Source organism: Pelmatolapia mariae, linkage group LG3_W, assembly GCF_036321145.2.
Source record: "Pelmatolapia mariae isolate MD_Pm_ZW linkage group LG3_W, Pm_UMD_F_2, whole genome shotgun sequence".
In the NCBI taxonomy this organism is placed as follows: Eukaryota; Metazoa; Chordata; class Actinopteri; order Cichliformes; family Cichlidae; genus Pelmatolapia; species Pelmatolapia mariae.
In genome coordinates, this window is record NC_086229.1 from 89,669,596 (window position 1) to 89,741,684 (window position 72,089).

The 72,089-nt window shown below is 41.2% G+C and overlaps 2 pseudogenes; both read left to right on the forward strand.

Annotated features, from left to right (window-relative positions):
* Positions 1-19,223: 19,223 nt before the first annotated feature.
* On the forward strand, positions 19,224-27,171 carry LOC134624103 (neuroligin-2-like; annotated as a pseudogene).
* Positions 27,172-47,939: 20,768 nt separating this feature from the next.
* On the forward strand, positions 47,940-55,848 carry LOC134624104 (neuroligin-2-like; annotated as a pseudogene).
* The last annotated feature ends 16,241 nt before the right edge of the window (positions 55,849-72,089 follow it).

Sequence of the window (72,089 nt, forward strand, 5' to 3'; positions counted from 1 at the left end):
AAGCCCCCTCACAGCAGAGGGCCAGTCATGCTGTTTATTAGGATTTGCTAGTGAGAAAAACATTTTCATCAAGTTTTAAATCGTTTCGTTGCTCTTTTCTCTGCTATTATTATAAAATCGTCGTCCTCTTTTCAAGCCTTAGCTCGCTTTTATTTTGAAATATGAGTCTTGTGATCAGAGATGAATCTGTGCTGCATGATGTGCGTAACATCAGAGCGATAAAAGCCAGCTTTGCCTTTCAGTGATTCGCAGTAAGGACATAAATGACCTAAACTGAGACTGAAAAAAAGTGCAGTCAGTTAAATGTTAGCTCACCTAACATGTAGCAGTGTTTACATGTAGCCATGTTTGACAGACTCCAGGCTTTGATACCATAAGATGCCTCATATCCTCACAGACTCATGAGATCACACAGGTGGTCTGACCTGCTCGTGTCACACTGTGCTGTCTGTCTGTCCGTTGTTTTTCTCGTGCAGTGATGTTATGTAGCAGAAAAACAGTTGGATGCTCGAAAAGTGCAGAGCGATGTGTGACGTGTGGAGAACATCAAAGTCTGTGTGTGTTCAACAGCTGTTAGAGCCACACTTTGTCCTTTCTGTGGTTTAACTGCTGGATTTATTTTACTTCAACACTCAAAAACTGTCAGCAAGGCAAAACTTCATGATTGGATGATCCCGTGTCACGTCCACAGTGTCAAACGTGCACAGAGACAGTGACACCCACAGAGAAACCCTCAGCTTGGTGTCCATTGCAAATCTGCACCTGTTGTCTTGTTTCTACTTTCTTTGTTGAACTCAGAAACTCGAGACTTGAGATGAAGAAAAATGTTAAATAATGGAATAAAAAAAAGATGATTATTAAAAAAAAGTAAAGTAAAATTATATAAATAAATGAGGTGATGATATTTCTGTTTACTTTAGAAGTTATTATACACTGTATGCTGTGATTCTGATCTGGGAAACATTAAAGACATTCATAGCCAGACTGCTGACTTTGTCTCTTCATTCAGTCGCCTAACAGAAGTGCAGTGAGAAAGGATTTACCCCATCCTGATGTCTTAGCTATTTGCATATTTGCCACACTTATGTTTCAGATCATCAAACAAATTTTTATGATAGATAAAGTTGACCAGAGTTAGTATAAAATAAAGCTTTTACATGTATTGCTGGGAGGTCGGCAGCTCCCTCCACTGCTTGGCCCTCTGTGTGAAAAACAACTGGGATCCAGCTTCCCCGTGACCCTGAATTATAGAAGCGGAAGAAAATAAATAGATGGAAGGATGGATGATTGTATTTTGGGCACAAACCTTGAAGTGTGAAAAGGGTTGGCCCTCCATGGGGCCCTAAGGAAATTTTGATTTTTGGGGCCCTCTATTAGTGCCAAGAACACTGATTAATGATCACCTACTATAAATGTATTTCATTTTCTAATCTTGATGTTGTTGTAATCCACAGTGAAAAATGTCATAAAAGCAGATAACAGATTTGCAAATTTCAAGAAAACTGTTTTCATTAATATTTAAAATAATAATAATATTAAGCAGAATACCTCCCCCTGCTGGCCGCACAGAGAAACAATAGATAAAACCTGAGAGCTGCACAGTTACAGCAGTGTGTTTTACATCATTCTGTTGTCAGCCTGTTTTACACATCGGTGGTTTCTTATTGAAAAGTAAAAAGATCTGAAATCGTTGTAAATTCAGCTACTATTGTGGGCTGGGGATGATTTACACTTAACATTTTAAGTGGTATAATAATAACTGGGTACTGAATGTCATAGGCCCACTAAAAGTAACAAAATAAGCTAACATCAAATACATTTACTGTAAACACATCAGAAGTTTATTTATGTGGCAAAGAATTAGATCTACACAAAATGTTGCAGGGAAACAGAGAAGGAGCTCATATAGGTTTGAGTTTCATTCACATCTATTGTGCAGGTACAAATAACAGAGTGGAAAACTTTATATTTTTTGTTTGTAAACATTAATTTATGAAGATTATTTAACATGAGTGTAGCACAATGTAAAGGTGAAAGCAGTATTCTGACACGACAGTGCAATCAAAACACATTTTGCCACTACAATCTGTGAATAATTGTGACAACTGTCATTTTAATATTGGACAAAATAGTTGTGCAGCCCTAACCTGAAATATGCTGTTTGTTCTGAATGAAAAAAGTTAGTCATGGGTAAACATTTTAATCACATTTATAGATGCAATATGTTATGTCAGTTAAGACTAAATGTTACCACAAGTTCCCATCATCAGAGCACATTTAAAGTGTGGAGAAGTGTCCTCACAAGTGCACTCGAGGTAAAAGAGCACTGACCCTGTGAAATAAACAAGCTCTCCTCCTTTTGGGAGGTGACTCAACGCTATGGAACAGCTGGGTCTGTACATTTTTGGACACTGATACTTTTAAAAAAAAATAATCTTCCCTTTGTGCAGAGCACATGAAATTTACTGCAAATCCATTAAACCAATCATTATTATAAAATATGAAAGAAGGAAGAAATGAGATGCTTTTTATTTTTATCTAATTTGCTACTAAACCATACAGTAAAACTATACCGGGGGACAAGCGCAATCTTTTGCGGTTAGTGTGATAGCTTTAATTCCTATTGCCCTGCTTGATTTTGCAAAATAGAAACACTTTCATAGATTATTTTCTAAGAAGCTATTGAGTGGCACATTGCCCCATCTGCAAAATGCCTCCATGTGTAATGTAGTATAACAACCATGAGGTTTTTTTTTGTTTGTTTGTATTTTGTTTTTTTTGGCCTGTCCCGTTTGGCTCTTTTGCCATCAGAATTATTGTCTAAAGGCGAAGAAAGAGGCCCAACGGATTTACTTTACCAAATGGACCATCCCAGCCTTGCCGTAATGGTCTATTTGATTCACCTTTTATTGTTTATTTTATTTTATTTTCACTTGTTAAATACGGGACAGACTTCACTGGGGAAAAGAAAAGGGAGAAAGAAAGAGGGGAAAAAAACAGCGGGGAAGAGGGATGGGGATAAAGTGCAAAAAACTAAAACCAACAAAATAAGCAGACAAAAAATACATATATCAATCACCTGGATCACCTGTTGAGAGACAAAAAAGAGAAAACAAGCAGAAGAAAAAAAAGAGCAACATAATAAACAACATCACAATGATATATGGGAATATAACAGTAAATACTAAATATTAAACATTATTGTGCAGCACGCAAGATCGACAGCGCACAGTGTGCTTTGAGGTAGGAGCCAAAAAGGGTGTAGTTTGTGTGTGTGATCACCCGTGTGTACACCTGTGAGCATGAGCACGCTTGTATTTAAAAGGTTCCTTCATGTAATGATCTGCTAGAGGGTGTGGGGAGCCACAGCCCCGTCCTCCAGGGCATGAAGCAGGTATGGAGGAGATCAAGACTCCAGACATCCAGAGGTCCTCAGAACACAAGAGACCAAGGAAGACCAACAGAGGGGCAGCCGCGCCACTATCCCAGAAAGAGCTGAGGGCACCCCACCCTCGAAGTGGCCCGAGCGAGCCCCAGGCTCCAGGCCCCGACAAGCAGCCACCAAGGAGTGAGCCGGTGTGTACCTGGACGCCCATCCCCGGACACAAAGAACCACCAACGCACCGATGTCTGAGGGCGTCTGCCACTGGCAGGGGAAGTGGTGGGGGGAGATAGGCCTCCATACCTTGGAGGGCCTGAGATGTCCCTAGAGAGGTTGCGTCTGATACCCAACCTGACATATAGACACAGACATGCAGGCACACACAGATACAAACATCCATTCCCACTAAAAGATGGCTACGACTGTCCTAGAGCACTGGCACCACGGCAAGTAATCGCGGGAGGTGACGAAGAGCCATATGCAATCAAGACAGACCTGGGCTGGAGCATTGTTGGCAGTTCACAAAAAATGGCAACATCAGCAGAAGTGACAGGCCTGTGCCATCGCTTATCTGTTAAGGAACTTCCACCCTTGACACCAGCCACCATCATCAGAGTACTTGAGTCAGACTTCAAAGACACAGCTCCTGGAGAAAAGAGCATATCACAAGATGACATACAGTTCATGCAACTGCTAAATGAGAAAATACACCAGAATGCTGATGGGCACCTAGAGATGCCACTTCCCTTTAAGGCACGCCCTCAGCTGCCAGAAAATAAGCGTCTGGCTCTGGTACGACTTAAGCACCTGAAAGGGAAGTTTGAGAAAAATCCCAAATTTAAGGACGATTATGTAAGGTTCATGGACAATGTCTTCAAGGAAGGTGATGCTGAAAGAGCTGAAGATGATCCCAGAGAAGGAAATATGTGGTATATTCCACATCAAGGCGTCTATCACCCGAGAAAACTGGAAAAAATCAGGGTTGTGTTTGACTGCTCTGCAAAGTACAGTGGCACAGCTCTGAATGATCACTTCTTGACTGGACCCGATCTCATTAACAGTTTGACTGGAGTACTCTGCCGATTTCGCCAACACCCAATTGCAATCATCTGTGATGTGGAGAAGATGTTTCACAGATTTCATGTAAACAGAGAAGACAGAAATTACTTGCGATTCCTGTGGTGGGAAAATGGTGAAACAAACACAGAGCCAAAAGAATATCGCATGAAAGTCCATCTTTTCAGGGCCGCATCCTCACAAGGCTGTGCAAGTTATGCAATGAAGTATCTTGCGAGCCAAAATGAAAGGGAACATCCCACAGCAGCCAACTTCATCAGATGTAGTTTCTATGTTGATGATGGGCTAATCAGTGTAAAAACTGTGAATGCAGCCATTGAACTAGTGAGAGATGTGCGGAAGGTGTGTGCAAAGGCAAGACTACGGCTCCAAAAGTTCATATCCAACAACAGAGAAGTCCTGGAGTCAATTCCAGATAGTGAACGAGCTAGTGGAGCCTAGGATGTGGACATCAGTCATCATGAACTCCCAGTTCAGACTGTGTTGGGAGTAAGGTGGAGTGTAAGCAGTGACACCTTCTCCTTTAAAGTTGCCCTGGAGGAGAAACCAGTAACACGACGGGGAATTCTGTCCATTATAGCCTCTGTATTTGACCCATTAGGCTTCTTGGCTCCTTTCCTTCTAATAGGAAAGAAAATTCTACAGGAAATGTGTCTAAAGAGCATTGGATGGGATGAGCCACTGCCTGGTGAATTGAAGCCACAATGGGAGAGTTGGGTCACTGATCTGAAGAACCTGCAGAGACTCCAAATCCCAAGATGCTTTGTACCTGAAAGCCTTGGGAAAGTCCAGAGAATAGAACTCCACCACTTTTCAGATGCGAGCAATCGCGGGTATGGTCAGTGCTCATATGTTCGGGTGATGAGTGAAGACAGAGTGCATTGCTCCTTAGTCATGGGCAAAGCAAGAGTTGCACCCACGAGAGTTGTAACCATACCAAGGCTGGAATTAACAGCAGCAGTGGTGTCCGCAGCAGTCAGCAGAATGCTAAAAGAGGAACTGGAGCTCAAAATTGACCAAGAGTATTTCTGGACTGATTCACAGGTGGTTTTGGGCTACATTAATAACGAAGCCCGCAGATTTCACGTTTTTGCTGCTAATAGAGTGCAAAGAATCAGAGAAGCAACTGATCCAGCACAGTGGCACTATGTTGACACCAATCAAAATCCAGCGGATCACGCTTCCAGAGGCCTCACAGTAGCGGAACTGATCAGTTCAAATTGGCTCATTGGACCTCATTTCCTGTGGGAAAGAGAGTTTGTCACACCAGACTCAACTCCAGACCTTCTGGTAGGTGATCCAGAGGTCAAAACGACACAAATACTACAAACAAAGGTAGTAGAGGACAGGAACTTCTTGGAGAGACTCAAAAGGTTCTCAAAATGGCATACAGCAGTAATGTAGTTGCTAGGATCCAGCAACTAGCCAAAAGAGCCAATGCAACAAAGGGTATAAATGTGGAAGACAGGAGAAAAGCAAGTCATGTGCTTATAAAATTAGCACAAGAAGATGCTTTCAAGGAGGAAATACAAACACTCAGCCATGGTAAATTACCACAGAGCCATCCTTTGTTCCAACTTGACCCAATATTGCAAGACTGTGTTCTCAGGGTAGGAGGGCGGTTAAGGAAGGCTTCCTTACCGCTTGACTTGAGGCATCCAATAATCCTACCCAAACATGGCATAATTACACACCTGATTTTAGATCAGTGCCATGAGAAAACCCAGCATCAAGGCAGAGGACAGACACTTAATGAGCTGAGAGCAAATGGCTTCTGGGTTGTTGGTGGGAGCAAAGTGGTGGCTAATCACATTAAGCAATGTGTTACATGCAGGAGAGCTCGCAGGCCAACAGAAACACAAAGGATGGCTGATTTACTGGCCGCTCGTGTTGACCCCTCACCACCATTTTCCTATTGCGGGATGGATTGCTTTGGACCTTTCCATACTAAGCAAAACCGCAAGGACTATAAGAGGTACGGTCTTATATTCTCTTGTTTGTCCTCTAGATCAATCCACATAGAAATGTTGGAAGATCTCACGACAGATGCCTTCATAAATGCTTTACGGTGTTTTATAGCTATTCGTGGAGCCATCAGACAAATCAGATCTGATCAAGGAACAAACTTTGTTGGGGCAAAAAATGAACTGACAGAGGCCTTAAAGGAAGTAGATAAGGACAGACTGTCTGCTTACCTGGCCAGGAAACAGTGTGACTTTGTTATGAATGTGCCTGACGCCAGTCACATGGGAGGTGTTTGGGAACGGCAGATAAGGACAGTCAGGGGTGTCTTAACCAAGGTCCTTTCACAGAGTGCTGGAAGATTAGATGATGCTTCTTTGAGAACATTTTTCTATGAAGCCATGTCGATTGTTAATAGCCATCCTCTCACCACCGACAGCATCAGTGATCCCAAAGGCTTAGAGCCACTCACCCCAAACCATTTACTCACCATGAAAACCTCTGTACGACTGCCTCCACCTGCAAAATTTGTGCCAGAAGATCTGTATGCCAGGAAAAGGTGGCGCAGAGTTCAATATTTGGCAGAGCAATTCTGGAGTAGGTGGAGGAATGAGTACGGAATCCCTCGCAGTGAATGGAAGCTTGGGAGAGTACTGGATGTTTGCAAAGATGAAGATGGTCTGGTTCGGAAAGCCAGAATACAACTAGGAAGTAGAAAACTAGCGAAAGAGGGTGAAAAGCTCAATAAACCATCCACTCTTGAACGCCCTATACATAAATTAGTGGTCCTAATAGAAAGTAACTAGAATGTTCCAGTGGAACTTCTGTAAATGTGTATGGGATGGTTAAAGTATTAGGATTGACTTGCAAGTTTGTCACAATTAAGTACTGTTTGGTTCTGTAAATTCCTAGATTTATTCAAATTATTTACATTTCATAAATCATAGTAATTTGGTGGGAGTGTAACTGTCCCTGAGACAGTTAAAATAAAGTTGTTTATTTCATGTTTCTGTGATAGATTCATGCTTAATTTAGTTCATTTATTTATAAGATAAGATGATAAAAGTGTAACATTAATTAAAAAACATGTCTAAAATATGTGATTACAAAATATGGGTTTGTTAAATATGTAAAGTGCTGTAATGTTTGTATGAGGTAGAGTTTGTAATTGTCACATGACCAGAGTTTGGTTGAGAGCACAACCATGGCATGGTGGAGCTAGCATGGATACATGGCTACAGATGCATCTACAGCCTCAACGTTAATGTCATTCTGCATGTGGTCCAAGAGGCGCACACGGTATGGTTTCATTTATATTGTTTGTATAATGTTGCATACGTGTTCTACACTGGTAATAAGAGGACATTTTTGTGATATGCATTATTGTGCATTTTTTCTGTTCTGCTTGCACAAGACTGTTTATGGACACTGGTATGAGAGACTGACAAGCTCAAAACATTTATGTTGTAAACTTTGTGTTTCTTCAGTTTTCACGGTGTCTGAAGACAATAAGAGTGAGATAGAGAGAGAAATAAATTTACGAAGACATCAGTATGATGCGTGGCCATTCTTTGTTGGACCCCTGTAGTTACACCCACCCTCATGCTCTCATATGCAATTACTCAACACTCACCCAACGTGGAGACAGATATAAAGAGACACTGTACACTAGGGCTGCACGATTTTGCATAAAATGAGAATCACGATTTATTTGCTTAGAATTGAGATCACGATTCTCTCACGATTTTCTTTTCCAATATAAATATTTATTGCACTTATTAACTGCACATCAACTTCGTAACAGTTGAGACTGAACATAAAAACAATAAATAAACATAAAAACAATAAATGCCTCACATTTTGTCGTTGCCGCAAAATGTTGTACTGCTTGAAATTCCGTCTCCACCGTTGCTCGACACTGCGTGTATAGAGCAGGTAGTGCAACAATAGAAAAATAGCTGCGAGGCGGCACTGTGCAGCGTTTGTCTAGGGTGTTGATCATTTTCCTAAATCCCTCGTTTTCCACAGTGTTGATGGGAGCCATATCTTTGGTCAGGTGATAAGTGATAGCCTCCGTAATTTCTTTGTGCCTGCGGGAGTTCGACGTGTATAGGGAAGCGCTGTACAAGGTTCCCGTTATTGATGTTTGGGTGGTTGACCGGGACGGATTTTCTCCTGTCACTTCCTCGTCATCCCTGACGTGCTCTCCGTTGTTTTTCCTGCCAATTTGAGCATCACACGGCACAGCTTCTGTATCACGTGGTATAAGGCTCCGCCCTTGTCATTTGTTGAGCAGGAAGAGTGAGCGCTTGTTTTCATGCAGATTACGTCCTGGATCAAAATGCGGTACAATTGTTGTCGTCTTTTTTTTTTTTTTTTAATCGTTGTAATTTGGAAATGAGATCGCACATAAGTATGAATCGAGATCGCGATTTTCTAATGATTAATCGTGCAGCCCTAATCGGCACATAAAGGCTTTTGTTCTGTCTTGCAGGGGCTCCAAACACAAGCACACTCCCCAAGCGTACTCTAAGCCCCAGGTCTAGGTACCCTTGCCCCTGGAGGGGGAAACTGCACCCAGACCCAGGTAGTGTTACCCTTTTCCCTGGGGTGGAGAGAAGCAGACTGCCCCGACTCGGCAGCAGCAGGGAGGCCCCACATTCCAGACCCCAATCGGACGGCCAATTCCTCCTCCTAGCCCCCCCGCTCCAACAGGCAGCAGAGAACGGTCGTGTGAGAAGACTCCAAACCTCCCTCCACCCGCTCATATGTAGTGTTGATGCATGTGTGTTCTAAGGTGCATTTAAAACCCAGGAGGGCATGGAGCTACCTGCCAGAGAGCAGCAGGTAAGTGCATAGCCCCTCCTGATAGCCCTCAATGTCTACATGTATTTAGAATTGAGAGGTGGGCAACGACGCCAGGGGTGAGGTTGTACACCCTGATGGTCTTTTGGATTCCGTGTAGCGTGCCCACTCCCAAGATCCTATATGTATGTGTTATGAGAGTGTGAGTAATGTGAATGTCTAAGTTGTGAGATAAAATTGAGGCACAGGCAGCCAGAAGGGGACAGAGAGGGGGATGCCTCCTCTGCACCCTGGTGACACACCTTTACCCCAAGGCCCTGCATGTGTGGGTGATTGTGGTGGAGCGGGAGGTTGATGTTCCGATTATTAAATCCAGAGATCTACAACACTCCTCTGTGTTTGATGGTGTACTTTTGCATTGTATCCATAGCTCGCAGCACTTTTTTCAGATGTTTATTATTTTGCTTAATCTCTTAAAATCCAGTGTCACTGTTGAGCCATCGTGTCAGTCCTCTCAGTCCAAAATGAAATCTTAAGTTTTGGAGAAATTGACTGTGTAGCGTGAGGCTAAAACAAAACTCAAGCGCTCAAGCAAAGGGAGTGATCCCTGTAAGCTGTTCTACCAAAGTAGATGTGTGAGATGTGTGAGTGTTTCTTCAATTTTCAGATAAGATTTAGCACCTCTGCCAAAGATAGCTGCAGACAGCTGTGGGCACACTGGGGTTGTTATTAGTAATTTCCTCCAGTTAGTCAGGTAGTACAGTCAAAGGCGTAGATTTGGTTTTGATTCAACCACCGAACCCTGCCCAGTTGTTCCTTTTTTTCCTTTTTGTCTTTGCTTCTTGATAAAAAAAAAAAAAAAGAGAGAAATATATTTGCCTACATATGCTATTCTACATGCTTTTAAAGCATTTAAAATTACAATTCATAGTTTTATATGTGAATTATATAACGTTAAATTACTATTAAACAAATGACTGACTAAGTATTTTAGACTTTAGTTGACTTCAGCCATATTCCATATAAATCAGGTATCTTACAAAAATTAAAAAAAAGCTTCAAATACAGTCATGACAATAAAAGAATATGACTTTAAGGACTTAACAACATTACTTCAGTTACAGTACACCAACATCTCTTATACATCAGCACTAAGGGAACACTGAATGACCTGGTGGTTTTTGTCCATAAAACTACTCACCTAAGATTACCACAAAGTAAAAGATCTCTCAGCAAAATTATGCAACAGTTTAGGCACACTATTGCCCCGATCAGATCAGTGAGCTGGGATTTTTTTATTCTAAACATGAACTACTGTTACAGCAACAGACATGGACTACTGGTGCCCCACACAACAACTCAATGTCCACTATGTGAAGCAGCCAAACACATGCCTCCTCTCGTTAACTGAGATAAATTGCTGGCATATTTGTTTTACATCTATACCGTCCAGTCTCTCCTGGTGGACATGGCATACAGCAGCATTGTCTAATCTCATTTGAGTCATTGTTAACCTTAGCCATCTTTTTAGTCTTCTGAGAGCACTGAAGCTTCTTTCAGCCTCAGCCGGAGATACTGGGATGACTAAAAGGAGCCTGACAATTGTCATGATAATAAATACTAGTTAATCTATAGCACCAAATCATCAGTCAGTCACCTGTGACCTTGCCTCTTCACCTCTGTCCAAGCTACAACATGGCAGAGGCAGCTCTGTCACCTGATAAATAACAGTGAGACATTCCACATACATGCAGTCACACATGTGCTTCAAATACAGTAATGAACCACCAAGTCATCAACCAATTCCACCTGTGATCTTGTATCACCATTGCTCTCTGTGCTTTGTGTTGGTTCTTCTGTCACCTGACAAATAGGACATACATGATAATAAGAATAAAACGGGGAGCTGGTTCAGTGTTTCTGTCAATTTGTGCAGATCTTGACTCATCATGATGAGTCAGTAATGTTTGTAGGGTGAGTGCATTTTTAAAACAATTTGTGCAAACTGCACTACAAGGTGGAATATTTGCAAAATCATGACTACCTCATGATATATTGTCTCAAAAATTAACCCTATGAATATGTCAGTACCACTGGGATGAAATTATTGTGTCACCAACATTTTAACGTTAGACATATAATTTTAACGGCCTCTGTAAACTAATATCCTGGCTTGCTCGAGGCTGCCGTTTTCTCTGACAGTTTCAATCAAAATTAGAAATGCTACTCTGGGAGACTGAGATAACTAATAGTGCTGCCTGTTGTGCAGATAGTTTCCAAAACACGTTATTCATGGTTACATACAATTTTAGACTGATGTGTGCCAAAGCCTAGCATAGCCTGTAACGTTATTATGACGGACACATTTTATGAGTGAACTTGACTTTAACTGACTTACAGGTTTCTTTGAAAAATACTTTTTTGCTGCCATCCTCCTCTCCTCCTCGCAGTGCAGGGTTGCCACTGCTAAAACTAAACAGAGCTCCCTGAAAGGCACAGCCAATCACATTGGCCATATTTGTCACATGAGGTAGGACTCCAGTAGAGAACGTAATTTAACTCTTTGTGCACCGCTGGGTGAAAGAGACGTTGACAGATCGTTTTTTCTTTCTGTCAGTTTTGTTTTTCTTTACTCGAAGAGATCAAATTATTGGTGGGGACAATTCAATAATCGCTGGATATCGGTGGGGACATGTCCCTTCCGTCCATGCCAAATCTACACCCTTGAGTACAGTTAAAGTCAAAGGTTTTAACAGTGGCACCACTTGCAACACTAAACTTTTATTTATTTGCAAACAAACGTTTTGAAACTTGTGACATTCTGTGAAAAACAAAGTAACGTAGTGCATGAAGAACAAATTTTGTGACACATAAGTGCTGATGTCTAAACACAATTCATTACATCTCCACTCATTTTTATAAAAGAAGTGACTGTCTTTCATATTCCCTGACACTGACCTAATTATATTATATTTCATGCTCAGCTACAAATTTTACTTCACTGGCACACACACATCACACATCCTACCATTTGTCTGTGATTTTTGTTGCTCAAATAGCTGTTTAGTCAAATAATATATATATTTTTTAATGTAATTGAGCAGTTGTCCTGTCTGTTCCCTGGTTGTTTGAGAAATGCTCAATGCATTTTTTTCACTCTAAACCAGACAGACCATTTTAGGAATTGCCAGTCATGCTGCTATCCAGAGGAACAATGAAATAAAATATCCCTCTACACTGACGATATAATATTATATATAACAAAACCCAATTCTACAACATCATACCTAAAAAGAGTGTGTGAATTCAAATGGTCTAAAGAGGGTATTAAATACTTTGGAACTTTCATTTCCATACCCTCGGACCACTTGTTTGACAAAAATTATAATAAAATTATTCAGCGTATCAGCAATGATTTAGAGCAGTGGTCTATTGTCCCCCTGTCTCTGTTAGGTCGAGTTGAATATATCCGTATGAATGTTCTGCCCAGGCTACTCTATTTATTTCAGATGATACCAGTTGAAATCCCAAAGACAATGTTTGATAAGCTGAATGAAAGAATTTCTAACTTCATGTGGGCTAAACAGCAGCCTAGAATTAGACTCAAAACCCTGCAGCTGCCCAAAATAAAGGGGGGCATTAATGTACCTCATTTTAAATATTACTACTGGGCTGCACAAATAAAACCTTTGCTGACATGGTTGCAAAATGATAGACATACTCTGGCTCAAAATAGAAAAAAGTAAATGTCCCAAAACACTGGAAACACTACCTTTCGTTGAAAAACCCGTAAAAGAAATGGCAACCTGGACAAAAACACATTAAAAAGTTTGAATAAAATTCAGTCAGCACTGGGACTACCAAAGTATCTTTCTTTACTATCAAGCACAGGATCTATGAAAACCTTTTCCTCTAATAACTCAGATACTGGGTTTAAAACGTGGGCACATAATGTACTGAAATATGTACAACAACTATTGGAACAATGGAACTTTAAGACATTTGAACATCTGAAGAATGAATTTAATCTCCTCAGGACAGATTTTTATAGATCTCTACAACTAAGGTCCTTCTTGACGGCACTCAAAAGCTGGGGAAACATTGCCAACCCCACACCTAATGAAGAATTTCTAAAAAGTAAACAAATCAGAAACAGAGACAAGAAGACTATTAGTAAAATCTATAACGCAGGCTCATCAATGATTAAGCATAATTCCCTGAGGATGAGGGAAAGATGGGAGGCAGAAATAAATGAAAGAAATACCTGATGACACCTGGTGGGAAATATGTACTGAAGCACAGCAAACCACTAGTTCAAACACATGGAGAGTTTAAATGGAACAATATCACCAGATTCTACAGAACACCAGAAATAACTGCTAAGATGGGTCCAACACATCTGAGTTCATGCTGGAGGAACTGTGGGACACACTCTGCCAACCATACTCATATATTGTGGCTCTGCCCTAAACTCTGTGTATTCTGGAGGCAGATATTTGATGCTCTCAAAGACGTTTTCCAAGGTAAATATTCCCTTAAGTCCTACAGTAGCAGTGTTGGGAAGGATTGCAGAACATATTGACTGCAAAGCCACAACTTACCTTCTAAAATATATTACTCACTGCAGCCCTAAAATGCATAACTACCAGATGGTTAAAACCACATATAATATATGGATCCAGAGAGTGTATGATATCTGCCTGATGGAACAAATTACATACTCAGACTACAGAAACCTGTCTTTGAGAAACGGTGGGGACCCATGTTACCTTAACTATCACAATGAAGAACACCACCTAATTTTAAGAGCTCTCTCTCTACACACACATACACACACATACACACACACACACACACACTTATCTATGGACAGCACAGGAATAAGGAGACCAAAAGACTGCCTCACATAAGGCCAAAGAGTGCTCATGTATACTTTTCCTTTATATGTATATATGGTTGCTTTCTGTAACATGCTGCTGCTGGACATTCATGGCTGCTTTGTGTAGTTTTAATGTGAGTATATGTTTGTACATACAGGTACAGTTGAATAGAGGAAGTGTAGGATGTGTCACTGCTGATTAAAAATAAATAAAAATTGAGTTAAAAAAAATTCATACCTGTTTGGACAGCAGGAGGTGTAGTTTCCCTGAATTTGTTTTCCTGAATTTCTCTGTATTTTTTTCTCACTAAGAATTCAGGAGGCAGCATCAAATATGAAGTAAATTCACAGCTTGTTTTTTTTTTATTGTATAAATTATCCTTTTATATATTACATATTCAGAGTAACAGTTATTATGGTTTAGGAAATTAGTTATTATACATTGTATGACATGATTATGATTAATAAAACATCATCTATATCCTAAAACAGAGGGTACACTGCAAGGTGCAAACCACTTATAAGCCTCAAGAATAGAAAGGCTAGATTGGACTTTGCTAAAAAAAAAAAGAAAATAATTCAAAAGAAAACATCTAAAAAATCAGCACGGTTCTGGAAAAACAGTCTTTGAACACATGAAACCAATATCAACCTCTACCAGAATGATGGCAAGAAAAAAGTATGGAGAGGGTTTGGAACAGCTCATGATGCAAAGCGTACCACATCATCTGGAAACACGGTGGACACAGTGTGATGGCTCGGGTGTGCGTGGCTGCCAGTGGCACTGGGACTGGAGTTTATTGATGATGTGATACAGGACAGAAGCAGCCACATGAATTCTGATGGAATATTTATGGACCTAACTGTATATTTCTTAAGCTCTATCAAGTTTGCAGTTTTAAAATTAAGCATTAAAGAAGATGCTTATTGATTGCTACTAATGGTTTGTGGTGAAGGGTATTTAAGTGGACTGTGAATTTTAGTTTTAGTCTCTGTCTGAAGGGCAGAATTATGATCCTATTTTTGCCTACTTTTGGGTGTAAAGTACATCTTTACACTTAAATATTCCTCTTTGACTCATTGACTGATCTCATTTTGTTTCTAGTCTGTGGATCAGAAAAGGCATATGTGAACACACTTATTAAACTTCATGGTCAAATATGGTTATGCTTATAATTTATTTCTTCAAACACTTTAAAACTTCAATCAGAAAAAGAATTTGTTGACATCACTGAGATCATTTTGAGATTCTGTGTCATGACACTTAACACTCTACAGGCATCGATAATAAAAAATATACAGGTCGTTTCCGGTCACCAAGTTTATCATTTAATGACTTAACAAAGAAAAAAATGTAATTAAGTGGAATTATGTGAGAGCAGATATGTCAAGAAAAGCAAATTTTAAACACTGAGAAAAAAACTCACATAGATGAATTAAAAAGGCATTTATGCTGAGATAAATCTTTTAAAAAAATGGAAATATAAATATTTAACATCAGATTTCTCACAGAAACACAGAATTTATACCAATAACCCTAAAACATAAAAGGCAACTTGTCCACCCAAGTTGTGAATGCAATAACATGAGAACGAAGGGACGTAGGAGTTTCAAACTGATACCACAGGTGTATCTATGATTGGTTTAAAATCAGTAACCTTGACCTTGAGGTCAAATTTTCTGAAAATCTTGTAAATCAATAACTTGAGAACATGGCGACAAAGGATATAGAAATTCATTACATAGGTACATCTGCTGGGGGGCTGAGGGGTACTACTTTTTTCATTTTAAATTTTCTGTTTAATTACAACAATGCAGACTGAGTCATCTACGACTGTTAATGATTATCTGACAAAAAGGAATCTCATACACATGTCTATTCAGTAAAAGAAATTAATTGTGTTAAAAGCAAACAGATCAAAGGGATCAGTAATGGCAATTATTTGTCATTGTCTTACTTGTCTTAGCCCAGTTAGGTAAACATTAACAATATATTTAACTTTGTTAGAAAATGGAAAATGATTCTTTGAGGCTGTTTTCTGCCTGCTCTGTGTGATGTCATTCCAAGCTGCAGGAATATCAGCAGGTTTTGCATTATATACGTTTTGGCAAAGACCCTGTTCTACCTTGCCATCACATATTTCCAGTAGTCTGATGCCTCAAGATCACATCTGGAGGGATTCTCCAGTCCGGATAAATTTCCTTGTAACTTTTATAAGGGTGAGATTCATGGTTTGTATCACTGCAGTGAAAACTGATGTTACTGATCACGAGAGAGGAGCATATGTTAGTGACAGGTTTTTGTGTTGTGTCCCACCTGTATCTACCCAGACCCTGTGGTCTATATCATGAGCACCTACACATTAAACAACTTTAGCATTATAATGGCTTCAAGCTCACACTGAGGCCTGTGGGGCACTATCAGCCACTGAGACAACAGACACATTTAAGTGTTTTAACATATTAAATACTTTAAAGCTACCTGTTCATTTAATGGAGGTGAACGATACATCATAATTTTACATAATTACATCACAGATGAGAGACTAAATAAATAGATTTTAGGTAGATGCTTGTGCATTCTTAAAGTCTGATATGTTGAACTGAACTGAGTGTGTCATCTTTTCAAAGCCTCCCAGTCAGTGCTGTTCTCCATGCCTGTCTTACTGTACATGGTGTTATTAGCACAAACACTTTAAAGGTGAACATTTAGGACTTACTGCAAATGTTACTATGTCAAAGTTACTGTGACTCAAACAGAGAACATTTTGATTTTTTTATATCCCTCAACTAATTTATTTAAAAGTATTTTATAGCATATAACACCTTTGAAAATATGCTTCGGTTCACATTTAACTCCAGAAAATCAAAATATGGATATTACCTGACCACAGATTTGTGGTGACGTCACTGCTCTTTTAACTGTTTGGTGTCTTTGCTTTGTTTGCTGGTTGTAGAAATGGTTTATGTGAGCTTTGAGCTGAGATTCAGAGGTTTCTGTGGACACCGCTCATGTCGGCACTTATATTTCTGACCTTTTCTTATAACCGATTAAACATGATCTCCTCCCCTTTGCCCCCATGTTTGGTGGTGTAGGTGCAAATGATCAGTCATGACATTCTCATATTAAATAAGATACTGCAAATAATTATTTCTGCATTTGTGAGATTGAAGTGAATTGAAAATGTGTATGCAATGACCCTGTTTTAAATATTTGACCTAAAAATTGTTGGAGTGAATGAGCCTCAACATGATGACCTAACTAGTGATACCCTGACACACACACACACACACACACACACACACACACACACACACACACACACACACACACACACACACAAAAGCATGTTATGCCGGTTTCAGCTGAAACAATGTTTCAAACCAATTTCCGGGTTTTTAGTTCACCATTTATGAGGTTTCAAGAAGAAAATAAAAGACAGATCTGAATGTTTGAAAATGTTTTGGAAAAATTCTGTAAAGATGAGACGAAAAATACTCAAAGGATAAATTTAATTGGTTTATTATTTAGATAAGTTGAAAGAAAAGTTAAACAAGCAAGTAAATAATGAAACAAGGTAAAATGAAGTAATAATGAAAAAAGTTAAACAAGTAAATGAAGAAAAAAGGTAAAATGAAGTAATAATGAGGAAAAAAGTTAAACAAGTAAATGAAGAAAAAAGGCGGAGGAGAGAAAACCCCAACAATCCCCTCTGAGCAAGCCCTTGGCGACAGTGGAGAGGAAAAACTGCCTTTAAACGGGCAGAAACCTCCGGCAGAACCAGGCTCAGGAGGGGACAGTCAACTGCCGGGACTGGTTGGGGGGCTGAACAGAGGTGGAGCAAGACGAGGCTACATCAGGTGAGGAAGCAGTAGCGTCTCTCCTCCGGAACAAGTGGAACCATTTTGTCTTTTTTTTCATGCACTTTTCCACAAGCGCTTTTTTTTCCAGGATGAGATTTCTCAGCTCATCGATTGTTTCTGTGTTTTGCTTTTCAAGTTTCTGGCATCTTTGTTCCACCTCTTCTAATGTTGCTTGTTGTTCTTCAAGCTTGTCTTTGAGTTGTTTGGATGTTGCCTCTTGTATCAGCTTGTCCTTGTGCATGTCTGCATTTCTCTGTTCGACTTCTTTGTGCTTTTCTTCTAACTGCTCGTTTCTTTTGTGGATTTCTTGGAGTGTGAGCTGCAGGTCTTCGTGTATTTTGTCTTGTTGTTGTTTTTGTGCCTGCATTTGAGTGTTTTCACGCTTCAAGTTATTGAATTCCACCAAAATCCCTTTAACGAGCTCGGAGTTGTTTCTCGCATTTTGCTCGATCCTTTTCTGCATCTGTGAGCAGCGTTTCTCCAGTTTCTCCTTTTCTTCTTCCACTTTAGCTGCTTTGTCCTCCAGCTGATTACAAAACTCTTGAAGTTTTAGATTTTTAGACTCAAAGTCCTGGACGATACGTTTTCCTTCTTTCAGTCTTTCTTGTTGTTGCTCTTTCTGTTGAAGAAGGTCTTTATTTTGGCGCAGCGTTTCATCCAGGCTTTCTTTCAGCATTCGGTATTTTACCTGCATGCTCTTCAGGTCGTGCTGCATGTCTCTTTGTTTTTTGTCATGCTCTTCCTTCTGTTGGAGGATTTCTTTCTTTTCTTCCACAGCTTCATGGAGCTGTCTTTGGAGCAGCTGATTCATTTGGTCCATGTATTGGAGGTCCCATTCTATCTTATCAGTCATTGTTTTCTTGTCTTGGAGCTGGTTGGTCATTTCTTTTAGTTCCGCGCTCTTTTGCTTATTTTCTTTAATGAGGTGCACAATCTGCTCTCGGGCCTGAGCAAACTTTATTCCCCAGCCCTCATTAATAATTTTTATGTCCGGCTGGCGCTGTTGTCTGTCTTCCAGCTCTTTATTTTGGGCTTCCATTTGTCTACACTTGTCCTCCAGTTGAAGTTTCTCTTCTTCAATTTGTTGCATTTTTTTCTGGAGAAGGTAGTTTTCCTTCCTACTCTCCTCTAATGCCCTTTGGAAGGATGAGACGCCATTTGGGGAAATCGGCCGGCCACGCCAGGAAGGAGAGGCGGCGTAATCTTTTTGAATTGCTTGTTTGTTTCTTGGAAACATGTTGGAGTTTCTATACGATGACCTTTAAGAGCTTTCCAAATGTTTCTGTGGTGAACGTTTTGTAGGCTGCAAACACAGATGCTGCTGAAACGAACTAAAACTTGCTGTGTCTCACCCCTATTTAAGGAAAAATATCAAAGGACTTAAGATTCTTAAGATCTCCCTATGACATCATCACTCCCTAAGCCAATCAGATTGTCACAAGACATTTTGGAATGGGGTATTTTTTTTTAAACTGTTTTCAAACTTAACTTAAAATTTCAGTGTTTCCTAGTTGTGGACTATCGGTTAGTCCAGCCGATTAAGAAATTAATTGTCACAAACATCCCTAATATTATATAACAGACAACAGAAAACAAGACAAGTTTTTTTTTCTACACAATAGAGCTATAATAAAAGTTTTTTTTTAATTATCCTACTTTTTATAAAAAGGAATATTTATTAATGAATATGTATTTAATTAAAAAACTCTCATCATCTAAAGGGTTTAACAAAAAGGGGGAGCTTCCTGCTCGAAAATGAAATGCCCCCATTTTTCTGGGCGTGGGTGTTTAACTAATTAAAAAGAACAAACAAACAAACAAACATCTGTCTCCTATTTTTTTTGTGTCACACAGTAAAGAAGCATCAATATCTGATGAGAAGACATTAATTTGTTGGTGTTTGTGGTGTTTGGTGCAGTTTTCCTGTTTTCTGGGTTGTTGTTTATTTACAGTGGAGATGAATATCTCTAACAAGTTGATTTGTTCACATTTGCACGTCTTAATTTTTAAGAGGAATGTGTTTTTTGAGTTTGTACACTATATGCATGTAAGGCAACCGTTTCCTTTTTCACTATTTTTGTGTGGTGCATTTTTCTCTTTTAACAAAAGGGGAACAAAAGACATTTAAGTCGACCTGAGATGATTTGTTTAAATGTTTACATGGTCTTACTGAGGTGATGCAAAGTGAAACATGCTTTCTTTTTTTGGTAATGTGCTGGAAAAGCTTGAAAATGGACCTTGAATGTGCTTAAAAAGTGCTTGAATTTGACCCTGAAAAAGGTGTATGAACCCTGCATATATTGCAGTATTTACAGCTTATAGTAGAAATTTCATGCCAACAGCTAATCTTTTTTTTTTTCTTTTTTCTTTTTTTTTACTGGGAAATGAAATGCTGCCAATTCACAAAGCTGGTTTTCAGCTGCACTTCCTGTTGTAGACTTGTGATGTACACAGGCTCTGTTCCAGCACTCAGCATGTTCTTCCTTATTTTCTCCACCAGGGGGAGTTCCTAAACTATGACATCCTGATAGGAGTGAACCAGGGAGAGGGGCTGAAGTTTGTGGACGACAGTGAGGACAACGACGGCATCTCAGCTGCGGCCTTCGACTACACCATCTCCAACTTTGTTGACAACCTCTACGGATACCCAGAGGGTGAGGGCGCCACCTCTGTACACTGCCACTTTTCAGTTATTCCATTTTACAGCCTCCTCTCACTTAACTGCGTTTTGCAGCATCATCAGGTTTTGTCTTTTTAGGAGCCGCGTTTGTTGATTTGTTAGTTTTTTCTTTTTGCTGTATTCATTAAAACAAACGGATAATCCTCAAAATGACAAATGTGGGCAATTATCAAAGCATACATTACAGTTCTGATAGCTTGAGTTCACGTGAATTTTCAAAAGAATATGAAAACCTGTCTTTAAGTGTTTAAAACATGCGAGTAAAGAATGGAATCAGTAAAATGTGAATGAAGTGCATCAAACAAGACAAGCGTGCTAAAGAGAGCCACTCATCCACATCACGGCATGTCTGCGCCTTAACCTTTGAGGCTCTGTGGGCAGTAATGCTATCATCCCCCAGGTAGTCGGCTCCCAATCTCAGCGTCGTTGTTTCTGACAGGTCGGCCTGCGAACCCCTCACAGCCGGACCACAGTCACAGTACAGACATGTTTGGATAATGCAGTCATGCTTCCTCTCTACTGCCTGTCACTCGTTCTGTTATCTGAAAGACTTTTTATCCTCTCTAGATTTGTCACTCGCTTCCTGGCTCTTGGTTCATCTCACCAACGTGTGCTTTGGTTTCATATCTTTCGATCAGACCGATCTCTTAAAAAAATTCTCGCACTGCTGTTACTTTATTCTTAGCAGTTTTTCACTTTTATCTTTCTTCCCCTCCTGTGCTTCTTCACCAGGCAAAGACATCCTGAGCAATGTTCCCTCTAAGCTGCGCACGTGCGCAATTGCGCACTGCTGGCACGGTCTCTGCGCACAGAAAATCTGCATTGCGCACAAAAAAAATCTAACCTGAATTGAAATTAAAATTAATACTTTAACAATTCTGTTTTGCAGTGTTAGTCAGTAAGTGACTGGCTGCTCCCGTATAGGATTAGAACGATGCCACCGTATCCCATATTCCAGCCAATAATGCGATTCACATTCGTATATACGCAGCCAATCAACGTCGTTGACAGGCTATGACAGCGTCCTTATGTGCCGACACCGTAGTTTTAGCAAGCAAAGCGGCGTGGCTGATGTGGAGTGAAGTCACGTTAATGACAACGTGTACAACCATTGGAGATGTGAGCAGGACAGACGGAACAAATGACGGAAAAAGTGTGGACTTTATACCAGTTTTTAAATTGTGTTGATAGGCCACATAAAACCAGAGTTGTGATAAAAATATGCAATGTTTGGTTTTCTTCCTGAATACTACCGTTGTTTATATTTACTGCGGGAAGAAACGGTAAAAACGGCGTTTTATTAAAAAAAAAAAAAGGCTCGAAAGCACTCTCCGCCTGTGAGCAAAAACAAACCCCCACCCCCCTCTCTCTTTCCTATTGGTCGAAAAATGTACCATGTCGACCAATCAAAAAATGATATGGCAACGTGGCATCTAATTGTTAAGAAACGGGGGGAACTTTTAGGAGTGACGGTGGTGTTTTGAGATGTGAGAGATTTGAGACGTTTAGCGCAAATCTTGTGTAGTTAGTGTGTAGTGTAGCCAATAGTTTTGTTGTGTGTGTCAGAACAATGAGGCAACTGCTGAATGTTACAGGTGTTACAGGAGTGATACATCTCCTGCAGGCCTGCAGGTATCAGGCTGTTGTTCTCCTTTATCTCATAGTGGACAGAAATTATTTTTTGGAGTGGCACAAATAATTTGTGTGGCATCAAATTTGATGCAGAACAGCTGATTGTTCTGTAAATAGTTTGAAATGTTTATTTAAAAAAAAACGCATTGACTGCATTTAAAAAAAATAGCTACAAAAAACTTTGTTGTTTGCCAAACTGAGTTACTTTTTTGAGGAGTAACTATATAATTAAATTGCCCAGCATTGGTAATTATATACTATATTTTGCAGACAGAGAGTTACAGGACTCTCTCCCAGACCACAGACTCATAATACAAGTCAGAGCTTTATAAAAAAAAAAAAGAAAAAAAAAAAAAGAAAGTTGTGTTTTCGAAATTGGAGTTCAAGTTATTGTTAAGTGTTAACATACTACACAGGCCAATGGCTAGATTTTTTTTTTTACATTTTCATTGTAAGTGGGCTAAAGCAGTTTAAAAGTAGTCTAACATAAATGTAAATGCTGTAATTTGATTATTTTAATAAACTATGTAACTTGGATGGATTAGATGCTGGCGTGACCACAGTGCACACGTCTGATGTCGCTCACAGTGGTCCAAGGGACCGCTTAGAGAGTTTGTGTGTTTGCTCAGACACATGAAAAATTAGAGGGAACGTTGATCCTGAGGGAGACCATTAAGTTCATGTACACAGACTGGGCGCACAGGGACAACGGCGACATGCGGCGGAAGACTCTGTTGGCCCTGTTTACGGACCACCAGTGGGTGGCACCAGCTGTGGCCACTGCCAAACTCCATGCCGAGTTTCAGTCCCCAGTTTACTTTTACACGTTCTACCACCACTGCCAGACCGAGACGCGGCCCGAGTGGGCCGATGCCGCGCACGGGGACGAGATACCTTACGTGTTCGACGTACCGATGATCGGTGCCACGGACCTGTTCCCGTGCAACTTCTCCAAGAACGATGTGATGCTGAGCGCTGTGGTCATGACTTACTGGACTAACTTCGCAAAGACTGGGTAGGCCTCATGTCATAGTAGTGTAAACTGTACCTGTTACTGTATGTTCTCTGACAGAACTACAGGCTTATTGTCACAAAACACGGCGTGTTCAGGTAGCAGGACCCCAAAGCAGACTCAGAACACCGCAGCTCAGAACTATGTACAAGTTTTATTTAACTGAGGAATCTTTTCACAAAGCTAGGAAACGAAAAACTAAGGCTCATGCCACGGGGGGGAACGAGGAGCGTGGAGCCCAGGAGCACTGTAATCGGGACTGTGGGGAGACTGCAACAGAAAGGGGAGACACAGTTAACAGCACACAGGTTGCCAAAAAAAAATGGAAAGCTAGACTCCATAAGTTGCCGAGGCTTACAGGTAGAGCAGGACCGTGGAGCTTGGAGGGGAGAGATGCCCGGGAGGGGAATCCTTAGGGAGGGAGGCGGTCAGGCAGGAGGACAGGCAGGCCACAGGCTTCCACGCCGAATGCTGGTAACACTGGAAGGAGACTTACGGACTGGCGAGGAGAAGCCGTCAGAGCTGGCTAAAGTAGTCCTCCGGTGATTGCCGTAGATGAGACGCAGGTGGTTTGGAGGCGGCCCAGCCCGAGGGTGTGGCCACCACAGCCTCCCACGGCTCCCAGGATGCCAAACCACGGGCCGTGACACTTATCAAGCAAAGGTGTTGATTTAGCTGTAGACTTTAATGTGTTTCCAAAGTGTTTCCGTTTTGTTACAGTTCAGGTAAATTTATCTAAGTCTGTTAACACGTAACAGGACTTAAATGGCTCAGGGCTCAGTCTCTGTAACACTTTAACCAAATTAAACATAATCTCAGATTTTACATTTTTTGAAGAAGTTGAAAGAAACTAAACATCATTCAATCTGTAATCTGAGCTAAAGAGAGAGCGAGAACAATCAAATTACAGGAGAAAGAAACAAAAGTTAATGAAATGTAGCAGCGACATATAAACACAGTTGGATGATGAAGTCAGTGCATCATGGGAAGTTTCCCACTGCACACTGAGCCTATATCAGCAGCACTGTGGGTTGATTTAGGGTCGTGCGCTCCAGCTTTAACTATAGGCTCTGTCAAAAATGATCAACACAGATGTAACATGAAGAGCCTTTCAAGAACAGAGAAATTGTGGTGTGGTGATCGTGATCCCTTCAGGTCCCCTGACTGATCACTGCTAGAGAGGTACAAAGAAAAAACTATGTAATATGTAATTTATTAGCGCCTATATTAAGAATGAAATGTTTCTTGCGATGAGCTGTAAACAATTACAAAATGAATTACATTAAATTAAATTAATTAAAAAATTAAATTCTTTGATTTATTGAATTGTTTATTGTGGTAGAAATCCTACACTAAAGTGTTTCTACTGTTGTCATGTGCTTTGCTTTAACACTCTAACAGGCGATGCTACCATAGAACTGTTGCAGTAAAGTATGATAGTGGTGCAATAATAGCAGCTGCTTATTATGGGCTGAATTTGCCGGCTGATTTAGCTTAATGTCATCTTTTTTGTTTTAGTGTGAATCTGTAATTAAAATGCTTATAGCCTTCTAGTCCTCTTGAATACTTGAATCTGGGTTGCTAGTTTAATTCCCGTGTGGCTTTGAAGAATTGAACATACTGGTTCACCAAAAGCATCCAGATCCCAGAGCAGCCGGTTGGTCTTAGATAGTTTAAAGGTTGCACAGAGAATGGGCCCCCTGTCTGTATTCAGTGTATTGATGCCACATGTTACTTATAATGGAGACTGAATATAACTTTAAACTGAAACGTTTAACCTTTATGCTCCACCAGGGACCCCAACCTGCCCGTCCCTCAGGACACCAAGTTCATTCATACCAAGCCCAGCCGCTTCGAGGAGGTCATATGGACCAAGTTCAACTCGAAGGACAAGCAGTACCTTCACATCGGTTTGAAACCTCGTGTCAGAGACAACTACAGAGCTAACAAAGTGGCCTTTTGGCTGGAATTAGTCCCTCATCTTCACAGCCTGCACGACGTGCTCTTTCCCACCACTACGCGCTCCCCTGCAGGCCGTGACCCCGGCACCATGAGGCCCAGAAACAACGTTCCTCGAACCACTCGTCATCCTTACCCTACCTTCCCGTCGCTCCTCTTCCTCAACGTCCTGGCCTTCGCCGCCCTTTACTACAAGCGTGACAAGCGGCACGAGATGCGCCGGCACCGGCTGTCCCCTCAGCGGGGCGGCCCCGCCAACGACCTGGCTCACAGCCAGGAGGAGGAGATCATGTCCCTGCAGATGAAGCACTCGGAGCACGACGCTCACCACGACATGGAGCCCCTGCGGCCCCACGACATCCTGCGGCCCGCCTGCCCTCCCGACTACACCTGGCGCTGCGCCGCGCCCCCGACGACGTGCCGCTGATGACGCCAAACACCATCACCATGATCCCCAGCACCATCACCAGCATGCAGCCTCTTCACGCCTTCAACACATTCCCCTCCACCGGCCACAACAACACCCTGCCCCACCCCCACTCCACCACCAGGGTATAGTAGGGACAGGCCCGACACAGCGCCACCTAGGGACCAGGAACACTGGCTCTGCTACCGCTCTGGAAGGGAGGCCTCTAGACGTGGGCCTTCGTTCTGTCCTCTTATTCTCTTCTTTCTCCAAAAGCAACTACACCTGCTGCGTCATGTGCTGTAAAACTTGGCAGCTCCCTCCACTGGTGGCATGTGGAGGTGCAACTGAAGTGTACAGCAGCAGATGAGCAGTTTGGGGTGGGGGTGGGGTGGGTGACTCAGATCTTTCAAAGATACTGTTTTCAAAGACGGTCTGCTGTTTCCAGGCTCAAGACCTCCAACATTTGTCAAAGGGACGAATGCTCTCTCGCTCCTCGCTGTTTTCTCTTTTTTACGTTGGCGTCATCTCTTTTTCCATCTCCTGTGTGTTATGTGCACATTATGCTTCTCTTTTCTACATCCGTGTTTTATTACTGCTCTCTTCCTCTCATGTGACACGCCTCCCTCCTGCTCTTCTCTAAAAATTCCCGATCTGCTGAGCAGTTTGGAGGGGGGAGGCGTACACTAAACATATAACTATGAAAACACTGATATCTTTCATTCTACCAGCATTTTTAGGTGCCAAGTAAGTACTGCTGTGTTTCAATTCTCATCGAGGGAGAAGAAAATCGAAAGAAAAATAGAGTATCGCTATTTACCGTCAACTAACAGAGTTCTGTCATGTTCTCATGACAAAGTGCCAAACTGGCCCTCAGTCGTGATTTTCTTTCTTTCATCTTCTCTTTTTTTGTTGTTTTGTTTGAAGCATTTGTTTCATTGTTGTTTTTTATTGTGTGGAAAGAATTTTTCTGAAAATATAGATATAGAGAAATGATATTATATATAGTTCTATATAAAATGTGTACAAAGGAGAAAGTATATAAAAGGGTTTTCTCAGTGGGGGATCTATGCATGAATTATTTTTAAAGACGCGGGGAAAAGGACACTGTACCTGTCGATGCACGTTTCCCAAAATCTAAACGAGTCATATCGCTCCATGTTTGCTACTTTTGGTTTTTGGTTTTCTCCCACAGAGTAAGAGCATCGCAGGAGCTCCTGAAGTCAAACGACGCCTCCCAGCACTCATTTATTAAAACGGAGTCGATGCCAAAAGACTTAAACGTTAGAATCAAAGCAACAGCTGTGAACTCAGTCATGGTGTCATGTGCAGCCCTTCATCTCACTGTCACTACTTTTTCTTTTTAGGGTACGTGAGGTAAAGCGTCCGTCGATCTAGCTTGATTGTACAAAATTATTTTTCTACGTTCTTAACAAAACAGAGCAGAGACTGATGCTGCTCCTGTCTGACCCCTTATTTCTAGCACATGTGTATTCTGACTGACGTGTGTGTGTGTGTGTGTGTGTGTGTGTGTGTGTGTAAGAGCGGCTGTCACTGTGTGAGTGTGATATCACATCTGCATCACTCAAGCGTAGGCGGGCCTGCGTCAGACAACAATAAACAAAAAAGCAGAAAAAGGCCAACAGTAAAAACTCAGACTCCAGCATGAGCTCCTTCCTGCTGCTTAACCAAACACCTTCCTCCATATCATCACCGCTCCCTCCCTCCTCCTCTCTCCATCCTCCACCACCTTTGTTATTTAACACCAACACCCCCTCCACCCCCAAACTGATAATCAGGAAATCTCCCAAACACCTGACTTCACTGTGTCGACACTGTTCCTCACTATTTCTGACCTCAGTTCAGCTCTGCTACTATCCTCACATTAAGGGTTCATTCACCTGCCTGCAGATGATCTGTGAGCTCGTCGGTTGTAAATTAAACTCTAAGCACACTGAAGGTAACCGGGAGGCGTTCAGGGCCTGCAGTGCAGAGCTGCAACATCAAAAAAAGGGATGGGGGCTCAGATCTCCTGAACAGGGTAGAAACAACACGGTGGGTTTGTACTGTTTGTGATTCCTGCTTCGTCACTCTGGTGGAGACGACTGCAGCTCAGCAGCGCTCCCTGCTGATCCTCTGATGAAGATGTCAACAGTATGTAAACTGAGCTGATGTGCTGCTGTTTGAGCCCACATGGTAGCGTACGTCCAGTATGGGAGAACTTAGTCACCGGTGCTGTCTTTGCTTGTGCTCTAGCTTTGGCCTGTTTGATTGTTTGTTTTTTTATTTTATTACTGCCTAAAAGGGGAGGTGGGGGAAACACATGCCTGACGTCTCCTGTCAGAGGTTTTGTAAGCTCACTGGAAGGGAAACGTGCACAATGTAAATCATAAAACAACTGACTGGGGCTGTGCTGCAGGTGGATCAGTGCTGTGGACAGTAGCTGTGGAAAAGAGACTGGACAAAGACTCTCAGCCTTAAATACAGGACAAAGGATGATCCCATCATCTTTCAGCTAACAGTGTCGAGCAGAAGGACGGCCAGCTGACGCGTCCATACGAACCCTTTTGTACTCACTCCTGTGTATAAGGAGGCGGCGACGGGTTGTGTAGTTAACCTCAGCACCACACAGCTACAGCAGAGGAGAGAACACAAACGAGTCCTTTCATTCGGCTCTGTTCTTTCTCCTTGTCTGTTTTATAAGCTAACACTAGAGGGCGCCATTGTGGCACATTCAGCGCTCACTCTGAGGTCACTGGACAGAGAAGAAAATACCAACCTGGGAGTCGGGATGGAGACGAAACATCTGGAAGAAGATCAGAACTGTACATTTTTAAGTGTAAGAAAAAAATATTTGTAAATATTAAGTTTCTTGTTTATTTTATGTTTTGTTTTTTGTTTTTTTGGAGTGAATGAATGATATGCTTATTTTGTGATGACAAAGGACAACAGGTGCAGTTTGTAATGAGAAGAAAAAAATGGCCGTTAGCTTGAGGTTTCAAATGAGTTCATCCTTACCACCGATCAGTTTTGTCTTTGTTTTTTCTACATTTATTGTATTTTTGTCATAACGTTGATCGTTATCATGTGACCATCCTGTAGCAGGAAGGTCGCTGAAGTCATCTCCACTGAAGCCCCCTCACAGCAGAGGGCCAGTCATGCTGTTTATTAGGATTTGCTAGTGAGAAAAACATTTTCATCAAGTTTTAAATCGTTTCGTTGCTCTTTTCTCTGCTATTATTATAAAATCGTCGTCCTCTTTTCAAGCCTTAGCTCGCTTTTATTTTGAAATATGAGTCTTGTGATCAGAGATGAATCTGTGCTGCATGATGTGCGTAACATCAGAGCGATAAAAGCCAGCTTTGCCTTTCAGTGATTCGCAGTAAGGACATAAATGACCTAAACTGAGACTGAAAAAAAGTGCAGTCAGTTAAATGTTAGCTCACCTAACATGTAGCAGTGTTTACATGTAGCCATGTTTGACAGACTCCAGGCTTTGATACCATAAGATGCCTCATATCCTCACAGACTCATGAGATCACACAGGTGGTCTGACCTGCTCGTGTCACACTGTGCTGTCTGTCTGTCCGTTGTTTTTCTCGTGCAGTGATGTTATGTAGCAGAAAAACAGTTGGATGCTCCAAAAGTGCAGAGCGATGTGTGACGTGTGGAGAACATCAAAGTCTGTGTGTGTTCAACAGCTGTTAGAGCCACACTTTGTCCTTTCTGTGGTTTAACTGCTGGATTTATTTTACTTCAACACTCAAAAACTGTCAGCAAGGCAAAACTTCATGATTGGATGATCCCGTGTCACGTCCACAGTGTCAAACGTGCACAGAGACAGTGACACCCACAGAGAAACCCTCAGCTTGGTGTCCATTGCAAATCTGCACCTGTTGTCTTGTTTCTACTTTCTTTGTTGAACTCAGAAACTCGAGACTTGAGATGAAGAAAAATGTTAAATAATGGAATAAAAAAAAGATGATTATTAAAAAAAAGTAAAGTAAAATTATATAAATAAATGAGGTGATGATATTTCTGTTTACTTTAGAAGTTATTATACACTGTATGCTGTGATTCTGATCTGGGAAACATTAAAGACATTCATAGCCAGACTGCTGACTTTGTCTCTTCATTCAGTCGCCTATCAGAAGTGCATTGAGAAAGGATTTACCCCATCCTGATGTCTTAGCTATTTGCATATTTGCCACACTTATGTTTCAGATCATCAAACAAATTTTTATGATAGATAAAGTTGACCAAAGTTAGTATAAAATAAAGCTTTTACATGTATTGCTGGGAGGTCGGCAGCTCCCTCCACTGCTTGGCCCTCTGTGTGAAAAACAACTGGGATCCAGCTTCCCCGTGACCCTGAATTATAGAAGCGGAAGAAAATAAATAGATGGAAGGATGGATGATTGTATTTTGGGCACAAACCTTGAAGTGTGAAAAGGGTTGGCCCTCCATGGGGCCCTAAGGAAATTTTGATTTTTGGGGCCCTCTATTAGTGCCAAGAACACTGATTAATGATCACCTACTATAAATGTATTTCATTTTCTAATCTTGATGTTGTTGTAATCCACAGTGAAAAATGTCATAAAAGCAGATAACAGATTTGCAAATTTCAAGAAAACTGTTTTCATTAATATTTAAAATAATAATAATATTAAGCAGAATACCTCCCCCTGCTGGCCGCACAGAGAAACAATAGATAAAACCTGAGAGCTGCACAGTTACAGCAGTGTGTTTTACATCATTCTGTTGTCAGCCTGTTTTACACATCGGTGGTTTCTTATTGAAAAGTAAAAAGATCTGAAATCGTTGTAAATTCAGCTACTATTGTGGGCTGGGGATGATTTACACTTAACATTTTAAGTGGTATAATAATAACTGGGTACTGAATGTCATAGGCCCACTAAAAGTAACAAAATAAGCTAACATCAAATACATTTACTGTAAACACATCAGAAGTTTATTTATGTGGCAAAGAATTAGATCTACACAAAATGTTGCAGGGAAACAGAGAAGGAGCTCATATAGGTTTGAGTTTCATTCACATCTATTGTGCAGGTACAAATAACAGAGTGGAAAACTTTATATTTTTTGTTTGTAAACATTAATTTATGAAGATTATTTAACATGAGTGTAGCACAATGTAAAGGTGAAAGCAGTATTCTGACACGACAGTGCAATCAAAACACATTTTGCCACTACAATCTGTGAATAATTGTGACAACTGTCATTTTAATATTGGACAAAATAGTTGTGCAGCCCTAACCTGAAATATGCTGTTTGTTCTGAATGAAAAAAGTTAGTTATGGGTAAACATTTTAATCACATTTATAGATGCAATATGTTATGTCAGTTAAGACTAAATGTTACCACAAGTTCCCATCATCAGAGCACATTTAAAGTGTGGAGAAGTGTCCTCACAAGTGCACTCGAGGTAAAAGAGCACTGACCCTGTGAAATAAACAAGCTCTCCTCCTTTTGGGAGGTGACTCAACGCTATGGAACAGCTGGGTCTGTACATTTTTGGACACTGATACTTTTTAAAAAAAATAATCTTCCCTTTGTGCAGAGCACATGAAATTTACTGCAAAATAGAAACACTTTCATAGATTATTTTCTAAGAAGCTATTGAGTGGCACATTGCCCCATCTGCAAAATGCCTCCATGTGTAATGTAGTATAACAACCATGAGGTTTCTTTTTGTTTGTTTGTATTTTGTTTTTTTTTGGCCTGTCCCGTTTGGCTCTTTTGCCATCAGAATTATTGTCTAAAGGCGAAGAAAGAGGCCCAACGGATTTACTTTACCAAATGGACCATCCCAGCCTTGCCGTAATGGTCTATGTGATTCACCTTTTATTGTTTATTTTATTTTATTTTCACTTGTTAAATACGGGACAGACTTCACTGGGGAAAAGAAAAGGGAGAAAGAAAGAGGGGAAAAAAACAGCGGGGAAGAGGGATGGGGATAAAGTGCAAAAAACTAAAACCAACAAAATAAGCAGACAAAAAATACATATATCAATCACCTGGATCACCTGTTGAGAGACAAAAAAGAGAAAACAAGCAGAAGAAAAAAAAGAGCAACATAATAAACAACATCACAATGATATATGGGAATATAACAGTAAATACTAAATATTAAACATTATTGTGCAGCACGCAAGATCGACAGCGCACAGTGTGCTTTGAGGTAGGAGCCAAAAAGGGTGTAGTTTGTGTGTGTGATCACCCGTGTGTACACCTGTGAGCATGAGCACGCTTGTATTTAAAAGGTTCCTTCATGTAATGATCTGCTAGAGGGTGTGGGGAGCCACAGCCCCGTCCTCCAGGGCATGAAGCAGGTATGGAGGAGATCAAGACTCCAGACATCCAGAGGTCCTCAGAACACAAGAGACCAAGGAAGACCAACAGAGGGGCAGCCGCGCCACTATCCCAGAAAGAGCTGAGGGCACCCCACCCTCGAAGTGGCCCGAGCGAGCCCCAGGCTCCAGGCCCCGACAAGCAGCCACCAAGGAGTGAGCCGGTGTGTACCTGGACGCCCATCCCCGGACACAAAGAACCACCAACGCACCGATGTCTGAGGGCGTCTGCCACTGGCAGGGGAAGTGGTGGGGGGAGATAGGCCTCCATACCTTGGAGGGCCTGAGATGTCCCTAGAGAGGTTGCGTCTGATACCCAACCTGACATATAGACACAGACATACAGGCACACACAGATACAAACATCCATTCCCACTAAAAGATGGCTACGACTGTCCTAGAGCACTGGCACCACGGCAAGTAATCGCGGGAGGTGACGAAGAGCCATATGCAATCAAGACAGACCTGGGCTGGAGCATTGTTGGCAGTTCACAAAAAATGGCAACATCAGCAGAAGTGACAGGCCTGTGCCATCGCTTATCTGTTAAGGAACTTCCACCCTTGACACCAGCCACCATCATCAGAGTACTTGAGTCAGACTTCAAAGACACAGCTCCTGGAGAAAAGAGCATATCACAAGATGACATACAGTTCATGCAACTGCTAAATGAGAAAATATACCAGAATGCTGATGGGCACCTAGAGATGCCACTTCCCTTTAAGGCACGCCCTCAGCTGCCAGAAAATAAGCGTCTGGCTCTGGTACGACTTAAGCACCTGAAAGGGAAGTTTGAGAAAAATCCCAAATTTAAGGACGATTATGTAAGGTTCATGGACAATGTCTTCAAGGAAGGTGATGCTGAAAGAGCTGAAGATGATCCCAGAGAAGGAAATATGTGGTATATTCCACATCAAGGCGTCTATCACCCGAGAAAACTGGAAAAAATCAGGGTTGTGTTTGACTGCTCTGCAAAGTACAGTGGCACAGCTCTGAATGATCACTTCTTGACTGGACCCGATCTCATTAACAGTTTGACTGGAGTACTCTGCCGATTTCGCCAACACCCAATTGCAATCATCTGTGATGTGGAGAAGATGTTTCACAGATTTCATGTAAACAGAGAAGACAGAAATTACTTGCGATTCCTGTGGTGGGAAAATGGTGAAACAAACACAGAGCCAAAAGAATATCGCATGAAAGTCCATCTTTTCAGGGCCGCATCCTCACAAGGCTGTGCAAGTTATGCAATGAAGTATCTTGCGAGCCAAAATGAAAGGGAACATCCCACAGCAGCCAACTTCATCAGATGTAGTTTCTATGTTGATGATGGGCTAATCAGTGTAAAAACTGTGAATGCAGCCATTGAACTAGTGAGAGATGTGCGGAAGGTGTGTGCAAAGGCAAGACTACGGCTCCAAAAGTTCATATCCAACAACAGAGAAGTCCTGGAGTCAATTCCAGATAGTGAACGAGCTAGTGGAGCCTAGGATGTGGACATCAGTCATCATGAACTCCCAGTTCAGACTGTGTTGGGAGTAAGGTGGAGTGTAAGCAGTGACACCTTCTCCTTTAAAGTTGCCCTGGAGGAGAAACCAGTAACACGACGGGGAATTCTGTCCATTATAGCCTCTGTATTTGACCCATTAGGCTTCTTGGCTCCTTTCCTTCTAATAGGAAAGAAAATTCTACAGGAAATGTGTCTAAAGAGCATTGGATGGGATGAGCCACTGCCTGGTGAATTGAAGCCACAATGGGAGAGTTGGGTCACTGATCTGAAGAACCTGCAGAGACTCCAAATCCCAAGATGCTTTGTACCTGAAAGCCTTGGGAAAGTCCAGAGAATAGAACTCCACCACTTTTCAGATGCGAGCAATCGCGGGTATGGTCAGTGCTCATATGTTCGGGTGATGAGTGAAGACAGAGTGCATTGCTCCTTAGTCATGGGCAAAGCAAGAGTTGCACCCACGAGAGTTGTAACCATACCAAGGCTGGAATTAACAGCAGCAGTGGTGTCCGGAGCAGTCAGCAGAATGCTAAAAGAGGAACTGGAGCTCAAAATTGACCAAGAGTATTTCTGGACTGATTCACAGGTGGTTTTGGGCTACATTAATAACGAAGCCCGCAGATTTCACGTTTTTGCTGCTAATAGAGTGCAAAGAATCAGAGAAGCAACTGATCCAGCACAGTGGCACTATGTTGACACCAATCAAAATCCAGCGGATCACGCTTCCAGAGGCCTCACAGTAGCGGAACTGATCAGTTCAAATTGGCTCATTGGACCTCATTTCCTGTGGGAAAGAGAGTTTGTCACACCAGACTCAACTCCAGACCTTCTGGTAGGTGATCCAGAGGTCAAAACGACACAAATACTACAAACAAAGGTAGTAGAGGACAGGAACTTCTTGGAGAGACTCAAAAGGTTCTCAAAATGGCATACAGCAGTAATGTAGTTGCTAGGATCCAGCAACTAGCCAAAAGAGCCAATGCAACAAAGGGTATAAATGTGGAAGACAGGAGAAAAGCAAGTCATGTGCTTATAAAATTAGCACAAGAAGATGCTTTCAAGGAGGAAATACAAACACTCAGCCATGGTAAATTACCACAGAACCATCCTTTGTTCCAACTTGACCCAATATTGCAAGACTGTGTTCTCAGGGTAGGAGGGCGGTTAAGGAAGGCTTCCTTACCGCTTGACTTGAGGCATCCAATAATCCTACCCAAACATGGCATAATTACACACCTGATTTTAGATCAGTGCCATGAGAAAACCCAGCATCAAGGCAGAGGACAGACACTTAATGAGCTGAGAGCAAATGGCTTCTGGGTTGTTGGTGGGAGCAAAGTGGTGGCTAATCACATTAAGCAATGTGTTACATGCAGGAGAGCTCGCAGGCCAACAGAAACACAAAGGATGGCTGATTTACTGGCCGCTCGTGTTGACCCCTCACCACCATTTTCCTATTGCGGGATGGATTGCTTTGGACCTTTCCATACTAAGCAAAACCGCAAGGACTATAAGAGGTACGGTCTTATATTCTCTTGTTTGTCCTCTAGATCAATCCACATAGAAATGTTGGAAGATCTCACGACAGATGCCTTCATAAATGCTTTACGGTGTTTTATAGCTATTCGTGGAGCCATCAGACAAATCAGATCTGATCAAGGAACAAACTTTGTTGGGGCAAAAAATGAACTGACAGAGGCCTTAAAGGAAGTAGATAAGGACAGACTGTCTGCTTACCTGGCCAGGAAACAGTGTGACTTTGTTATGAATGTGCCTGACGCCAGTCACATGGGAGGTGTTTGGGAACGGCAGATAAGGACAGTCAGGGGTGTCTTAACCAAGGTCCTTTCACAGAGTGCTGGAAGATTAGATGATGCTTCTTTGAGAACATTTTTCTATGAAGCCATGTCGATTGTTAATAGCCATCCTCTCACCACCGACAGCATCAGTGATCCCAAAGGCTTAGAGCCACTCACCCCAAACCATTTACTCACCATGAAAACCTCTGTACGACCGCCTCCACCTGCAAAATTTGTGCCAGAAGATCTGTATGCCAGGAAAAGGTGGCGCAGAGTTCAATATTTGGCAGAGCAATTCTGGAGTAGGTGGAGGAATGAGTACCTCTCAAACATCACACTAAGACAACGCTTGCACTCTCCAAGACGAAATGTGAGAATAGGCGACATTGTCATTGTGAAAGAAGACGGAATCCCTCGCAGTGAATGGAAGCTTGGGAGAGTACTGGATGTTTGCAAAGATGAAGATGGTCTGGTTCGGAAAGCCAGAATACAACTAGGAAGTAGAAAACTAGCGAAAGAGGGTGAAAAGCTCAATAAACCATCCACTCTTGAACGCCCTATACATAAATTAGTGGTCCTAATAGAAAGTAACTAGAATGTTCCAGTGGAACTTCTGTAAATGTGTATGGGACGGTTAAAGTATTAGGATTGACTTGCAAGTTTGTCACAATTAAGTACTGTTTGGTTCTGTAAATTCCTAGATTTATTCAAATTATTTACATTTCATAAATCATAGTAATTTGGTGGGAGTGTAACTGTCCCTGAGACAGTTAAAATAAAGTTGTTTATTTCATGTTTCTGTGATAGATTCATGCTTAATTTAGTTCATTTATTTATAAGATAAGATGATAAAAGTGTAACATTAATTAAAAAACATGTCTAAAATATGTGATTACAAAATATGGGTTTGTTAAATATGTAAAGTGCTGTAATGTTTGTATGAGGTAGAGTTTGTAATTGTCACATGACCAGAGTTTGGTTGAGAGCACAACCATGGCATGGTGGAGCTAGCATGGATACATGGCTACAGATGCATCTACAGCCTCAACGTTAATGTCATTCTGCATGTGGTCCAAGAGGCGCACACGGTATGGTTTCATTTATATTGTTTGTATAATGTTGCATACGTGTTCTACACTGGTAATAAGAGGACATTTTTGTGATATGCATTATTGTGCATTTTTTCTGTTCTGCTTGCACAAGACTGTTTATGGACACTGGTATGAGAGACTGACAAGCTCAAAACATTTATGTTGTAAACTTTGTGTTTCTTCAGTTTTCACGGTGTCTGAAGACAATAAGAGTGAGATAGAGAGAGAAATAAATTTACGAAGACATCAGTATGATGCGTGGCCATTCTTTGTTGGACCCCTGTAGTTACACCCACCCTCATGCTCTCATATGCAATTACTCAACACTCACCCAACGTGGAGACAGATATAAAGAGACACTGTACACTAGGGCTGCACGATTTTGCATAAAATGAGAATCACGATTTTTTTGCTTAGAATTGAGATCACGATTCTCTCACGATTTTCTTTTCCAATATAAATATTTATTGCACTTATTAACTGCACATCAACTTCGTAACAGTTGAGACTGAACATAAAAACAATAAATAAACATAAAAACAATAAATGCCTCACATTTTGTCGTTGCCGCAAAATGTTGTACTGCTTGAAATTCCGTCTCCACCGTTGCTCGACACTGCGTGTATAGAGCAGGTAGTGCAACAATAGAAAAATAGCTGCGGGGCGGCACTGTGCAGCGTTTGTCTAGGGTGTTGATCATTTTCCTAAATCCCTCGTTTTCCACAGTGTTGATGGGAGCCATATCTTTGGTCAGGTGATAAGTGATAGCCTCCGTAATTTCTTTGTGCCTGCGGGAGTTCAACGTGTATAGGGAAGCGCTGTACAAGGTTCCCGTTATTGATGTTTGGGTGGTTGACCGGGATGGATTTTCTCCTGTCACTTCCTCGTCATCCCTGACGTGCTCTCCGTTGTTTTTCCTGCCAATTTGAGCATCACACGGCACAGCTTCTGTATCACGTGGTATAAGGCTCCGCCCTTGTCATTTGTTGAGCAGGAAGAGTGAGCGCTTGTTTTCATGCAGATTACGTCCTGGATCAAAATGCGGTACAATTGTTGTCGTCTTTTTTTTTTTTTTTTTAATCGTTGTAATTTGGAAATGAGATCGCACATAAGTATGAATCGAGATCGCAATTTTCTAATGATTAATCGTGCCGCCCTAATCGGCACATAAAGGCTTTTGTTCTGTCTTGCAGGGGCTCCAAACACAATCACACTCCCCAAGCGTACTCTAAGCCCCAGGTCTAGGTACCCTTGCCCCTGGAGGGGGAAACTGCACCCAGACCCAGGTAGTGTTACCCTTTTCCCTGGGGTGGAGAGAAGCATACTGCCCCGACTCGGCAGCAGCAGGGAGGCCCCACATTCCAGACCCCAATCGGACGGCCAATTCCTCCTCCTAGCCCCCCCGCTCCAACAGGCAGCAGAGAACGGTCGTGTGAGAAGACTCCAAACCTCCCTCCACCCGCTCATATGTAGTGTTGATGCATGTGTGTTCTAAGGTGCATTTAAAACCCAGGAGGGCATGGAGCTACCTGCCAGAGAGCAGCAGGTAAGCGCATAGCCCCTCCTGATAGCCCTCAATGTCTACATGTATTTAGAATTGAGAGGTGGGCAACGACGCCAGGGGTGAGGTTGTACACCCTGATGGTCTTTTGGATTCCGTGTAGCGTGCCCACTCCCAAGATCCTATATGTATGTGTTATGAGAGTGTGAGTAATGTGAATGTCTAAGTTGTGAGATAAAATTGAGGCACAGGCAGCCAGAAGGGGACAGAGAGGGGGATGCCTCCTCTGCACCCTGGTGACACACCTTTACCCCAAGGCCCTGCATGTGTGGGTGATTGTGGTGGAGCGGGAGGTTGATGTTCCGATTATTAAATCCAGAGATCTACAACACTCCTCTGTGTTTGATGGTGTACTTTTGCATTGTATCCATAGCTCGCAGCACTTTTTTCAGATGTTTATTATTTTGCTTAATCTCTTAAAATCCAGTGTCACTGTTGAGCCATCGTGTCAGTCCTCTCAGTCCAAAATGAAATCTTAAGTTTTGGAGAAATTGACTGTGTAGCGTGAGGCTAAAACAAAACTCAAGCGCTCAAGCAAAGGGAGTGATCCCTGTAAGCTGTTCTACCAAAGTAGATGTGTGAGATGTGTGAGTGTTTCTTCAATTTTCAGATAAGATTTAGCACCTCTGCCAAAGATAGCTGCAGACAGCTGTGGGCACACTGGGGTTGTTATTAGTAATTTCCTCCAGTTAGTCAGGTAGTACAGTCAAAGGCGTAGATTTGGTTTTGATTCAACCACCGAACCCTGCCCGGTTGTTCCTTTTTTTCCTTTTTGTCTTTGCTTCTTGATAAAAAAAAAAAAAAAGAGAGAAATATATTTGCCTACATATGCTATTCTACATGCTTTTAAACCATTTAAAATTACAATTCATAGTTTTATATGTGAATTATATAACGTTAAATTACCATTAAACAAATGACTGACTAAGTATTTTAGACTTTAGTTGACTTCAGCCATATTCCATATAAATCAGGTATCTTACAAAAATTAAAAAAAAGCTTCAAATACAGTCATGACAATAAAAGAATATGACTTTAAGGACTTAACAACATTACTTCAGTTACAGTACACCAACATCTCTTATACATCAGCACTAAGGGAACACTGAATGACCTGGTAGTTTTTGTCCATAAAACTACTCACCTAAGATTACCACAAAGTAAAAGATCTCTCAGCAAAATTATGCAACAGTTTAGGCACACTATTGCCCCGATCAGATCAGTGAGCTGGGATTTTTTTATTCTAAACATGAACTACTGTTACAGCAACAGACATGGACTACTGGTGCCCCACACAACAACTCAATGTCCACTATGTGAAGCAGCCAAACACATGCCTCCTCTCGTTAACTGAGATAAATTGCTGGCATATTTGTTTTACATCTATACCGTCCAGTCTCTCCTGGTGGACATGGCATACAGCAGCATTGTCTAATCTCATTTGAGTCATTGTTAACCTTAGCCATCTTTTTAGTCTTCTGAGAGCACTGAAGCTTCTTTCAGCCTCAGCCGGAGATACTGGGATGACTAAAAGGAGCCTGACAATTGTCATGATAATAAATACTAGTTAATCTATAGCACCAAATCATCAGTCAGTCACCTGTGACCTTGCCTCTTCACCTCTGTCCAAGCTACAACATGGCAGAGGCAGCTCTGTCACCTGATAAATAACAGTGAGACATTCCACATACATGCAGTCACACATGTGCTTCAAATACAGTAATGAACCACCAAGTCATCAACCAATTCCACCTGTGATCTTGTATCACCATTGCTCTCTGTGCTTTGTGTTGGTTCTTCTGTCACCTGACAAATAGGACATACATGATAATAAGAATAAAACGGGGAGCTGCTTCAGTGTTTCTGTCAATTTGTGCAGATCTTGACTCATCATGATGAGTCAGTAATGTTTGTAGGGTGAGTGCATTTTTAAAACAATTTGTGCAAACTGCACTACAAGGTGGAATATTTGCAAAATCATGACTACCTCATGATATATTGTCTCAAAAATTAACCCTATGAATATGTCAGTACCACTGGGATGAAATTATTGTGTCACCAACATTTTAACGTTAGACATATAATTTTAACGGCCTCTGTAAACTAATATCCTGGCTTGCTCGAGGCTGCCGTTTTCTCTGACAGTTTCAATCAAAATTAGAAATGCTACTCTGGGAGACTGAGATAACTAATAGTGCTGCCTGTTGTGCAGATAGTTTCCAAAACACGTTATTCATGGTTACATACAATTTTAGACTGATGTGTGCCAAAGCCTAGCATAGCCTGTAACGTTATTATGACGGACACATTTTATGAGTGAACTTGACTTTAACTGACTTACAGGTTTCTTTGAAAAATACTTTTTTGCTGCCATCCTCCTCTCCTCCTCGCAGTGCAGGGTTGCCACTGCTAAAACTAAACAGAGCTCCCTGAAAGGCACAGCCAATCACATTGGCCATATTTGTCACATGAGGTAGGACTCCAGTAGAGAACGTAATTTAACTCTTTGTGCACCGCTGGGTGAAAGAGACGTTGACAGATCGTTTTTTCTTTCTGTCAGTTTTGTTTTTCTTTACTCGAAGAGATCAAATTATTGGTGGGGACAATTCAATAATCGCTGGATATCGGTGGGGACATGTCCCTTCCGTCCATGCCAAATCTACACCCTTGAGTACAGTTAAAGTCAAAGGTTTTAACAGTGGCACCACTTGCAACACTAAACTTTTATTTATTTGCAAACAAACGTTTTGAAACTTGTGACATTCTGTGAAAAACAAAGTAACGTAGTGCATGAAGAACAAATTTTGTGACACATAAGTGCTGATGTCTAAACACAATTCATTACATCTCCACTCATTTTTATAAAAGAAGTGACTGTCTTTCATATTCCCTGACACTGACCTAATTATATTATATTTCATGCTCAGCTACAAATTTTACTTCACTGGCACACACACATCACACATCCTACCATTTGTCTGTGATTTTTGTTGCTCAAATAGCTGTTTAGTCAAATAATATATATATATTTTTTTAATGTAATTGAGCAGTTGTCCTGTCTGTTCCCTGGTTGTTTGAGAAATGCTCAATGCATTTTTTTCACTCTAAACCAGACAGACCATTTTAGGAATTGCCAGTCATGCTGCTATCCAGAGGAACAATGAAATAAAATATCCCTCTACACTGACGATATAATATTATATATAACAAAACCCAATTCTACAACATCATACCTAAAAAGAGTGTGTGAATTCAAATGGTCTAAAGAGGGTATTAAATACTTTGGAACTTTCATTTCCATACCCTCGGACCACTTGTTTGACAAAAATTATAATAAAATTATTCAGCGTATCAGCAATGATTTAGAGCAGTGGTCTATTGTCCCCCTGTCTCTGTTAGGTCGAGTTGAATATATCCGTATGAATGTTCTGCCCAGGCTACTCTATTTATTTCAGATGATGCCAGTTGAAATCCCAAAGACAATGTTTGATAAGCTGAATGAAAGAATTTCTAACTTCATGTGGGCTAAACAGCAGCCTAGAATTAGACTCAAAACCCTGCAGCTGCCCAAAATAAAGGGGGGCATTAATGTACCTCATTTTAAATATTACTACTGGGCTGCACAAATAAAACCTTTGCTGACATGGTTGCAAAATGATAGACATACTCTGGCTCAAAATAGAAAAAAGTAAATGTCCCAAAACACTGGAAACACTACCTTTCGTTGAAAAACCCGTAAAAGAAATGGCAACCTGGACAAAAACACATTAAAAAGTTTGAATAAAATTCAGTCAGCACTGGGACTACCAAAGTATCTTTCTTTACTATCAAGCACAGGATCTATGAAAACCTTTTCCTCTAATAACTCAGATACTGGGTTTAAAACGTGGGCACATAATGTACTGAAATATGTACAACAACTATTGGAACAATGGAACTTTAAGACATTTGAACATCTGAAGAATGAATTTAATCTCCTCAGGACAGATTTTTATAGATCTCTACAACTAAGGTCCTTCTTGACGGCACTCAAAAGCTGGGGAAACATTGCCAACCCCACACCTAATGAAGAATTTCTAAAAAGTAAACAAATCAGAAAAAGAGACAAGAAGACTATTAGTAAAATCTATAACGCAGGCTCATCAATGATTAAGCATAATTCCCTGAGGATGAGGGAAAGATGGGAGGCAGAAATAAATGAAAGAAATACCTGATGACACCTGGTGGGAAATATGTACTGAAGCACAGCAAACCACTAGTTCAAACACATGGAGAGTTTAAATGGAACAATATCACCAGATTCTACAGAACACCAGAAATAACTGCTAAGATGGGTCCAACACATCTGAGTTCATGCTGGAGGAACTGTGGGACACACTCTGCCAACCATACTCATATATTGTGGCTCTGCCCTAAACTCTGTGTATTCTGGAGGCAGATATTTGATGCTCTCAAAGACGTTTTCCAAGGTAAATATTCCCTTAAGTCCTACAGTAGCAGTGTTGGGAAGGATTGCAGAACATATTGACTGCAAAGCCACAACTTACCTTCTAAAATATATTACTCACTGTAGCCCTAAAATGCATAACTACCAGATGGTTAAAACCACATATAATATATGGATCCAGAGAGTGTGTGATATCTGCCTGATGGAACAAATTACATACTCAGACTACAGAAACCTGTCTTTGAGAAACGGTGGGGACCCATGTTACCTTTACTATCACAATGAAGAACACCACCTAATTTTAAGAGCTCTCTCTCTACACACACATACACACACACATACACACACACTTATCTATGGACAGCACAGGAATAAGGAGACCAAAAGACTGCCTCACATAAGGCCAAAGAGTGCTCATGTATACTTTTCCTTTATATGTATATATGGTTGCTTTCTGTAACATGCTGCTGCTGGACATTCATGGCTGCTTTGTGTAGTTTTAATGTGAGTATATGTTTGTACATACAGGTACAGTTGAATAGAGGAAGTGTAGGATGTGTCACTGCTGATTAAAAATAAATAAAAATTGAGTTAAAAAAAATTCATACCTGTTTGGACAGCAGGAGGTGTAGTTTCCCTGAATTTGTTTTCCTGAATTTCTCTGTATTTTTTTCTCACTAAGAATTCAGGAGGCAGCATCAAATATGAAGTAAATTCACAGCTTGTTTTTTTTAATTGTATAAATTATCCTTTTATATATTACATATTCAGAGTAACAGTTATTATAGTTTAGGAAATTAGTTATTATACACTGTATGACATGATTATGATTAATAAAACATCATCTATATCCTAAAACAGAGGGTACACTGCAAGGTGCAAACCACTTATAAGCCTCAAGAATAGAAAGGCTAGATTGGACTTTGCTAAAAAAAAAAAAGAAAGAAAATAATTCAAAAGAAAACATCTAAAAAATCAGCACGGTTCTGGAAAAACAGTCTTTGAACACATGAAACCAATATCAACCTCTACCAGAATGATGGCAAGAAAAAAGTATGGAGAGGGTTTGGAACAGCTCATGATGCAAAGCGTACCACATCATCTGGAAACACGGTGGACACAGTGTGATGGCTCGGGTGTGCGTGGCTGCCAGTGGCACTGGGACTGGAGTTTATTGATGATGTGATACAGGACAGAAGCAGCCACATGAATTCTGATGGAATATTTATGGACCTAACTGTATATTTCTTAAGCTCTATCAAGTTTGCAGTTTTAAAATTAAGCATTAAAGAAGATGCTTATTGATTGCTGCTAATGGTTTGTGGTGAAGGGTATTTAAGTGGACTGTGAATTTTAGTTTTAGTCTCTGTCTGAAGGGCAGAATTATGATCCTATTTTTGCCTACTTTTGGGTGTAAAGTACATCTTTACACTTAAATATTCCTCTTTGACTCATTGACTGATCTCATTTTGTTTCTAGTCTGTGGATCAGAAAAGGCATATGTGAACACACTTATTAAACTTCATGGTCAAATATGGTTATGCTTATAATTTATTTCTTCAAACACTTTAAAACTTCAATCAGAAAAAGAATTTGTTGACATCACTGAGATCATTTTGAGATTCTGTGTCATGACACTTAACACTCTACAGGCATCGATAATAAAAAATATACAGGTCGTTTCCGGTCACCAAGTTTATCATTTAATGACTTAACAAAGAAAAAAATGTAATTAAGTGGAATTATGTGAGAGCAGATATGTCAAGAAAAGCAAATTTTAAACACTGAGAAAAAAACTCACATAGATGAATTAAAAAGGCATTTATGCTGAGATAAATCTTTTAAAAAAATGGAAATATAAATATTTAACATCAGATTTCTCACAGAAACACAGAATTTATACCAATAACCCTAAAACATAAAAGGCAACTTGTCCACCCAAGTTGTGAATGCAATAACATGAGAACGAAGGGACGTAGGAGTTTCAAACTGATACCACAGGTGTATCTATGATTGGTTTAAAATCAGTAACCTTGACCTTGAGGTCAAATTTTCTGAAAATCTTGTAAATCAATAACTTGAGAACATGGCGACAAAGGATATAGAAATTCATTACATAGGTACATCTGCTGGGGGGCTGAGGGGTACTACTTTTTTCATTTTAAATTTTCTGTTTAATTACAACAATGCAGACTGAGTCATCTACGACTGTTAATGATTATCTGACAAAAAGGAATCTCATACACATGTCTATTCAGTAAAAGAAATTAATTGTGTTAAAAGCAAACAGATCAAAGGGATCAGTAATGGCAATTATTTGTCATTGTCTTACTTGTCTTAGCCCAGTTAGGTAAACATTAACAATATATTTAACTTTGTTAGAAAATGGAAAATGATTCTTTGAGGCTGTTTTCTGCCTGCTCTGTGTGATGCCATTCCAAGCTGCAGGAATATCAGCAGGTTTTGCATTATATACGTTTTGGCAAAGACCCTGTTCTACCTTGCCATCACATATTTCCAGTAGTCTGATGCCTCAAGATCACATCTGGAGGGATTCTCCAGTCCGGAGAATCCCTCCTTAACTTTTATAAGGGTGAGATTCATGGTTTGTACCACTGCAGTGAAAACTGATGTTACTGATCACGAGAGAGGAGCATATGTTAGTGACAGGTTTTTGTGTTGTGTCCCACCTGTATCTACCCAGACCCTGTGGTCTATATCATGAGCACCTACACATTAAACAACTTTAGCATTATAATGGCTTCAAGCTCACACTGAGGCCTGTGGGGCACTATCAGCCACTGAGACAACAGACACATTTAAGTGTTTTAACATATTAAATACTTTAAAGCTACCTGTTCATTTAATGGAGGTGAACGATACATCATAATTTTACATAATTACATCACAGATGAGAGACTAAATAAATAGATTTTAGGTAGATGCTTGTGCATTCTTAAAGTCTGATATGTTGAACTGAACTGAGTGTGTCATCTTTTCAAAGCCTCCCAGTCAGTGCTGTTCTCCATGCCTGTCTTACTGTACATGGTGTTATTAGCACAAACACTTTAAAGGTGAACATTTAGGACTTACTGCAAATGTTACTATGTCAAAGTTACTGTGACTCAAACAGAGAACATTTTGATTTTTTTATATCCCTCAACTAATTTATTTAAAAGTATTTTATAGCATATAACACCTTTGAAAATATGCTTCGGTTCACATTTAACTCCAGAAAATCAAAATATGGATATTACCTGACCACAGATTTGTGGTGACGTCACTGCTCTTTTAACTGTTTGGTGTCTTTGCTTTGTTTGCTGGTTGTAGAAATGGTTTATATGAGCTTTGAGCTGAGATTCAGAGGTTTCTGTGGACACCGCTCATGTCGGCACTTATATTTCTGACCTTTTCTTATAACCGATTAAACATGATCTCCTCCCCTTTGCCCCCATGTTTGGTGGTGTAGGTGCAAATGATCAGTCATGACATTCTCATATTAAATAAGATACTGCAAATAATTATTTCTGCATTTGTGAGATTGAAGTGAATTGAAAATGTGTATGCAATGACCCTGTTTTAAATATTTGACCTAAAAATTGTTGGAGTGAATGAGCCTCAACATGATGACCTAACTAGTGATACCCTGACACACACACACACACACACACACACACACACACACACACACACACACACACACACACACACACACACACACACACACACACAAAAGCATGTTATGCCGGTTTCAGCTGAAACAATGTTTCAAACCAATTTCCGGGTTTTTAGTTCACCATTTATGAGGTTTCAAGAAGAAAATAAAAGACAGATCTGAATGTTTGAAAATGTTTTGGAAAAATTCTGTAAAGATGAGACGAAAAATACTCAAAGGATAAATTTAATTGGTTTATTATTTAGATAAGTTGAAAGAAAAGTTAAACAAGCAAGTAAATAATGAAACAAGGTAAAATGAAGTAATAATGAAAAAAGTTAAACAAGTAAATGAAGAAAAAAGGTAAAATGAAGTAATAATGAGGAAAAAAGTTAAACAAGTAAATGAAGAAAAAAGGCGGAGGAGAGAAAACCCCAACAATCCCCTCTGAGCAAGCCCTTGGCGACAGTGGAGAGGAAAAACTGCCTTTAAACGGGCAGAAACCTCTGGCAGAACCAGGCTCAGGAGGGGACAATCAACTGCCGGGACTGGTTGGGGGGCTGAACAGAGGTGGAGCAAGACGAGGCTACATCAGGTGAGGAAGCAGTAGCGTCTCTCCTCCGGAACAAGTGGAACCATTTTGTCTTTTTTTTCATGCACTTTTCCACAAGCGCTTTTTTTTCCAGGATGAGATTTCTCAGCTCATCGATTGTTTCTGTGTTTTGCTTTTCAAGTTTCTGGCATCTTTGTTCCACCTCTTCTAATGTTGCTTGTTGTTCTTCAAGCTTGTCTTTGAGTTGTTTGGATGTTGCCTCTTGTATCAGCTTGTCCTTGTGCATGTCTGCATTTCTCTGTTCGACTTCTTTGTGCTTTTCTTCTAACTGCTCGTTTCTTTTGTGGATTTCTTGGAGCGTGAGCTGCAGGTCTTCGTGTATTTTGTCTTGTTGTTGTTTTTGTGCCTGCATTTGAGTGTTTTCATGCTTCAAGTTATTGAATTCCACCAAAATCCCCTTAACGAGCTCGGAGTTATTTCTCGCATTTTGCTCGATCCTTTTCTGCATCTGTGAGCAGCGTTTCTCCAGTTTCTCCTTTTCTTCTTCCACTTTAGCTGCTTTGTCCTCCAGCTGATTACAAAACTCTTGAAGTTTTAGATTTTTAGACTCAAAGTCCTGGACAATACGTTTTCCTTCTTTCAGTCTTTCTTGTTGTTGCTCTTTCTGTTGAAGAAGGTCTTTATTTTGGCGCAGCGTTTCATCCAGGCTTTCTTTCAGCATTCGGTATTTTACCTGCATGCTCTTCAGTTCGTGCTGCATGTCTCTTTGTTTTTTGTCATGCTCTTCCTTCTGTTGGAGGATTTCTTTCTTTTCTTCCACAGCTTCATGGAGCTGTCTTTGGAGCAGCTGATTCATTTGGTCCATGTATTGGAGGTCCCATTCTATCTTATCAGTCATGGTTTTCTTGTCTTGGAGCTGGTTGGTCATTTCTTTTAGTTCCGCGCTCTTTTGCTTATTTTCTTTAATGAGGTGCACAATCTGCTCTCGGGCCTGAGCAAACTTTATTCCCCAGCCCTCATTAATAATTTTTATGTCCGGCTGGCGCTGTTGTCTGTCTTCCAGCTCTTTATTTTGGGCTTCCATTTGTCTACACTTGTCCTCCAGTTGAAGTTTCTCTTCTTCAATTTGTTGCATTTTTTTCTGGAGAAGGTAGTTTTCCTTCCTACTCTCCTCTAATGCCCTTTGGAAGGATGAGACGCCATTTGGGGAAATCGGCCGGCCACGCCAGGAAGGAGAGGCGGCGTAATCTTTTTGAATTGCTTGTTTGTTTCTTGGAAACATGTTGGAGTTTCTATACGATGACCTTTAAGAGCTTTCCAAATGTTTCTGTGGTGAACGTTTTGTAGGCTGCAAACACAGATGCTGCTGAAACGAACTAAAACTTGCTGTGTCTCACCCCTATTTAAGGAAAAATATCAAAGGACTTAAGATTCTTAAGATCTCCCTATGACATCATCACTCCCTAAGCCAATCAGATTGTCACAAGACATTTTGGAATGGGGTATTTTTTTTTAAACTGTTTTCAAACTTAACTTAAAATTTCAGTGTTTCCTAGTTGTGGACTATCGGTTAGTCCAGCCGATTAAGAAATTAATTGTCACAAACATCCCTAATATTATATAACAGACAACAGAAAACAAGACAAGTTTTTTTTTCTACACAATAGAGCTATAATAAAAGTTTTTTTTTAATTATCCTACTTTTTTATAAAAGGGAATATTTATTAATGAATATGTATTTAATTAAAAAACTCTCATCATCTAAAGGGTTTAACAAAAAGGGGGAGCTTCCTGCTCGAAAATGAAATGCCCCCATTTTTCTGGGCGTGGGTGTTTAACTAATTAAAAAGAACAAACAAACAAACAAACATCTGTCTCCTATTTTTTTTTGTGTCACACAGTAAAGAAGCATCAATATCTGATGAGAAGACATTAATTTGTTGGTGTTTGTGGTGTTTGGTGCAGTTTTCCTGTTTTCTGGGTTGTTGTTTATTTCAAGTGGAGATGAATATCTCTAACAAGTTGATTTGTTCACATTTGCACGTCTTAATTTTTAAGAGGAATGTGTTTTTTGAGTTTGTACACTATATGCATGTAAGGCAACCGTTTCCTTTTTCACTATTTTTGTGTGGTGCATTTTTCTATTTTAACAAAAGGGGAACAAAAGACATTTAAGTCAACCTGAGATGATTTGTTTAAATGTTTACATGGTCTTACTGAGGTGATGCAAAGTGAAACATGCTTTCTTTTTTTGGTAATGTGCTGGAAAAGCTTGAAAATGGACCTTGAATGTGCTTAAAAAGTGCTTGAATTTGACCCTGAAAAAGGTGTATGAACCCTGCATATATTGCAGTATTTACAGCTTATAGTAGAAATTTCATGCCAACAGCTAATCTTTATTTTGTTTACTGGGAAATGAAATGCTGCCAATTCACAAAGCTGGTTTTCAGCTGCACTTCCTGTTGTAGACTTGTGATGTACACAGGCTCTGTTCCAGCACTCAGCATGTTCTTCCTTATTTTCTCCACCAGGGGGAGTTCCTAAACTATGACATCCTGATAGGAGTGAACCAGGGAGAGGGGCTGAAGTTTGTGGACGACAGTGAGGACAACGACGGCATCTCAGCTGCGGCCTTCGACTACACCATCTCCAACTTTGTTGACAACCTCTACGGATACCCAGAGGGTGAGGACGCCACCTCTGTACACTGCCACTTTTCAGTTATTCCATTTTACAGCCTCCTCTCACTTAACTGCGTTTTGCAGCATCATCAGGTTTTGTCTTTTTAGGAGCCGCGTTTGTTGATTTGTTAGTTTTTTCTTTTTGCTGTATTCATTAAAACACACGGATAATCCTCAAAATGACAAATGTGGGCAATTATCAAAGCATACATTACAGTTCTGATAGCTTGAGTTCACGTGAATTTTCAAAAGAATATGAAAACCTGTCTTTAAGTGTTTAAAACATGCGAGTAAAGAATGGAATCAGTAAAATGTGAATGAAGTGCATCAAACAAGACAAGCGTGCTAAAGAGAGCCACTCATCCACATCACGGCATGTCTGCGCCTTAACCTTTGAGGCTCTGTGGGCAGTAATGCTATCATCCCCCAGGTAGTCGGCTCCCAATCTCAGCGTCGTTGTTTCTGACAGGTCGGCCTGCGAACCCCTCACAGCCGGACCACAGTCACAGTACAGACATGTTTGGATAATGCAGTCATGCTTCCTCTCTACTGCCTGTCACTCGTTATCTGAAAGACTTTTTATCCTCTCTAGATTTGTCACTCGCTTCCTGGCTCTTGGTTCATCTCACCAACGTGTGCTTTGGTTTCATATCTTTCGATCAGACCGATCTCTTAAAAAAATTCTCGCACTGCTGTTACTTTATTCTTAGCAGTTTTTCACTTTTATCTTTCTTCCCCTCCTGTGCTTCTTCACCAGGCAAAGACATCCTGAGCAATGTTCCCTCTAAGCTGCGCACGTGCGCAATTGCGCACTGCTGGCACGGTCTCTGCGCACAGAAAATCTGCGTTGCGCACAAAAAAAATCTAACCTGAATTGAAATTAAAATTAATACTTTAACAATTCTGTTTTGCAGTGTTAGTCAGTAAGTGACTGGCTGCTCCCGTATAGGATTAGAACGATGCCACCGTATCCCATATTCCAGCCAATAATGCGATTCACATTCGTATATACGCAGCCAATCAACGTCGTTGACAGGCTATGACAGCGTCCTTATGTGCCGACACCGTAGTTTTAGCAAGCAAAGCGGCGTGGCTGATGTGGAGTGAAGTCACGTTAATGACAACGTGTACAACCATTGGAGATGTGAGCAGGACAGACGGAACAAATGACGGAAAAAGTGTGGACTTTATACCAGTTTTTAAATTGTGTTGATAGGCCACATAAAACCAGAGTTGTGATAAAAATATGCAATGTTTGGTTTTCTTCCTGAATACTACCGTTGTTTATATTTACTGCGGGAAGAAACGGTAAAAACGGCGTTTTATTTAAAAAAAAAAAAGGCTCGAAAGCACTCTCCGCCTGTGAGCAAAAACAAACCCCCACCCCCCTCTCTCTTTCCTATTGGTCGAAAAATGTACCATGTCGACCAATCAAAAAATGATATGGCAACGTGGCATCTAGTTGTTAAGAAACGGGGGGAACTTTTAGGAGTGACGGTGGTGTTTTGAGATGTGAGAGATTTGAGACGTTTAGCGCAAATCTTGTGTAGTTAGTGTGTAGTGTAGCCAATAGTTTTGTTGTGTGTGTAGCAGGCAACTGCTGAATGTTACAGGTGTTACAGGAGTGATACATCTCCTGCAGGCCTGCAGGTATCAGGCTGTTGTTCTCCTTTATCTCATAGTGGACAGAAATTATTTTTTGGAGTGGCACAAATAATTTGTGTGGCATCAAATTTGATGCAGAACAGCTGATTGTTCTGTAAATAGTTTGAAATGTTTATTTAAAAAAAAAAACGCATTGACTGCATTTAAAAAAAATAGCTACAAAAAACTTTGTTGTTTGCCAAACTGAGTTACTTTTTTGAGGAGTAACTATATAATTAAATTTCCCAGCATTGGTAATTATATACTATATTTTGCAGACAGAGAGTTACAGGACTCTCTCCCAGACCACAGACTCATAATACAAGTCAGAGCTTTATAAAAAAAAAAAAGAAAAAAAAAAAAAAGAAAGTTGTGTTTTCGAAATTGGAGTTCAAGTTATTTTTACTTCCAATAGTGTTAACATACTACACAGGCCAATGGCTAGATTTTTTTTTTTACATTTTCATTGTAAGTGGGCTAAAGCAGTTTAAAAGTAGTCTAACATAAATGTAAATGCTGTAATTTGATTATTTTAATAAACTATGTAACTTGGATGGATTAGATGCTGGCGTGACCACAGTGCACACGTCTGATGTCGCTCACAGTGGTCCAAGGGACCGCTTAGGGAGTTTGTGTGTTTGCTCAGACACATGAAAAATTAGAGGGAACGTTGATCCTGAGGGAGACCATTAAGTTCATGTACACAGACTGGGCGCACAGGGACAACGGCGACATGCGGCGGAAGACTCTGTTGGCCCTGTTTATGGACCACCAGTGGGTGGCACCAGCTGTGGCCACTGCCAAACTCCATGCCGAGTTTCAGTCCCCAGTTTACTTTTACACGTTCTACCACCACTGCCAGACCGAGACGCGGCCCGAGTGGGCCGACGCCGCGCACGGGGACGAGATACCTTACGTGTTCGACGTACCGATGATCGGTGCCACGGACCTGTTCCCGTGCAACTTCTCCAAGAACGATGTGATGCTGAGCGCTGTGGTCATGACTTACTGGACTAACTTCGCAAAGACTGGGTAGGCCTCATGTCATAGTAGTGTAAACTGTACCTGTTACTGTATGTTCTCTGACAGAACTACAGGCTTATTGTCACAAAACACGGAGTGTTCAGGTAGCAGGACCCCAAAGCAGACTCAGAACACCGCAGCTCAGAACTATGTACAAGTTTTATTTAACTGAGGAATCTTTTCACAAAGCTAGGAAACGAAAAACTAAGGCTCATGCCACGGGGGGGAACGAGGAGCGTGGAGCCCAGGAGCACTGTAATCGGGACTGTGGGGAGACTGCAACAGAAAGGGGAGACACAGTTAACAGCACGCAGGTTGCCAAAAAAAAATGGAAAGCTAGACTCCATAAGTTGCCGAGGCTTACAGGTAGAGCAGGACCGTGGAGCTTGGAGGGGAGAGATGCCCGGGAGGGGAATCCTTAGGGAGGGAGGCGGTCAGGCAGGAGGACAGGCAGGCCACAGGCTTCCACGCCGAATGCTGGTAACACTGGAAGGAGACTTACGGACTGGCGAGGAGAAGCCGTCAGAGCTGGCTAAAGTAGTCCTCCGGTGATTGCCGTAGATGAGACGCAGGTGGTTTGGAGGCGGCCCAGCCCGAGGGTGTGGCCACCACAGCCTCCCACGGCTCCCAGGATGCCAAACCACGGGCCGTGACACTTATCAAGCAAAGGTGTTGATTTAGCTGTAGACTTTAATGTGTTTCCAAAGTGTTTCCGTTTTGTTACAGTTCAGGTAAATTTATCTAAGTCTGTTAACACGTAACAGGACTTAAATGGCTCAGGGCTCAGTCTCTGTAACACTTTAACCAAATTAAACATAATCTCAGATTTTACATTTTTTGAAGAAGTTGAAAGAAACTAAACATCATTCAATCTGTAATCTGAGCTAAAGAGAGAGCGAGAACAATCAAATTACAGGAGAAAGAAACAAAAGTTAATGAAATGTAGCAGCGACATATAAACACAGTTGGATGATGAAGTCAGTGCATCATGGGAAGTTTCCCACTGCACACTGAGCCTATATCAGCAGCACTGTGGGTTGATTTAGGGTCGTGCGCTCCAGCTTTAACTATAGGCTCTGTCAAAAATGATCAACACAGATGTAACATGAAGAGCCTTTCAAGAACAGAGAAATTGTGGTGTGGTGATCGTGATCCCTTCAGGTCCCCTGACTGATCACTGCTAGAGAGGTACAAAGAAAAAACTATGTAATATGTAATTTATTAGCGCCTATATTAAGAATGAAATGTTTCTTGCGATGAGCTGTAAACAATTACAAAATGAATTACATTAAATTAAATTAATTAAAAAATTAAATTCTTTGATTTATTGAATTGTTTATTGTGGTAGAAATCCTACACTAAAGTGTTTCTGCTGTTGTCATGTGCTTTGCTTTAACACTCTAACAGGCGATGCTACCATAGAACTGTTGCAGTAAAGTATGATAGTGGTGCAATAATAGCAGCTGCTTATTATGGGCTGAATTTGCCGGCTGATTTAGCTTAATGTCATCTTTTTTGTTTTAGTGTGAATCTGTAATTAAAATGCTTATAGCCTTCTAGTCCTCTTGAATACTTGAATCTGGGTTGCTAGTTTAATTCCCGTGTGGCTTTGAAGAATTGAACATACTGGTTCACCAAAAGCATCCAGATCCCAGAGCAGCCGGTTGGTCTTAGATAGTTTAAAGGTTGCACAGAGAATGGGCCCCCTGTCTGTATTCAGTGTATTGATGCCACATGTTACTTATAATGGAGACTGAATATAACTTTGAACTGAAACGTTTAACCTTTATGCTCCACCAGGGACCCCAACCTGCCCGTCCCTCAGGACACCAAGTTCATTCATACCAAGCCCAACCGCTTCGAGGAGGTCATCTGGACCAAGTTCAACTCGAAGGACAAGCAGTACCTTCACATCGGTTTGAAACCTCGTGTCAGAGACAACTACAGAGCTAACAAAGTGGCCTTTTGGCTGGAATTAGTCCCTCATCTTCACAGCCTGCACGACGTGCTCTTTCCCACCACTACGCGCTCCCCTGCAGGGAGAAACAACGTTCCTCGAACCACTCATCATCCTTACCCTACCTTCCCGTCGCTCCTCTTCCTCAACGTCCTGGCCTTCGCCGCCCTTTACTACAAGCGTGACAAGCGGCACGAGATGCGCCGGCACCGGCTGTCCCCTCAGCGGGGCGGCCCCGCCAACGACCTGGCTCACAGCCAGGAGGAGGAGATCATGTCCCTGCAGATGAAGCACTCGGAGCACGACGCTCACCACGACATGGAGCCCCTGCGGCCCCACGACATCCTGCGGCCCGCCTGCCCTCCCGACTACACCTGGCGCTGCGCCGCGCCCCCGACGACGTGCCGCTGATGACGCCAAACACCATCACCATGATCCCCAGCACCATCACCAGCATGCAGCCTCTTCACGCCTTCAACACATTCCCCTCCACCGGCCACAACAACACCCTGCCCCACCCCCACTCCACCACCAGGGTATAGTAGGGACAGGCCCGACACAGCGCCACCTAGGGACCAGGAACACTGGCTCTGCTACCGCTCTGGAAGGGAGGCCTCTAGACGTGGGCCTTTGTTCTGTCCTCTTATTCTCTTCTTTCTCCAAAAGCAACTACACCTGCTGCGTCATGTGCTGTAAAACTTGGCAGCTCCCTCCACTGGTGGCATGTGGAGGTGCAACTGAAGTGTACAGCAGCAGATGAGCAGTTTGGGGTGGGGGTGGGGTGGGTGACTCAGATCTTTCAAAGATACTGTTTTCAAAGACGGTCTGCTGTTTCCAGGCTCAAGACCTCCAACATTTGTCAAAGGGACGAATGCTCTCTCGCTCCTCGCTGTTTTCTCTTTTTTACGTTGGCGTCATCTCTTTTTCCATCTCCTGTGTGTTATGTGCACATTATGCTTCTCTTTTCTACATCCGTGTTTTATTACTGCTCTCTTCCTCTCATGTGACACGCCTCCCTCCTGCTCTTCTCTAAAAATTCCCGATCTGCTGAGCAGTTTGGAGGGGGGAGGCGTACACTAAACATATAACTATGAAAACACTGATATCTTTCATTCTACCAGCATTTTTAGGTGCCAAGTAAGTACTGCTGTGTTTCAATTCTCATCGAGGGAGAAGAAAATCGAAAGAAAAATAGAGTATCGCTATTTACCGTCAACTAACAGAGTTCTGTCATGTTCTCATGACAAAGTGCCAAACTGGCCCTCAGTCGTGATTTTCTTTCTTTCATCTTCTCTTTTTTTGTTGTTTTGTTTGAAGCATTTGTTTCATTGTTGTTTTTTATTGTGTGGAAAGAATTTTTCTGAAAATATAGATATAGAGAAATGATATTATATATAGTTCTATATAAAATGTGTACAAAGGAGAAAGTATATAAAAGGGTTTTCTCAGTGGGGGATCTATGCATGAATTATTTTTAAAGACGCGGGGAAAAGGACACTGTACCTGTCGATGCACGTTTCCCAAAATCTAAACGAGTCATATCGCTCCATGTTTGCTACTTTTGGTTTTTGGTTTTCTCCCACAGAGTAAGAGCATCGCAGGAGCTCCTGAAGTCAAACGACGCCTCCCAGCACTCATTTATTAAAACGGAGTCGATGCCAAAAGACTTAAACGTTAGAATCAAAGCAACAGCTGTGAACTCAGTCATGGTGTCATGTGCAGCCCTTCATCTCACTGTCACTACTTTTTCTTTTTAGGGTACGTGAGGTAAAGCGTCCGTCGATCTAGCTTGATTGTACAAAATTATTTTTCTACGTTCTTAACAAAACAGAGCAGAGACTGATGCTGCTCCTGTCTGACCCCTTATTTCTAGCACATGTGTATTCTGACTGACGTGTGTGTGTGTGTGTGTGTGTGTGTGTGTGTGTGTGTGTGTAAGAGCGGCTGTCACTGTGTGAGTGTGATATCACATCTGCATCACTCAAGCGTAGGCGGGCCTGCGTCAGACAACAATAAACAAAAAAGCAGAAAAAGGCCAACAGTAAAAACTCAGACTCCAGCATGAGCTCCTTCCTGCTGCTTAACCAAACACCTTCCTCCATATCATCACCGCTCCCTCCCTCCTCCTCTCTCCATCCTCCACCACCTTTGTTATTTAACACCAACACCCCCTCCACCCCCAAACTGATAATCAGGAAATCTCCCAAACACCTGACTTCACTGTGTCGACACCGTTCCTCACTATTTCTGACCTCAGTTCAGCTCTGCTACTATCCTCACATTAAGGGTTCATTCACCTGCCTGCAGATGATCTGTGAGCTCGTCGGTTGTAAATTAAACTCTAAGCACACTGAAGGTAACCGGGAGGCGTTCAGGGCCTGCAGTGCAGAGCTGCAACATCAAAAAAAGGGATGGGGGCTCAGATCTCCTGAACAGGGTAGAAACAACACGGTGGGTTTGTACTGTTTGTGATTCCTGCTCCGTCACTCTGGTGGAGACGACTGCAGCTCAGCAGCGCTCCCTGCTGATCCTCTGATGAAGATGTCAACAGTATGTAAACTGAGCTGATGTGCTGCTGTTTGAGCCCACATGGTAGCGTACGTCCAGTATGGGAGAACTTAGTCACCGGTGCTGTCTTTGCTTGTGCTCTAGCTTTGGCCTGTTTGATTGTTTGTTTTTTTATTTTATTACTGCCTAAAAGGGGAGGTGGGGGAAACACATGCCTGACGTCTCCTGTCAGAGGTTTTGTAAGCTCACTGGAAGGGAAACGTGCACAATGTAAATCATAAAACAACTGACTGGGGCTGTGCTGCAGGTGGATCAGTGCTGTGGACAGTAGCAGTGGAAAAGAGACTGGACAAAGACTCTCAGCCTTAAATACAGGACAGAGGATGATCCCATCATCTTTCAGCTAACAGCGTCGAGCAGAAGGACGGCCAGCTGACGCGTCCATACGAACCCTTTTGTACTCACTCCTGTGTATAAGGAGGCGGCGACGGGTTGTGTAGTTAACCTCAGCACCACACAGCTACAGCAGAGGAGAGAACACAAACGAGTCCTTTCATTCGGCTCTGTTCTTTCTCCTTGTCTGTTTTATAAGCTAACACTAGAGGGCGCCATTGTGGCACATTCAGCGCTCACTCTGAGGTCACTGGACAGAGAAGAAAATACCAACCTGGGAGTCGGGATGGAGACGAAACATCTGGAAGAAGATCAGAACTGTACATTTTTAAGTGTAAGAAAAAAATATTTGTAAATATTAAGTTTCTTGTTTATTTTATGTTTTGTTTTTTGTTTTTTTGGAGTGAATGAATGATATGCTTATTTTGTGATGACAAAGGACAACAGGTGCAGTTTGTAATGAGAAGAAAAAAATGGCCGTTAGCTTGAGGTTTCAAATGAGTTCATCCTTACCACCGATCAGTTTTGTCTTTGTTTTTTCTACATTTATTGTATTTTTGTCATAACGTTGATCGTTATCATGTGACCATCCTGTAGCAGGAAGGTCGCTGAAGCCCCCTCACAGCAGAGGGCCAGTCATGCTGTTTATTAGGATTTGCTAGTGAGAAAAACATTTTCATCAAGTTTTAAATCGTTTCGTTGCTCTTTTCTCTGCTATTATTATAAAATCGTCGTCCTCTTTTCAAGCCTTAGCTCGCTTTTATTTTGAAATATGAGTCTTGTGATCAGAGATGAATCTGTGCTGCATGATGTGCGTAACATCAGAGCGATAAAAGCCAGCTTTGCCTTTCAGTGATTCGCAGTAAGGACATAAATGACCTAAACTGAGACTGAAAAAAAGTGCAGTCAGTTAAATGTTAGCTCACCTAACATGTAGCAGTGTTTACATGTAGCCATGTTTGACAGACTCCAGGCTTTGATACCATAAGATGCCTCATATCCTCACAGACTCATGAGATCACACAGGTGGTCTGACCTGCTCGTGTCACACTGTGCTGTCTGTCTGTCCGTTGTTTTTCTCGTGCAGTGATGTTATGTAGCAGAAAAACAGTTGGATGCTCGAAAAGTGCAGAGCGATGTGTGACGTGTGGAGAACATCAAAGTCTGTGTGTGTTCAACAGCTGTTAGAGCCACACTTTGTCCTTTCTGTGGTTTAACTGCTGGATTTATTTTACTTCAACACTCAAAAACTGTCAGCAAGGCAAAACTTCATGATTGGATGATCCCGTGTCACGTCCACAGTGTCAAACGTGCACAGAGACAGTGACACCCACAGAGAAACCCTCAGCTTGGTGTCCATTGCAAATCTGCACCTGTTGTCTTGTTTCTACTTTCTTTGTTGAACTCAGAAACTCGAGACTTGAGATGAAGAAAAATGTTAAATAATGGAATAAAAAAAAGATGATTATTAAAAAAAAGTAAAGTAAAATTATATAAATAAATGAGGTGATGATATTTCTGTTTACTTTAGAAGTTATTATACACTGTATGCTGTGATTCTGATCTGGGAAACATTAAAGACATTCATAGCCAGACTGCTGACTTTGTCTCTTCATTCAGTCGCCTAACAGAAGTGCAGTGAGAAAGGATTTACCCCATCCTGATGTCTTAGCTATTTGCATATTTGCCACACTTATGTTTCAGATCATCAAACAAATTTTTATGATAGATAAAGTTGACCAGAGTTAGTATAAAATAAAGCTTTTACATGTATTGCTGGGAGGTCGGCAGCTCCCTCCACTGCTTGGCCCTCTGTGTGAAAAACAACTGGGATCCAGCTTCCCCGTGACCCTGAATTATAGAAGCGGAAGAAAATAAATAGATGGAAGGATGGATGATTGTATTTTGGGCACAAACCTTGAAGTGTGAAAAGGGTTGGCCCTCCATGGGGCCCTAAGGAAATTTTGATTTTTGGGGCCCTCTATTAGTGCCAAGAACACTGATTAATGATCACCTACTATAAATGTATTTCATTTTCTAATCTTGATGTTGTTGTAATCCACAGTGAAAAATGTCATAAAAGCAGATAACAGATTTGCAAATTTCAAGAAAACTGTTTTCATTAATATTTAAAATAATAATAATATTAAGCAGAATACCTCCCCCTGCTGGCCGCACAGAGAAACAATAGATAAAACCTGAGAGCTGCACAGTTACAGCAGTGTGTTTTACATCATTCTGTTGTCAGCCTGTTTTACACATCGGTGGTTTCTTATTGAAAAGTAAAAAGATCTGAAATCGTTGTAAATTCAGCTACTATTGTGGGCTGGGGATGATTTACACTTAACATTTTAAGTGGTATAATAATAACTGGGTACTGAATGTCATAGGCCCACTAAAAGTAACAAAATAAGCTAACATCAAATACATTTACTGTAAACACATCAGAAGTTTATTTATGTGGCAAAGAATTAGATCTACACAAAATGTTGCAGGGAAACAGAGAAGGAGCTCATATAGGTTTGAGTTTCATTCACATCTATTGTGCAGGTACAAATAACAGAGTGGAAAACTTTATATTTTTTGTTTGTAAACATTAATTTATGAAGATTATTTAACATGAGTGTAGCACAATGTAAAGGTGAAAGCAGTATTCTGACACGACAGTGCAATCAAAACACATTTTGCCACTACAATCTGTGAATAATTGTGACAACTGTCATTTTAATATTGGACAAAATAGTTGTGCAGCCCTAACCTGAAATATGCTGTTTGTTCTGAATGAAAAAAGTTAGTCATGGGTAAACATTTTAATCACATTTATAGATGCAATATGTTATGTCAGTTAAGACTAAATGTTACCACAAGTTCCCATCATCAGAGCACATTTAAAGTGTGGAGAAGTGTCCTCACAAGTGCACTCGAGGTAAAAGAGCACTGACCCTGTGAAATAAACAAGCTCTCCTCCTTTTGGGAGGTGACTCAACGCTATGGAACAGCTGGGTCTGTACATTTTTGGACACTGATACTTTTAAAAAAAAATAATCTTCCCTTTGTGCAGAGCACATGAAATTTACTGCAAATCCATTAAACCAATCATTATTATAAAATATGAAAGAAGGAAGAAATGAGATGCTTTTTATTTTTATCTAATTTGCTACTAAACCATACAGTAAAACTATACCGGGGGACAAGCGCAATCTTTTGCGGTTAGTGTGATAGCTTTAATTCCTATTGCCCTGCTTGATTTTGCAAAATAGAAACACTTTCATAGATTATTTTCTAAGAAGCTATTGAGTGGCACATTGCCCCATCTGCAAAATGCCTCCATGTGTAATGTAGTATAACAACCATGAGGTTTTTTTTTGTTTGTTTGTATTTTGTTTTTTTTGGCCTGTCCCGTTTGGCTCTTTTGCCATCAGAATTATTGTCTAAAGGCGAAGAAAGAGGCCCAACGGATTTACTTTACCAAATGGACCATCCCAGCCTTGCCGTAATGGTCTATTTGATTCACCTTTTATTGTTTATTTTATTTTATTTTCACTTGTTAAATACGGGACAGACTTCACTGGGGAAAAGAAAAGGGAGAAAGAAAGAGGGGAAAAAAACAGCGGGGAAGAGGGATGGGGATAAAGTGCAAAAAACTAAAACCAACAAAATAAGCAGACAAAAAATACATATATCAATCACCTGGATCACCTGTTGAGAGACAAAAAAGAGAAAACAAGCAGAAGAAAAAAAAGAGCAACATAATAAACAACATCACAATGATATATGGGAATATAACAGTAAATACTAAATATTAAACATTATTGTGCAGCACGCAAGATCGACAGCGCACAGTGTGCTTTGAGGTAGGAGCCAAAAAGGGTGTAGTTTGTGTGTGTGATCACCCGTGTGTACACCTGTGAGCATGAGCACGCTTGTATTTAAAAGGTTCCTTCATGTAATGATCTGCTAGAGGGTGTGGGGAGCCACAGCCCCGTCCTCCAGGGCATGAAGCAGGTATGGAGGAGATCAAGACTCCAGACATCCAGAGGTCCTCAGAACACAAGAGACCAAGGAAGACCAACAGAGGGGCAGCCGCGCCACTATCCCAGAAAGAGCTGAGGGCACCCCACCCTCGAAGTGGCCCGAGCGAGCCCCAGGCTCCAGGCCCCGACAAGCAGCCACCAAGGAGTGAGCCGGTGTGTACCTGGACGCCCATCCCCGGACACAAAGAACCACCAACGCACCGATGTCTGAGGGCGTCTGCCACTGGCAGGGGAAGTGGTGGGGGGAGATAGGCCTCCATACCTTGGAGGGCCTGAGATGTCCCTAGAGAGGTTGCGTCTGATACCCAACCTGACATATAGACACAGACATGCAGGCACACACAGATACAAACATCCATTCCCACTAAAAGATGGCTACGACTGTCCTAGAGCACTGGCACCACGGCAAGTAATCGCGGGAGGTGACGAAGAGCCATATGCAATCAAGACAGACCTGGGCTGGAGCATTGTTGGCAGTTCACAAAAAATGGCAACATCAGCAGAAGTGACAGGCCTGTGCCATCGCTTATCTGTTAAGGAACTTCCACCCTTGACACCAGCCACCATCATCAGAGTACTTGAGTCAGACTTCAAAGACACAGCTCCTGGAGAAAAGAGCATATCACAAGATGACATACAGTTCATGCAACTGCTAAATGAGAAAATACACCAGAATGCTGATGGGCACCTAGAGATGCCACTTCCCTTTAAGGCACGCCCTCAGCTGCCAGAAAATAAGCGTCTGGCTCTGGTACGACTTAAGCACCTGAAAGGGAAGTTTGAGAAAAATCCCAAATTTAAGGACGATTATGTAAGGTTCATGGACAATGTCTTCAAGGAAGGTGATGCTGAAAGAGCTGAAGATGATCCCAGAGAAGGAAATATGTGGTATATTCCACATCAAGGCGTCTATCACCCGAGAAAACTGGAAAAAATCAGGGTTGTGTTTGACTGCTCTGCAAAGTACAGTGGCACAGCTCTGAATGATCACTTCTTGACTGGACCCGATCTCATTAACAGTTTGACTGGAGTACTCTGCCGATTTCGCCAACACCCAATTGCAATCATCTGTGATGTGGAGAAGATGTTTCACAGATTTCATGTAAACAGAGAAGACAGAAATTACTTGCGATTCCTGTGGTGGGAAAATGGTGAAACAAACACAGAGCCAAAAGAATATCGCATGAAAGTCCATCTTTTCAGGGCCGCATCCTCACCAGGCTGTGCAAGTTATGCAATGAAGTATCTTGCGAGCCAAAATGAAAGGGAACATCCCACAGCAGCCAACTTCATCAGATGTAGTTTCTATGTTGATGATGGGCTAATCAGTGTAAAAACTGTGAATGCAGCCATTGAACTAGTGAGAGATGTGCGGAAGGTGTGTGCAAAGGCAAGACTACGGCTCCAAAAGTTCATATCCAACAACAGAGAAGTCCTGGAGTCAATTCCAGATAGTGAACGAGCTAGTGGAGCCTAGGATGTGGACATCAGTCATCATGAACTCCCAGTTCAGACTGTGTTGGGAGTAAGGTGGAGTGTAAGCAGTGACACCTTCTCCTTTAAAGTTGCCCTGGAGGAGAAACCAGTAACACGACGGGGAATTCTGTCCATTATAGCCTCTGTATTTGACCCATTAGGCTTCTTGGCTCCTTTCCTTCTAATAGGAAAGAAAATTCTACAGGAAATGTGTCTAAAGAGCATTGGATGGGATGAGCCACTGCCTGGTGAATTGAAGCCACAATGGGAGAGTTGGGTCACTGATCTGAAGAACCTGCAGAGACTCCAAATCCCAAGATGCTTTGTACCTGAAAGCCTTGGGAAAGTCCAGAGAATAGAACTCCACCACTTTTCAGATGCGAGCAATCGCGGGTATGGTCAGTGCTCATATGTTCGGGTGATGAGTGAAGACAGAGTGCATTGCTCCTTAGTCATGGGCAAAGCAAGAGTTGCACCCACGAGAGTTGTAACCATACCAAGGCTGGAATTAACAGCAGCAGTGGTGTCCGCAGCAGTCAGCAGAATGCTAAAAGAGGAACTGGAGCTCAAAATTGACCAAGAGTATTTCTGGACTGATTCACAGGTGGTTTTGGGCTACATTAATAACGAAGCCCGCAGATTTCACGTTTTTGCTGCTAATAGAGTGCAAAGAATCAGAGAAGCAACTGATCCAGCACAGTGGCACTATGTTGACACCAATCAAAATCCAGCGGATCACGCTTCCAGAGGCCTCACAGTAGCGGAACTGATCAGTTCAAATTGGCTCATTGGACCTCATTTCCTGTGGGAAAGAGAGTTTGTCACACCAGACTCAACTCCAGACCTTCTGGTAGGTGATCCAGAGGTCAAAACGACACAAATACTACAAACAAAGGTAGTAGAGGACAGGAACTTCTTGGAGAGACTCAAAAGGTTCTCAAAATGGCATACAGCAGTAATGTAGTTGCTAGGATCCAGCAACTAGCCAAAAGAGCCAATGCAACAAAGGGTATAAATGTGGAAGACAGGAGAAAAGCAAGTCATGTGCTTATAAAATTAGCACAAGAAGATGCTTTCAAGGAGGAAATACAAACACTCAGCCATGGTAAATTACCACAGAGCCATCCTTTGTTCCAACTTGACCCAATATTGCAAGACTGTGTTCTCAGGGTAGGAGGGCGGTTAAGGAAGGCTTCCTTACCGCTTGACTTGAGGCATCCAATAATCCTACCCAAACATGGCATAATTACACACCTGATTTTAGATCAGTGCCATGAGAAAACCCAGCATCAAGGCAGAGGACAGACACTTAATGAGCTGAGAGCAAATGGCTTCTGGGTTGTTGGTGGGAGCAAAGTGGTGGCTAATCACATTAAGCAATGTGTTACATGCAGGAGAGCTCGCAGGCCAACAGAAACACAAAGGATGGCTGATTTACTGGCCGCTCGTGTTGACCCCTCACCACCATTTTCCTATTGCGGGATGGATTGCTTTGGACCTTTCCATACTAAGCAAAACCGCAAGGACTATAAGAGGTACGGTCTTATATTCTCTTGTTTGTCCTCTAGATCAATCCACATAGAAATGTTGGAAGATCTCACGACAGATGCCTTCATAAATGCTTTACGGTGTTTTATAGCTATTCGTGGAGCCATCAGACAAATCAGATCTGATCAAGGAACAAACTTTGTTGGGGCAAAAAATGAACTGACAGAGGCCTTAAAGGAAGTAGATAAGGACAGACTGTCTGCTTACCTGGCCAGGAAACAGTGTGACTTTGTTATGAATGTGCCTGACGCCAGTCACATGGGAGGTGTTTGGGAACGGCAGATAAGGACAGTCAGGGGTGTCTTAACCAAGGTCCTTTCACAGAGTGCTGGAAGATTAGATGATGCTTCTTTGAGAACATTTTTCTATGAAGCCATGTCGATTGTTAATAGCCATCCTCTCACCACCGACAGCATCAGTGATCCCAAAGGCTTAGAGCCACTCACCCCAAACCATTTACTCACCATGAAAACCTCTGTACGACTGCCTCCACCTGCAAAATTTGTGCCAGAAGATCTGTATGCCAGGAAAAGGTGGCGCAGAGTTCAATATTTGGCAGAGCAATTCTGGAGTAGGTGGAGGAATGAGTACCTCTCAAACATCACACTAAGACAACGCTTGCACTCTCCAAGACGAAATGTGAGAATAGGCGACATTGTCATTGTGAAAGAAGACGGAATCCCTCGCAGTGAATGGAAGCTTGGGAGAGTACTGGATGTTTGCAAAGATTTTTACTGAGTTGTATATAGCATTTGTATTCTATTTTTATCTTATTGCATATTTTATTCTATTTTATTCTACTGTATATAGTATTTTATTTTATTCTATTCTGTACAGTTGTGTACTGTATTTATTCTTATTTTATTTTATTCTAATTTTTGCTTCATAACTTTTGCACTGTCCACTTCCTGCTGTGACAAAACAAATTTCCCACGTGTGGGACTAATAAAGGTTATCTTATCTTATCTTATCTTATGAAGATGGTCTGGTTCGGAAAGCCAGAATACAACTAGGAAGTAGAAAACTAGCGAAAGAGGGTGAAAAGCTCAATAAACCATCCACTCTTGAACGCCCTATACATAAATTAGTGGTCCTAATAGAAAGTAACTAGAATGTTCCAGTGGAACTTCTGTAAATGTGTATGGGATGGTTAAAGTATTAGGATTGACTTGCAAGTTTGTCACAATTAAGTACTGTTTGGTTCTGTAAATTCCTAGATTTATTCAAATTATTTACATTTCATAAATCATAGTAATTTGGTGGGAGTGTAACTGTCCCTGAGACAGTTAAAATAAAGTTGTTTATTTCATGTTTCTGTGATAGATTCATGCTTAATTCAGTTCATTTATTTATAAGATAAGATGATAAAAGTGTAACATTAATTAAAAAACATGTCTAAAATATGTGATTACAAAATATGGGTTTGTTAAATATGTAAAGTGCTGTAATGTTTGTATGAGGTAGAGTTTGTAATTGTCACATGACCAGAGTTTGGTTGAGAGCACAACCATGGCATGGTGGAGCTAGCATGGATACATGGCTACAGATGCATCTACAGCCTCAACGTTAATGTCATTCTGCATGTGGTCCAAGAGGCGCACACGGTATGGTTTCATTTATATTGTTTGTATAATGTTGCATACGTGTTCTACACTGGTAATAAGAGGACATTTTTGTGATATGCATTATTGTGCATTTTTTCTGTTCTGCTTGCACAAGACTGTTTATGGACACTGGTATGAGAGACTGACAAGCTCAAAACATTTATGTTGTAAACTTTGTGTTTCTTCAGTTTTCACGGTGTCTGAAGACAATAAGAGTGAGATAGAGAGAGAAATAAATTTACGAAGACATCAGTATGATGCGTGGCCATTCTTTGTTGGACCCCTGTAGTTACACCCACCCTCATGCTCTCATATGCAATTACTCAACACTCACCCAACGTGGAGACAGATATAAAGAGACACTGTACACTAGGGCTGCACGATTTTGCATAAAATGAGAATCACGATTTTTTTGCTTAGAATTGAGATCACGATTCTCTCACGATTTTCTTTTCCAATATAAATATTTATTGCACTTATTAACTGCACATCAACTTCGTAACAGTTGAGACTGAACATAAAAACAATAAATAAACATAAAAACAATAAATGCCTCACATTTTGTCGTTGCCGCAAAATGTTGTACTGCTTGAAATTCCGTCTCCACCGTTGCTCGACACTGCGTGTATAGAGCAGGTAGTGCAACAATAGAAAAATAGCTGCGGGGCGGCACTGTGCAGCGTTTGTCTAGGGTGTTGATCATTTTCCTAAATCCCTCGTTTTCCACAGTGTTGATGGGAGCCATATCTTTGGTCAGGTGATAAGTGATAGCCTCCGTAATTTCTTTGTGCCTGCGGGAGTTCGACGTGTATAGGGAAGCGCTGTACAAGGTTCCCGTTATTGATGTTTGGGTGGTTGACCGGGACGGATTTTCTCCTGTCACTTCCTCGTCATCCCTGACGTGCTCTCCGTTGTTTTTCCTGCCAATTTGAGCATCACACGGCACAGCTTCTGTATCACGTGGTATAAGGCTCCGCCCTTGTCATTTGTTGAGCAGGAAGAGTGAGCGCTTGTTTTCATGCAGATTACGTCCTGGATCAAAATGCGGTACAATTGTTGTCGTCTTTTTTTTTTTTTTTTTAATCGTTGTAATTTGGAAATGAGATCGCACATAAGTATGAATCGAGATCGCGATTTTCTAATGATTAATCGTGCAGCCCTAATCGGCACATAAAGGCTTTTGTTCTGTCTTGCAGGGGCTCCAAACACAATCACACTCCCCAAGCGTACTCTAAGCCCCAGGTCTAGGTACCCTTGCCCCTGGAGGGGGAAACTGCACCCAGACCCAGGTAGTGCTACCCTTTTCCCTGGGGTGGAGAGAAGCATACTGCCCCGACTCGGCAGCAGCAGGGAGGCCCCACATTCCAGACCCCAATCGGACGGCCAATTCCTCCTCCTAGCCCCCCCGCTCCAACAGGCAGCAGAGAACGGTCGTGTGAGAAGACTCCAAACCTCCCTCCACCCGCTCATATGTAGTGTTGATGCATGTGTGTTCTAAGGTGCATTTAAAACCCAGGAGGGCATGGAGCTACCTGCCAGAGAGCAGCAGGTAAGCGCATAGCCCCTCCTGATAGCCCTCAATGTCTACATGTATTTAGAATTGAGAGGTGGGCAACGACGCCAGGGGTGAGGTTGTACACCCTGATGGTCTTTTGGATTCCGTGTAGCGTGCCCACTCCCAAGATCCTATATGTATGTGTTATGAGAGTGTGAGTAATGTGAATGTCTAAGTTGTGAGATAAAATTGAGGCACAGGCAGCCAGAAGGGGACAGAGAGGGGGATGCCTCCTCTGCACCCTGGTGACACACCTTTACCCCAAGGCCCTGCATGTGTGGGTGATTGTGGTGGAGCGGGAGGTTGATGTTCCGATTATTAAATCCAGAGATCTACAACACTCCTCTGTGTTTGATGGTGTACTTTTGCATTGTATCCATAGCTCGCAGCACTTTTTTCAGATGTTTATTATTTTGCTTAATCTCTTAAAATCCAGTGTCACTGTTGAGCCATCGTGTCAGTCCTCTCAGTCCAAAATGAAATCTTAAGTTTTGGAGAAATTGACTGTGTAGCGTGAGGCTAAAACAAAACTCAAGCGCTCAAGCAAAGGGAGTGATCCCTGTAAGCTGTTCTACCAAAGTAGATGTGTGAGATGTGTGAGTGTTTCTTCAATTTTCAGATAAGATTTAGCACCTCTGCCAAAGATAGCTGCAGACAGCTGTGGGCACACTGGGGTTGTTATTAGTAATTTCCTCCAGTTAGTCAGGTAGTACAGTCAAAGGCGTAGATTTGGTTTTGATTCAACCACCGAACCCTGCCCGGTTGTTCCTTTTTTTCCTTTTTGTCTTTGCTTCTTGATAAAAAAAAAAAAAAAGAGAGAAATATATTTGCCTACATATGCTATTCTACATGCTTTTAAACCATTTAAAATTACAATTCATAGTTTTATATGTGAATTATATAACGTTAAATTACTATTAAACAAATGACTGACTAAGTATTTTAGACTTTAGTTGACTTCAGCCATATTCCATATAAATCAGGTATCTTACAAAAATTAAAAAAAAGCTTCAAATACAGTCATGACAATAAAAGAATATGACTTTAAGGACTTAACAACATTACTTCAGTTACAGTACACCAACATCTCTTATACATCAGCACTAAGGGAACACTGAATGACCTGGTGGTTTTTGTCCATAAAACTACTCACCTAAGATTACCACAAAGTAAAAGATCTCTCAGCAAAATTATGCAACAGTTTAGGCACACTATTGCCCCGATCAGATCAGTGAGCTGGGATTTTTTTATTCTAAACATGAACTACTGTTACAGCAACAGACATGGACTACTGGTGCCCCACACAACAACTCAATGTCCACTATGTGAAGCAGCCAAACACATGCCTCCTCTCGTTAACTGAGATAAATTGCTGGCATATTTGTTTTACATCTATACCGTCCAGTCTCTCCTGGTGGACATGGCATACAGCAGCATTGTTTAATCTCATTTGAGTCATTGTTAACCTTAGCCATCTTTTTAGTCTTCTGAGAGCACTGAAGCTTCTTTCAGCCTCAGCCGGAGATACTGGGATGACTAAAAGGAGCCTGACAATTGTCATGATAATAAATACTAGTTAATCTATAGCACCAAATCATCAGTCAGTCACCTGTGACCTTGCCTCTTCACCTCTGTCCAAGCTACAACATGGCAGAGGCAGCTCTGTCACCTGATAAATAACAGTGAGACATTCCACATACATGCAGTCACACATGTGCTTCAAATACAGTAATGAACCACCAAGTCATCAACCAATTCCACCTGTGATCTTGTATCACCATTGCTCTCTGTGCTTTGTGTTGGTTCTTCTGTCACCTGACAAATAGGACATACATGATAATAAGAATAAAACGGGGAGCTGCTTCAGTGTTTCTGTCAATTTGTGCAGATCTTGACTCATCATGATGAGTCAGTAATGTTTGTAGGGTGAGTGCATTTTTAAAACAATTTGTGCAAACTGCACTACAAGGTGGAATATTTGCAAAATCATGACTACCTCATGATATATTGTCTCAAAAATTAACCCTATGAATATGTCAGTACCACTGGGATGAAATTATTGTGTCACCAACATTTTAACGTTAGACATATAATTTTAACGGCCTCTGTAAACTAATATCCTGGCTTGCTCGAGGCTGCCGTTTTCTCTGACAGTTTCAATCAAAATTAGAAATGCTACTCTGGGAGACTGAGATAACTAATAGTGCTGCCTGTTGTGCAGATAGTTTCCAAAACACGTTATTCATGGTTACATACAATTTTAGACTGATGTGTGCCAAAGCCTAGCATAGCCTGTAACGTTATTATGACGGACACATTTTATGAGTGAACTTGACTTTAACTGACTTACAGGTTTCTTTGAAAAATACTTTTTTGCTGCCATCCTCCTCTCCTCCTCGCAGTGCAGGGTTGCCACTGCTAAAACTAAACAGAGCTCCCTGAAAGGCACAGCCAATCACATTGGCCATATTTGTCACATGAGGTAGGACTCCAGTAGAGAACGTAATTTAACTCTTTGTGCACCGCTGGGTGAAAGAGACGTTGACAGATCGTTTTTTCTTTCTGTCAGTTTTGTTTTTCTTTACTCGAAGAGATCAAATTATTGGTGGGGACAATTCAATAATCGCTGGATATCGGTGGGGACATGTCCCTTCCGTCCATGCCAAATCTACACCCTTGAGTACAGTTAAAGTCAAAGGTTTTAACAGTGGCACCACTTGCAACACTAAACTTTTATTTATTTGCAAACAAACGTTTTGAAACTTGTGACATTCTGTGAAAAACAAAGTAACGTAGTGCATGAAGAACAAATTTTGTGACACATAAGTGCTGATGTCTAAACACAATTCATTACATCTCCACTCATTTTTATAAAAGAAGTGACTGTCTTTCATATTCCCTGACACTGACCTAATTATATTATATTTCATGCTCAGCTACAAATTTTACTTCACTGGCACACACACATCACACATCCTACCATTTGTCTGTGATTTTTGTTGCTCAAATAGCTGTTTAGTCAAATAATATATATATTTTTTTAATGTAATTGAGCAGTTGTCCTGTCTGTTCCCTGGTTGTTTGAGAAATGCTCAATGCATTTTTTTCACTCTAAACCAGACAGACCATTTTAGGAATTGCCAGTCATGCTGCTATCCAGAGGAACAATGAAATAAAATATCCCTCTACACTGACGATATAATATTATATATAACAAAACCCAATTCTACAACATCATACCTAAAAAGAGTGTGTGAATTCAAATGGTCTAAAGAGGGTATTAAATACTTTGGAACTTTCATTTCCATACCGTCGGACCACTTGTTTGACAAAAATTATAATAAAATTATTCAGCGTATCAGCAGTGATTTAGAGCAGTGGTCTATTGTCCCCCTGTCTCTGTTAGGTCGAGTTGAATATATCCGTATGAATGTTCTGCCCAGGCTACTCTATTTATTTCAGATGATACCAGTTGAAATCCCAAAGACAATGTTTGATAAGCTGAATGAAAGAATTTCTAACTTCATGTGGGCTAAACAGCAGCCTAGAATTAGACTCAAAACCCTGCAGCTGCCCAAAATAAAGGGGGGCATTAATGTACCTCATTTTAAATATTACTACTGGGCTGCACAAATAAAACCTTTGCTGACATGGTTGCAAAATGATAGACATACTCTGGCTCAAAATAGAAAAAAGTAAATGTCCCAAAACACTGGAAACACTACCTTTCGTAGAAAAACCCGTAAAAGAAATGGCAACCTGGACAAAAACACATTAAAAAGTTTGAATAAAATTCAGTCAGCACTGGGACTACCAAAGTATCTTTCTTTACTATCAAGCACAGGATCTATGAAAACCTTTTCCTCTAATAACTCAGATACTGGGTTTAAAACGTGGGCACATAATGTACTGAAATATGTACAACAACTATTGGAACAATGGAACTTTAAGACATTTGAACATCTGAAGAATGAATTTAATCTCCTCAGGACAGATTTTTATAGATCTCTACAACTAAGGTCCTTCTTGACGGCACTCAAAAGCTGGGGAAACATTGCCAACCCCACACCTAATGAAGAATTTCTAAAAAGTAAACAAATCAGAAACAGAGACAAGAAGACTATTAGTAAAATCTATAACGCAGGCTCATCAATGATTAAGCATAATTCCCTGAGGATGAGGGAAAGATGGGAGGCAGAAATAAATGAAAGAAATACCTGATGACACCTGGTGGGAAATATGTACTGAAGCACAGCAAACCAATAGTTCAAACACATGGAGAGTTTAAATGGAACAATATCACCAGATTCTACAGAACACCAGAAATAACTGCTAAGATGGGTCCAACACATCTGAGTTCATGCTGGAGGAACTGTGGGACACACTCTGCCAACCATACTCATATATTGTGGCTCTGCCCTAAACTCTGTGTATTCTGGAGGCAGATATTTGATGCTCTCAAAGACGTTTTCCAAGGTAAATATTCCCTTAAGTCCTACAGTAGCAGTGTTGGGAAGGATTGCAGAACATATTGACTGCAAAGCCACAACTTACCTTCTAAAATATATTACTCACTGTAGCCCTAAAATGCATAACTACCAGATGGTTAAAACCACATATAATATATGGATCCAGAGAGTGTGTGATATCTGCCTGATGGAACAAATTACATACTCAGACTACAGAAACCTGTCTTTGAGAAACGGTGGGGACCCATGTTACCTTTACTATCACAATGAAGAACACCACCTAATTTTAAGAGCTCTCTCTCTACACACACACATACACACACACTTATCTATGGACAGCACAGGAATAAGGAGACCAAAAGACTGCCTCACATAAGGCCAAAGAGTGCTCATGTATACTTTTCCTTTATATGTATATATGGTTGCTTTCTGTAACATGCTGCTGCTGGACATTCATGGCTGCTTTGTGTAGTTTTAATGTGAGTATATGTTTGTACATACAGGTACAGTTGAATAGAGGAAGTGTAGGATGTGTCACTGCTGATTAAAAATAAATA